At 35.5% G+C, this 72,089-nt stretch overlaps 4 protein-coding genes and 1 long non-coding RNA gene across 6 annotated transcripts; all 5 read right to left on the reverse strand.

Moving 5' to 3' along the window:
* Window positions 1-6,313: 6,313 nt before the first annotated feature.
* On the reverse strand, window positions 6,314-10,317 carry LOC147400096 (1-aminocyclopropane-1-carboxylate oxidase homolog 12-like). The gene is made up of 2 exons (XM_086445708.1): window positions 9,300-10,317; window positions 6,314-6,769 (listed from the first exon to the last, which is right to left on the reverse strand). The coding sequence occupies exons 1-2, from the start codon at window positions 10,158-10,160 to the stop codon at window positions 6,491-6,493; spliced, it is 1,140 nt and encodes a 379-aa protein (XP_086301834.1). The 5' UTR covers window positions 10,161-10,317; the 3' UTR covers window positions 6,314-6,490.
* An 11,182-nt stretch (window positions 10,318-21,499) lies between these two features.
* LOC147400097 (uncharacterized) lies at window positions 21,500-21,997 on the reverse strand. The gene has a single exon (XM_086446586.1). It carries the CDS (start codon window positions 21,995-21,997, stop codon window positions 21,500-21,502), a length of 498 nt encoding a protein of 165 aa, XP_086302712.1.
* Window positions 21,998-22,060: 63 nt separating this feature from the next.
* Window positions 22,061-22,801, reverse strand: LOC147400098 (uncharacterized). Its single transcript, XM_086446587.1, has one exon. It carries the CDS (start codon window positions 22,799-22,801, stop codon window positions 22,061-22,063), a length of 741 nt encoding a protein of 246 aa, XP_086302713.1.
* A 737-nt stretch (window positions 22,802-23,538) lies between these two features.
* LOC147400099 (1-aminocyclopropane-1-carboxylate oxidase homolog 12-like) lies at window positions 23,539-26,385 on the reverse strand. The gene is made up of 2 exons (XM_086446643.1): window positions 25,481-26,385; window positions 23,539-23,989 (listed from the first exon to the last, which is right to left on the reverse strand). Exons 1-2 carry the CDS (start codon window positions 26,312-26,314, stop codon window positions 23,711-23,713), a joined length of 1,113 nt encoding a protein of 370 aa, XP_086302769.1. The 5' UTR covers window positions 26,315-26,385; the 3' UTR covers window positions 23,539-23,710.
* A 1,464-nt stretch (window positions 26,386-27,849) lies between these two features.
* LOC147400100 (uncharacterized) lies at window positions 27,850-32,746 on the reverse strand. 2 transcript variants are annotated; one of them, XR_015179186.1, is made up of 4 exons: window positions 32,255-32,746; window positions 31,230-31,316; window positions 28,414-28,725; window positions 27,850-28,068 (listed from the first exon to the last, which is right to left on the reverse strand). It is a non-coding gene; the product is annotated as an uncharacterized LOC147400100 (long non-coding RNA). The 2 variants fall into 2 exon arrangements; XR_015179185.1 differs by having other exon boundaries at window positions 27,850-28,725; window positions 32,255-32,744.
* Window positions 32,747-72,089: the final 39,343 nt, after the last annotated feature.

The following is a 72,089-nucleotide window of genomic DNA, read 5'->3' on the forward strand; positions in this document are numbered from 1 at the left end:
GGAGGAAGTCCAAAAAGAAATTGACGATGGGAGAATACGTTGGTAGGTTACGTGCTGGGTAAGAGACCTTACTTTTTGGGTTTAAAGGCTACCATTACTAAACTCTGGAAAATCAAAGGATCGGTTGAGATCATCTCTTTGGATGAAGGTTTCTTTTTGTTCAAGTTCAGCCTGTCGGAAGATTGTGAAAATATTCTTAACTCGGCGATCTGGACTATTGGGGGCCGTCCTTTGATTCTTAGAAGATGGCAACCAGATTTATCTCTGTCTAGGGAGCTATTAAAATCGATTCCAATTTGGATTTGATTGCCAAAACTTCCACTCCATTTCTGGGGGGCTAAGTGTCTGGGTTCGATTGGTAGTACATTTGGTATGCCACTGCATATGGATGAACCTACAGCTAAGAGAACTTGATTATCCTATGCGAGGATCTGCGTTGAGATAAAGCCAGACTGCCTTTTTCCGGATTCAATTGGGCTGTATCGAGAATCAGGGTCAGATATTGTGCAAAAGTTTCTATATGAATGGAAATCGAAGTGTTGTGATGTCTGTATGACATTCGATCATTCAAAGGATCGATGCTTGAGCGTCAAACATCAAAATAATCGTAAAAATCAACCTAAAGAGGTGCTGGACTGGAGAGTTAAAACAACACAGAATGCTAGTAGCCAAAAGGAGAACATGGATCTTGCATTGGTTGCTGGAGGTAGTAGTAACGGTGGAGAAGATGCTGGTACAACTAATTTGGTAAGTTGCTGGGAAAAGGAAAGTAACCAAGAAGAAAATTGTGTTGCTGTTTGTAACTCCCCAAGAATGGAAACTATTCCAACAATGCAACAGCCCTTATTGGAACTTTCTAAATCAACTAAAGGGAAGGAAATCGTTGAAGCAAATCTATTAGATACTCCAAGAATGGCAGCAATGCCAATAGAGGAAAGTAGCGTTGGGACAGAGTTGAGGGAGATGTCAGTTAATGGTAGCAGATTTTCTGATGAAGACGAACTTGATTATCAGATTGATAGAAACCAGTTTTCTGCTCTAGCTTACAGCACTGATGATAACATCACCTTGGACATGGAGGATTTGGAAGACATTTACTCGGATTCTAATGATATTAGTTTGATGGAAACAATTGCTAACAATATTGGAAGAGGCAAGGGTAGAAAGAATAAGAAAGGATCGAGTGGCAAGTCGAAGAAATCCAAGAAGAAAACTAAGCCGAAGCAGATTTCAAAAATAATAACTTGTTTGAAGGGTGTGTCTACCATGGCAGACACAAAAACTGCTAACCGTCTATGATTGTGGGCTGTTGGAACATTAGACGTCTAAATCATTTAAGTAAGAGGAGAGTTGTTAAGGACCTAATATGTTCAGAAAAGTTTGATTTGTTCGCACTTAATGAAACTAAAGCTGAAAATTTTCGAGCAGTGGGATTTCATAGGAGCATTCAAAAGAGTTGGAATTTTTTAGATAATTATAATTCAGATGATTCTGGTAGAATTTGGGTGGGTTGGAATCCAATGAAGCTTAAAGTGAGCAAAATTGTAGAATCAAACCAATTATTCATTGCCAAGTGCATCGATTACACAATAATTCGTCATTCTTGCTCACTGGTATTTATGCAGCTAACTTTCGGTCAGAGAGAGTTGAGCTTTGGAATTCGTTGATGTCTATGGCTACAAGCATTGTAGAACCGTGGATTGTCATTGGGGATTTCAACATGGTGTGTTTTCGTAATGAGAAAATAGGGGGAAACCTTGCACCTCGCCGGAACTTAGAAGAGTTTAATGAGTGTATTAATGCTTGTGGTTTGCAAGACATGATCACGACTGATTATTCTCTCTCTTGGAGTAATAAGGTTACGATTGATAGACGCATATTGTGTAGGTTGGATAGAGGATTAGATAACATATATTGAGGTCCAAAGATGGGCAAATGTACGGCTGAATTATCTTTCACCAGGAATTTCTGATCACTCTCCAATGAGGTTTAATTTGGAACATATTGTTAGCCATCGCAAGAAGAACTTTAAATTCTTTACTTCGTGGATAAATCAAGATGGTTTTCGTGAGTTGGTAGTTGATGCATGGAATACTCGAGTAGCTGGAAATCCGTCCTTTGTTTTAGTGTCTAAACTTAGGAGGGTAAAGATGGCTATAAAGAGTTGGAATCAGCATGTTTATGGGAATGTTACTAGCAGGAAAAATGAGGCAGAATCCAAGCTCAAGATTATTCAACAAAAAATTCAGGTTGATCCCCTTAATACAGATCTTGCTTATCAAGAAAAGGTAGCGGTTTGTGAGGTGATGAAAGAAATTGGGGCAGAGGAAGCAATGATTAGGCAAAAATCTCGGGTTCAATGGTTGAAAGATGGGGATGCAAATACCAAATTCTTTTATGCTTCTGTGGCTTCTAATATTGCGAGAAATGAGATTCATGACCTTATTGATGAGTCAGGAGCTTCTATTACAGGCGAGGATCGTATCGGGAACCATGCTATTAAATATTTTGAGAAGGTATTTTCCTCTTCCTCTAATACTCCTTGTCCTTATATTCCTTTTAAAAATAGACTATCTTTAGACTAAACTAAGAGTTTATCTAATCCTTTGTCTAGGGAGGAAATTAAGTCAGTTGTGTTCCAATCCCCTCTTAATAAAGCTCCTGGTCCTGATGGGTTTTGTGCTGAATTTTTACCTCCTTTTGGGATATCGTTGAAGAGGATTTTGTTCGAGCTATCATGAATTTTTTTAATCCTGGTAAACTTCTTAGGGAGTTGAATTCCACTCTTATTGTCCTTATCCATAAAGATAAAGATGTTAATCGTTTGGATAGATACAAACTTATTTCGTTGTGTAATTTTGTTTACAAAGTGATCACTAAAATCATGGTTAATCGGCTTTCGATTTTCTTACCTTCCATCATTAGTCTTAACCAATCAACTTTTATTAGAGGGAGAAATATTTCTGACAATATTTTATTAGCCCATGAGATTTTTCATAACTCCCATATTGATTCGAGTATGCCTTTTTTCTCGGTCAAAGTTGACTTAAAAAAAGCTTATGATAAAGTTAGATGAGACTTTGTGTTGAATATTCTCAACCAACTGGGGTGTGATCAAATTTGGATTTCGTGGATTAAGGAATGTATTTCGACTCCTAGATTTTCAATTGTTATTAATGGAGCATCTTGTGGGTATTTCTCGAGTAACTGTAGTTTAAGACAAGGGGATGCTATTTCCCTTTATCTTTTTACTATAGTAGTGGTACAATGACCACTTATTTTTCAGCTGCAAGTATAGCAGGGGCTGTTGGAAACATGTTCTGAGTTGGGCTGCAATTGAAAGAGAAAACATGGGAATAATTGAAGAGGAAGCTGAATTCATCGTAATCAGTCGTTGGGAGCCATTCTTAGCTTCATGTTGTGCTCTACAATATATCACATATGGCGAGAGCGTAACCGTCGAATTTTTGATGAGAAAGAGATGAATGGGCAGCAGCTTAGCCGTTTAATAATGGCTGATGTGTGTGGCAGAAGTGAAGGGATGAAGACTGATAAAGCTGATTGTGTGAGCTTAATACAAAGATGGGGTTGTAATGGTACGCTGAAAACAAGAGAGATCTCTGTTTTTCGATGGGCTTGCCCTCCAATGGGAGTAATAAAGCTTAATACCGATGGGTCCTTGATAGAAATAGGGGTAGGATTTGGGTTTATTGCTAGAGATTCTATGGGCGAATTAATTACAGTTGGGATGGGTCATTCAAATTATACGGACATTATTGCAATCAAAATGGAAGCAATTCTTAAGGGCGTACAGCATCTTGGGGGGTTGGGATATATGGACATTATTATAAATTCAGATTCGTTGATGGCTATCAAGGGTATAAAGGAAGAATGGAGCACTCTATGGAAACATATTAGCATTGTTAGAGAAATTAAGTGGGCTATGAGAAGCTTTACTTCAGTTATGCTATAATTTGAGTGGCGAGAAGCAAATAAAACGATAGATTAGTTAGCGAGAAGAGGAGTGATGAATGTAGTTCCTTATTTTTTCAATTCTTCTTAATACCCTTGTAGATTTGTTATCTATCCTCTTGGAAGATATAAATTCTTGTTATTTTTGGCTCTAGTAGATTTAATAAAAGGGTGGGGCCCTTCATGGCCTCAACTTACTGATCAAAAAAAAAAAAAACTCGTATGGACTTGGAATTCCTTCCATAGAAATTGTATAATATTGTTTATATTTTTTAATAGTGATTTTTTTTGCATAAAATTGATATTTATCTCATCTTTTAATATCGCATATTTTTATTGCATGTTGGCAATGAATAAATATTTGAGCCTATTTTTTACACGTACAATATCTATGATTTATTTGAGCTACGTACATTTTTTATTTTACGTGATCATACACCTCAAATCTCATAATATTAATAATTAATAGTTCACAACTAATACTTTTTTATATTCTTTTTCGAATTTTATTTTCAATTTATGTCTGCTATGTAATTCAATTATTTTATACTTAATACATTATAATTTTGGTATTGGTTTCATACGCAATGTAACTATTCTTGATTAAAAATTTTATTTGCATTTTATCTTATTATTCTAAAACGAGGAATAGGAGAATGACTTACTGTCCAATGAAATAATGTACATGTTGGATCATCTTCTAATATAATTCAATTATAAATTTCAATATTTTCTCTTTTAATTAGTTCTAATTTTGTTTTACAATCAATTTCAATGTAAGTTTTAATCATATTTTCTAAAAAATTACAAAATAAATCTGATTTATAAATTCTTTTAAATTTGCTTACAATATTAAATACAAAAAAAAAATAAATAAATAAATGATGAAGGAACATATTTATCAACTAAAAATATAATTCCTTTTTGTTATCTGAAATAAATGAAACTTTATTAAAATCATAAAGTCTATGTGACATTTCAAAAAAAAATTAAAATTCATTCTGAAGTATCTTTATTTTTTTATTCAACTATTGAATACGCAAATGAAAAATATCATAATTTGGATCGTGAACAATCGTCACAAATATTATGTCTTAATATTTATCTTTTAAGAATGTAACATGTAATTCTATAATAAGTAAACATTCAACTTTAAAAACATTTATGCAAGCTTTAAAAAAATAATAAATATGTTGAAAATGACTATTTGTACTAATTTTAAAAATAAAAAGTAAAAACTTTTCAAATTTGTCAAAAATATTCAAATTTTTATATGCCACAATTTCATAACTATGTATTTCACGATTGATTTTTTCTCTTAATTTTTAATTTTTATACATGTGATATATACATTATATTCACCTCTAATGTCAACTACTATGAATTGGAAAGAATAAAATTAATTATTCCTTAAACAAGCTAAAATTGTATCATTTATCCAATTACCACTAGTTTGAGGATGAGGTCATAAAACCATTCTACCTGTACATGTGTGAGTTGTGTTAAACCTAATAAAAAAGATTATTTGTAATAGTCAAAGAAATTAATTTTTTCTTTTAATTCAACTATCTTACTGAAAATTTTATGAATATAAATGTTGAATATATTTTCATCATCATTGAACGATGAACTCAAATTATTATTAACAAATGTATCTACATCATTGTAGGAATCATTTTGTATTACAACATTGGGTTCAATTGAATTGTATGTAACGTTATGATCGATATCGATATTTAGATGTTGATTCGATGAGCTAAGCCACTTTGACTATAATTTGAATGATACGTTCCAATATTTTCAAGTGGTATCATAGAAATAATTATATCTTAGAAATTTGAATTACTATTTAATATATATATATATATATATATATATATATATATATATATATATATATATATATATATATATATTCCCAAGTTCCTTGATAAAAATTGTAGTTGGATATTGTCAATCGAAAGAATAAGAACTTGTAACTTCGAATACATAATTTATGATGAAGTCGATAAAAATCGCATATTTTCACTAATATACATGATACTTTCAATGTAATCTTCGTAACGACAAATAATTACTTTTAAAGACATCATCGATTTATATTGAATTATGAAATATCATAAGAGAATTGTAAGAGTGAAAATACTGAGAGTGAAAATAGTCAGAATATGGTGTGATATGTGTATATATATACTCTTATCTACTTTTTGGTTATCACTTCCTAAAACATAGTGTTTCCCTTGCTTTTAAAGCATATTGTTGCCCCCCAAATGATCAAACAAGTGTCAATAGATACTAACCGTGATCGTAGCCAAACTTCATTAATTAACAACTACCGAACGCAGAATTTAGGAAATCAAATATTGCCAAGAACAATCCAATTCATACTAAAGATATAAAAAACATACCCCAGACATTAATAATAGTGACTGCCGAGTCAATAAACAACTACATAGTGGACGACTAATTCTTAAGACTTATTCAAAAAAACATTTTAATTTCTAACAAATACTAAATGTCAGGCAGCCTCTTTTGCGGTATCTTCCAATTTAAATAAATTTGTCAAAACTTTTTTACCTGCTTCTTTGGTTTCTGTTTCTTTGTAAACCTCTGGGATGGTAAATTTTCGATACAGTGCTGGTTTGTCTGACGACAACAGCTCTGGTAAAGGTCCATAGTAATCTGTGTCTCCAATTTTGCTTGGACCGAAGAAAACAGATACTGAAATATTCGGATCCTGAGAACGAGTTGCCACCACCCGATGCTCTACACTCTTATACTCATCATTTGACAATATCTATTAAAAACAAATGAAGAATGAAAATATATGTAAGAAGTTCAATTTTATGAATCTTAAGAAAATTTAATTTAAGAATCTAAATGGTCTCAGCCAAATTGACTTGCCTTGGCTTTGACTGCTAATCACTATCTCTCTTGTCATTAAATTAACCCTACACATAAGCTATTCGTTAATGTTTATAAGATGCACCTTTATCGATGGAGTCATGATGAATGCACGTGCGGTTTTAGGTATGTGGCTGACTTGGCAAGGGCACAGAACCATAGATCTTTTTCTCTTCGGGATACACATAAAAACGATCTGTGGCTCTGTGCCCATGCCACCTCAACCGCGTACCAAAAACTGCTTGCATTCATTCATCATTATTCTTACACTAAAGTGAAAAGTTGCTGATGGCCACGCCTCCATAGTAAAATATTACTCATCTCTTGAAATTAAAACATTAACTAAACCAAGTACACATTTGTGTAACCATAATTAAAATATGTAACAGGTAGTCTCATAGATTATGATTGAATTTTTAAACAAAATGGGTTCAAGTATAATAAAATCGACTATTTTAGGGAATAGATGGTTCAACTGTTGAACAGAGTGACTCATCAGTCATTAATCAATCTAGGACTCTGTTTTATAATTCGAAAACCTAACACCACTCAGATGTTTGTCTACACGAGTAAACTAAATGACTAGTAAGTTGACTCCAACGAGTGAATAAAATTAATACAAGTTAATTTTTAATAAATTTACTTTCATGAGCCTCAACTAGGACTGGCAACGGGTCTGGTGTGGATAAGGTGAAGCATTTATCTGTCTCCGATTCTATATCCGAATAGGGTAAGTTATCATTTCGTGAGCTGAATTTGACAAATTTACAATTCCGGCTAACTATTCATTTTAACTACTAAAACGTGAATGTTGGAAATCACAGGCTTTTCAAGTTACGAGATCTCAGGTTTAAAGTGACCAACTCTTTTTTTCCCCCACAAAGTGACAATCTCGCTGGTTTCTATAGTGACAATCTCGCTAAAAGTAGTGAAAGCTACAAGATAGTCATTGGAAACCTCCGAGATTGTCACTTTAAACCTGCGAAACTGTCACCAACATAGTTACCAACCACCAACATTATTACCATTCACATTTTGGTAATTAAAATGAACGGTGCGCCGGAATCGTAAATTCGTCAAAAGTTGGTTATGTTTACATAAATACCTCACCCGAATACATGTATCCAATTGTTTATGAGTTTTAAACAATTTTCATATCCTACTCTACTCGAATTTGGAGCGGATATCAGAATCGGATATATATACCTATAGTTATGAGGAAGACAGAAGAACTCCTAAGTTGAGTTACCCTGGTAGGTTGAGTTACAAAGTCATTACACTATCTTTAAAAATAAATAGAATTGTGATAATATGACTCCATAACATAGCATACTCAATCGACTCCCCCTAACATGAAATGTGCTAGAATCGTAGATATGTACTCCTCAGGATACACAACTGCACTTTTTATGGGATGTGCAGTTGTGTATCCCAAGGAGTACAAATCTACGATTCTCACACATGTCTCGTCAGGAGAGTCAATTGAGTATGTCATGTGGAGGGGGGGGGTCATTTTATCATTACACAAATAAATAATTGAATCGTGATGATCTAACTTACCCATGTGGCACTCAATCGACACCCCTAACGTGACATGTTTGGGAATCGTAGATCTGCTCTCTCGAGATACTGAACTACACTTCCCCATAAAAAGTATAGTTCCGTATCCAAAGGAGAACAGATCTACCATTTCCAAATTTGTTATGTCAGGGGGTGTCAATTGAATATGCCATGTGTGTAAGTCAGATTATCACGATTCTAAATAATTACAACATACCCGAAGGATGTCTCCCACATTAACTGTGATGGCACCATGGATTGGTTGGTGCTTCGTGATGATCATTTTATCATTACTCAAATAAATAATTGAACTGTGATGATCTAACTTACCCACTTGGCATACTCAATCGACATGACATGTTTGGGAATCGTAGCTCCTCGGGATACTAAACTACACTCCCCCATAAAAAGTGTAGTTCCGTATCTAGAGGAGAGCAGATCTACCATTCCAAACGTGTCACGTCAGGGGTGTTGATTGAATATGCCATGTGTGTAAGTCAGATTATCACAACTCTAAATAATTACAACATACATGAAGGATGTCTCCCAAATTAACTGTGATGGCACCATGGATTGGTTGGTGCTCCGTGATGATCATTTTATCATTACTCAAATAAATAATTGAACCGTGATGATCTAACTTACCCACTTGGCATACTCAATCGACACCCCTGACATGACATGTTTGGGAATCGTAGATCTGCTCTGCTCGGGATACTGAACTACACTCCCCCATAAAAATTGTATTTCTTATCCGAAGGAGAGCAGATCTACCATTCCCAAACGTGTCACGTCAGGGGTGTCTATTGAATTTGCCATGTGGGTAAGTCAGATTATCACGACTCTAAATAATTACAACATACCTGAAGGATATCTCCCACATTAACTGTGATGGCACCATGGATTGGTTGGTGCTCCACCCAAATTCCACCATGCTTCACCTGCAGCCCACTCTCATTGCTGTTACTCCTCAACAACAGTGTCAATACGAGTTTGTCTGTGTGGCTATTGAGCCCTAGCGTCTTATCAGGCTGAGGACAATAGGGGTAGTAGTGGCACGACATTGCTCTTGGATCCAAACACGAAAGCTCCTTCAATCTCCCTGCACTCACACCCAATCCTTCACACAACACCTCCATTAGGTTCTCACCTAGTCTCTTCATTTGCTCTCCCCACACCTCCAACTCTTTCTTGCACACCATGGGAACGCTTTCCCATTCTAAATTAGTTAAAAACAATCTTAGAGTGTCATACCAGTTGGCTGCTTTAGAGTAAAACAGATTCGCATTGCTGTAGAATGAAACTTTCCCATCCCTCCCATAATGCTTTTTCTTCATCTCCGTTGGTTGCTCATGGAACAAACGGACGGCCTCGATCGTTTCCTCCATTACTTTCATGGGTATTCCATGGTTGATTACTTGAAAGAATCCCCACATGCGGCATGCTTCTTTTACTTCATAGATGATTTGTGACCGTCGATTTGATGAATTCAAACCAGATAGATCAATGATGGGGGCTCTTAAATTAGAAGATGCAGCTGATGGTTTGAGATCAAATGTGTTTTCGAGTGGGTGATGGAAGAATCGTGGAATGGAGGTGATGCCGGAATCAACTAGACCTTTAACTCCCATCTTTGACTCTTCAAATTCCTTGACTTCCTTCATCTGATCATAATCCATCTCTCCAACAACAGCCATTTTTCTTCTACTTTTTAGTGCCTCCATACGAAGTTTTAGTTCAATAGATCTCTGTAAGTGTAGATGGGGGTAGGTTTGAGACCTTTCTTTATGTCACATGGCAAACGAAGTAATTTTTTATGTTAAAATAATTTGAGTGTTCAAGAGGAAAATAATGGTTTCACTTTGAAATACGAGGTGCACAAACTTTATTTATTATTACTGTTTTTTATATACAAAGTCTTAGTTCAAGAGATCTCTATAACGTATAAATGGTGGTAGGTTGAAACCTTTCTTTCTTTATTTAAAATGGCAAAGGAAGTAATTTTTTATGTTAATTATTTGGTTTTACTTTAGAAACGAGATGCACATCTTTTTTTATTGTTTGCGTGATCCGCAAGCTTTTATTTTATTTTATTTTTTAACTCTTTTTTATTTATACATGGAACCTTAGTTCAATAGATCTCTATAAATGTAGATGTTGGTCGGTTTGAGACCTTTCTTTATTTATTTAACATGGACAACGAAGTAATTTTTTTGTTTTTTTTTTCCTTGGTGGGGTTAGTGGTTAACAGTTAGCATGTAAGTATAAGAATGGGTTCAAGGGGTTTGAAACTAGGAGCTTGGGAAAAACTTTCACAAGGTCTTACCACTTAGTTAAGTGATCCTTCGTAATGGAAAATAATGATTTTACTTCTAGATAAAAGATGCAAATATTTCTTTATTGTTAGCATGATCTGTAAGCTTTTATTTTATTTTAATTTTTTTTATCATTTTTTATTTATTAAATGTTGTGCATATAGCTAGGTGTGTCATTGGTAACCCATTTAACCGGAATCGAACTAGAATCAGAATCAAAAACCCTAGTTCTAGTTTCCTTTTTATTGGTACTGATTAGAGCTAGGTCTAAAATGGAAAGGAACTGATAAGAAACAGATCCATTAGGTTCTATCCAATGGGTACCCGCAACCGTAAATACCCAGAAACGATTTATTTTGTCATTTATTTTCATACTATAGCTGATTTAAGGAATTCTCTTATATCAAAATTAATGCATGTTATGTAAAAGTCTTCAATTTTTTATATAAATTATCAATTGGAGCTTCAAAATAGTTATATCATTTATAATTTATTAATTTTAACTAAGATAAATTTTTATTTTTGAAAAAAATATTTAATTTGTATCTTTAATATAATAAATTATAACTAAGTTAATAATTGTAGTTAGTATGTTAATTTTTTGAAAAGCAATTTTTTTAATAATAATTTGAAATATTTTTTTCCACATTCGATTCTTGAAAACCAAAACCGATGGATACTCATGTTTATTAGTGGTTCTGGTTCCATTTATTTTGAAACCAGATTGAAAATTGAAATAAATATGGTGGTTATGGTTCTATGTTTCTTAGGAACTCACCCATTAACACCCCTACACATGACTAATTAATTATTGATTTCAAAATAATTTTGATCCTTCAGTAGCACTGTTCACTAGGCACGCCTCGCATCGGCTTGACCCTCTTTGGTGGCAGTGTTTGTATCCATGCTTTTTAACCAAGCATGAAAGGTGTTAAACAAAATAATATAATTCCAAATCTTTCACAACAAATTAAAGAAATTAATTCGTGAACGAAACTTGTAATCAGATTGAACAATGTTTTTTAGCGAGATCTATAATTAGAGGTTTAGCAAAATGAAAAAGGTGCATAACTCTTAATTAATGACTCATACCAATTACATGGTAACAACGTTCGGGTTCATCAATTATTGGGTGGGGGTTCAAATCGGTTAATTAATTTGGATAAATTGAGAAAATTTTCACAATAAAAAAATCGTCAAAATTTTGGAGGTGGACTGTCTTGAACTCAACTCAGGCTCAACACAATCAAAGGCAGAGCTTGGGCCGAGGTATGCAGAAGATGAGTTGAGCCTATGTTAGAATATCCCAACTTGATCTCAATTCGAGTTGATGATTCAAGAAATCCAACCCAACCTGAACATGATGTTATATAATATATATATATATATATATATATATATATATATATATATATATATATATATATATATAGATAATTTTAGAGGGGTTTTTTAGTCTTTATTTTCTTTTTTGTTTTGCGCATATATATAAGCCCCATTTTTATTATTTCTGTAATTTTGCATCTAGCACGTGTGGAATAGAGAACTCGTATTCTCTCTTTCTTTTCATCTAGAGTTTATTATTTTAAGATGGTGTATCAGAGCGACGATGGTAGAGCTCTCTAGTTCGATCCTTTACATCCTTCTTGATAGATATCCAGAATATACATTTCTAATATCTAATAAATCGTGAAAAATACAAGATTTTCAATTAATAATCTGAGATGTACAGAGATTTTCATACAAACATTATTGCTAAGGAGTACAACTTTTCCATCTATCACAGATTCCTTCTTCATCTCTATTAGTTGCTCATGGAATGAACGGACGGCCTCGATCGTTTCCTCCATTACTTATAGGGGGATGTCGTGGTTGATTACTTGGAAGATTCCCCATGTGCGGCATGCTTCTTTTATTTTATCAACGATTTGTGATCATGGATTTGATGAATTCAAATCCAATAAATCAATGATGGGGATTCTTAAGTTAGATGATGCAGCTGATGGTTTGAGATCAACTAGACCTTCGTAATCCATCTCTCCTACAACTGTCATTTTTCTTTCGTCTTGAGAAATTCTTAATTCAATTGATCTCTATTACTGTAGATGGTGATTCTTTGATCTGTTTGAACTTAAATAATGGTTTGAGATCTTTATTTATTTATTTATTATTATTATTTTTTTTTGGTATACCATTTCGTCTAACTTTTCTTTATAATAAACCCTGGCATGACAACCACTCCCTCAGCAAATCATGTAACGTATCACGTGGGATGGGAAGTCATTAATTATAACAAGGGGAATTGAGATTAAAAAAACGAAAAAAAATCCAACAGTTAGGTCTCTTGTCTCTTGTTTCACATGTCTGACAATGTGATTTGATTTTCGAAATCAAAATAACGAAGGGAGATGGTCGCATGTTATTTTAGTTTTTGTCGTTTTAAAAAAGCAAAGGCCGTCCACATGTTTATGCTGCTGTAGCTGGCGCTAATTCACTCCACATATTCTACGTTTTTGTCCCATTTTACAGAGAATCGTGATGGAGTAAATATTGTGGGGCGATATTTCTGACATGAAAGACAGATACTGATGAAAGCATTTATGACACCCCGATCCGTGACAAATTAAATTTGAAAGTGAGATACTGGTGTCATTAAATAATGCAACCTACCCCGATCTGCGACAAATAACGTTCGCCGCGGTTTCAAGAGCATCTTATTACATAACATATATTAATTTGGGCAGAATTTTGTCATACGCACTTAAAATTCGACGATTTTAAAAATATTGAAAAGAAGATTCAAAATATTGGAATGAGAGTAATTTACGAAAATATTTCAACATTACCTCTCTAAAATAAGAGTTAAAGTTAGATTTTTTTTATTTACAAAACCTTTGATCAGGAATAATTCTAATTTGTTGATAATTCAGAAATTTTGATAAAAAAGAGTTTTGACATACTTAAAATTTTTAATCTAAATAAAATGTAAATAAGATTTTACTATTTATAATAAATATGCAATTAGAATGGAATTAGTTTTTGTTTGTTCTTTTTTCTTTTATAAATATCATTATAATTTTATTTTTGAAGAGAGATAATGAAAAAATAAATATTTTTTTTTCATTTATAGAGATTTGAATAAAATTAGTCTTAAGGATGATTTCTCACTTTTGCATATTAATACGCTTGTCGATAATATAGTTGGATATGACATGTTCTCGTTTATGAATAATTTTATTATCTGATTATAATCAAATCAAAATAGTGGAGAAAGATTAAGAAAATATCGTATTCAACACACCCTTGGGCACATTTCATTACACGACTATGCCATTCGGTCTAAAAAACGTCGGACAACTTATCTGTGAGACATGATCGTTCTCTTTTATGGCCTGATTCATAAAGAGATGGAGATCTAAATGGATGATATAATCACTAAGTCTCATTTGGAAGAAGATCACCTCGTCAATTTATGGATGTTCATGGACAAGTCATAGATCAGTTGAAAGTTGTTGTCGAAGTGATCTTCACTAAGTCTCATGTGAAATGGATGTTCATGGACAAGTCATAGATCAGTTGAAAGTTGTTGTCGCGACTTTGATATTGCTATCACTGTTGCCTCTTCAAATACCTAAATCAAGTCAACTAATTTATAGAGTTTCACAATGTCGACATTGTTGACGTGAGCTTGAGCCCAAGCCTAAACTTGTGTAGGAGGATTATGAACAACCAAATGATGAGATTGGAGAGCATGAGGATTATGAGACTAGTCATGTACAGGTTAGGCAGGGTGATTATATTCCAATGCATGTTGGCTATGATGAGCATATGGTATAAGCAAATCTCGGCGTAGGTTATTCTTCATCTTTGTTGGGTCCCCTTATTATATTTCACATATAGTTGGATCATCACATAGACATCACATGCAATACCCACAAAATCCTCATTATGATATGCACTCACAATTTTTCCGTATAGAGCTATATCAGCCTACATATGAATATCACATATAATACCCACAAATTCTATAAACTCCCCATTATGATATGCACTCATCATGTTGCCCTACTGAGTCATCTTAGCCTCAATCTACTGAGGATTTGGGTATTGTTTTACTTAGGCGTAATCTAGAAAGAAATGTGCCTAAAAAATGGGTCAAGAATTATTGAAGGGTGATTGTAGTCGAAGCAAGCACTGTCGTTGTTAGATATTTATTATGTTATATTTGTTATTATGATTTACTATTTGTATATCTACATGACATTTTTACCCCTCAATCTTAACTTTTTATCTTTTTCAATCTTTAAGTATCAAATAACATTTTGTTATAAAAAAAATTAATTTATTATTCATTTGTTGGATAACTTGATCGATTCAAAAGGATTAGCTCAATTTTTAGTATAGAATGTCATAAATTTCTATAATATATTGTAGACACGATTAAATAAGCTAAAAGGAATGTACCATAAAGATTAATAACTTAAAAATGACAGATTTTCTTTTAAGAAAATGAAGGATTTTTATTTGAGAAAAATCAATGATTTTCAATTAGAGGTTGATGATGAATGCATTTAAGTCACTTGGTTAATATTGATACTAAGAATAGAATATCTAGGTCACATGGTATATTTTTTTAAATCTTGAGCCCATAAATGGACCTAAATATCAAAAATGGGTCTAACTAAAAATCAAAATTTCAAACTTTAGGCATCTTGCCATTTTTTGTGAGGTAAATGCCATGTAATTAAGATTAAACTTGAAAAAAATATATCTCAAAAAAATTAGTACGTGGTAAAGATAATGATAAGGTGGAATGTAGCCCACCAACTTCTCACTTAATCATTCTACATAATTGGATTTGGCGCATAAAATGCAATGTGACATAAAATGAGGTGCCACCTGACCATGGTTAAGTATGGGACACAGTTATAGATCCCTACTCTTTTTAAATATTTGTCACTTTGGTGAAATTTTTTTACTAAAAGTCACTTATTTAATTAAATAAAATAATTAAAATAAAGATAGACAAGACTTGTTTACGAGGTTTATTGCACAATCTAACAACTACATCCTTAGGCTCTTGTGAATCAATCCACTATTTTCAAACTTAGATATTATATGATAACACTTTATAGATATACAAAATTAAACACATAAACATGAAAAAATTTAAAAAAAAAATTATAATTATTTTCAAATTGAATTTCTACATATTGATCAATTGTATTCAGTATTCTCACAACAGCTAGAATGTAATGATCACACATCTTGAACGTCGATTTTCCTTTTATTAACCATCAGACGACTAAATCGATATCAAGTCATTGGCGGTAAAAAAATTTCTTCTCGTTGTGGAGGATTTTCTAACTTGTATGGAATTGGAATACCTTCCATAGAAGTTGTATGACACTGTTTATATTTTTCAATAGTGAATTTGTTAGAATAAAATTGATATTTATCTCATCTTTTAATATCGTATACTTTTGTTGCATGTTAGCATTGAATAAATGTTTGAGCCTATTTTGTACACGTATAATATTTATGATTTATTTGAACTACGTGCATATTTTATTTTGCGTATCATACACTTCAAATCTCATAACATTAATAATTAAGAGTTCACAACTAATACCCTTTTATATTCTTTTTCGAATTTTATTTTCAATCTATGTCTGCTATGCAATTCAATTATTTTATACTTAATACATTATAATTTTGTTATTGATTTCAAACACAATGTTATTATCCTTGATTAACAATATTATTGTATTTTATCTTATTATTTTAAAACGAGGAATAGGAGAATGACTTACTGTCCAATGAAATAATGCATGTGTTGGATCTTCTTCTAATATAATTCAATTGTATATTCCAATATTTTCTCTTTTAATTAGTTATAATTTTGTTTTACAATCAATTTCAATGTAAGTTTTAACCATATTTTCTAAAAAATTACAAAATAAATCTAATTTATAAATTCTTTTAAATTTGTTTACAAATATTGAATATAAAAATATAAAATGATGAATGAATATATTTATCAACTAAAAATATTATTCCTTTTTGTTATCTGAAATAAATGAAACTTTATTAAAATCATAAGCTCTATGTGACATTTAAAAAAAATTAAAATTCATTCTGAAGTATCTTTATTTTTTTATTCAACTATTGAATATACAAATGAAAAATACCATAATTTGGATCGCGAACAATCGTCACAAATATTATGTTTTAATATTTATCTTTTAAGAATATAACATCTAATTCTATAATAGGTAAACATCCAACTTTAAAAATATTTATGCAAGCTTTAAAAAAATAATAAATATGTAGAAAATAACTATTTGTACTAATTTTAAAAAAATAAAAACTTTCCAAATTTGTCAAAAATATTCAAGATTTTTATATGTCTCAATTTCACTACCATGTATTTTACGATTGATTTTTTTTCTTAATTTTTAAGTTTTTATATATGTAATAGATACATTATATTCATATCTAATATCAACTACTATGAATTGGGGAGAATAACATTAATTATTTCTTAAACAAGTTAAAATTTTATCATTTATCCAATTACTACTAGTTTGAGGATGAAGTCATGAAACCATTCTACTTATATATGTGTGAGTTGTGTTAAATCTAATAAAAAAGATTATTTGTAATAGTCAAACAAATTAATTTTTTCTCTTAATTCAACTATCTTATTGAAAATTTTATAAATATATTTCCATCATCGTTGAGCGACGAACTCAAATTATTATCAACAAATGTATCTACATCATTGTAGGAATCATTTTGTATTACAACATTGGGTTCAATTGAACCGTATGCAACGTTATGATCGATATTGATATTTAGATATTGATTCGATGAACTAAGCCACCTTGACCATAATTTGAATGATACGTTCCAATATTTTCAGGTGGTATCACAAAAATAATTATATTATAGAAATTTAGATTACTATTTAATATATATATATATATATATATAGGGTCCCGTTCAACAACAAACATTTTGGCAAAACATTTTCCAAAACATGGTTAGAGGTCTTGGAATGGGCTGATTTTTGGTGAGGATGATCTTTATTATGAGGAAATCATCCTCACCAAAAATCGGCCCATTCCAACACTTCTAGCCTTAGTTTAGAAGTTGAAAAATCGTGGACCGTCCATTTTTTGTAAACCATTTTTGATGGGGTTAGAAGTTTTGGAATGTGCTGATTTTTGGTGATTATGATCTCTTCACCATAGAAATCATCCTCACCAAAAATCAGCTCATTCCAAAACCTCTAACCCATGTTCTGAAAAATGTTTTGCCAAAATGTTTAACACCCTAAGCTTTACCCTACACTTTAACAAACATGTTTTGTCCTACATGGGTTAGAAGTTTTGGAATTGGCTGATTTTTGGTGAGAATGATCTCTATGATTAGAAGATCATCATCACCAAAAATCAGCCCATTCCAAAAATTTTAGCCCCATGTTTACAAGTTGAAAAATCGTGGACTGTCCATTTTTTGTAAACCATTTTTGATGGGGTTAGAAGTTTTGGAATGAGCTGATTTTTGTTAGGGTGATCTCCTCACCATAGAGATCATCCTCACCAAATATTAGCCTATTCCAAAACTTCTAACCCATGTAGGACAAAACAAGTTTGTTAAAGTGTAGGGTAAAGCTTAGGGTGGGGAACGGGACCCTATACATATATATATATGGGAAATGTTTAGCAACAAGCATTTTGGCAAAACATTTTTCAAAACATGGGTTAGAGGTTTTGGAATGGGCTGATTTTTGGTGAGGATGATCTCTACGGTGAGGAGATCATCATCACCAAAAATAAGCCCATTCCAAAACCTCTAACCCATGTTTTGAAAAATGTTTTGCCAAAATGTTTGTCAAAATGTTTGTTGCTGAACGAGACCCTATATATATATAGCGTTATTACGACCCCTATTACGACTCACATTGCGACACACCGTTTGTCTTATATGAGCAAAAATGTTTGGAATGGGCTGATTTTTTGTGAGGATGATCTCTGTGATGAGGGGATCATCCTGGCAAAAAATCATCCAATTCCAAAACTTCTAACCCCATCAAAATTGATTTACAAAAATTGGACGGTCTAAAATTTTCCAACTTGTAAATATGGGGCTAGAAGTTTCATAATGAGCTGATTTTTGGCAAGGATGATCTCCTCACCATAGAGATCATCCTCACAAAAAATCAGCCCATTCCAAACATTTTTTCCCATATAAGACAAAACGGTGTGTCGCAATGTGAGTCGTAATGTGAGTCTACGGAACCCGACCCTATATATATATATTCCCAAATTCCTTGATAAAAAATATCAATTACAAAATTTTCATTATCTAAATTGATAACTGACCTTATTGAAAATTGTAGTTGAATATTGTCAATAGAAAGAATTAGTGCTTATAACTTCGAATATTAATTTATGATGAAGTCGATAAAAATCACATATTTCCACTAATATACGTGATACTTTCAATGTAATCTTAATATCGACAAATAATTACTTTTGAAGACATCATCAATTTAATTGAATTATGAAATATCATAAGAAAATTGTAAAAGTGAAAATAATGAGAATAAAAATAGTGAGAGAATATGGTGTGATATGTGTATATATATACTCATTTCTACTTTTTTGGTTATTGCTTCCTAGAATATAGTGTTTCCCTTGCTTTTAAAGCATATTGTGCTGAGGAAAAAATCTAGAGTACTTGACTTTATAAGCACAAATATTGGATATAAACAAATAAACGATTTACTTGTACTATACCCTCAATAAAAATGTCACTCACAAGTTGAAGAAGAAAATAACACTCTATTAAGAAGAACACACTTTTACAAACACTCACACTTTTTACAACATCTCAAGACCTCTTACTCACAACTTGTTTTCTTACTATTTGATTCAAAATGAGAGGACTCACCCCTATTTATACTAGTGGCACCTCCTTAATTAATGGTTACAATTTTGTCATCTAGAACTTTCTAAAAATATTTATTAGTCTAGAGTTTTCTACCAAGATATCTACTATTCTAGAATTTTCTATTTTTCTTTTATCTAAAAACATCTAGAGTTTTCTCTAGGAAGATTATAAAAATTGGGCTATAAATAACCATTGGGCTTGGACAATAAATGTGGGCTTTTCCCAATTTGGGTTAGTGTTGAATTTTAACACTCCCCCTCAACATCAGCTCTCACTCTATGCACCATGTAGAGCTAACGATGAAATTTTTTGAACTTTGCCAGTACTTGATCCTTTTGTGAGTTTTGCCACCGGACTATATGTTTTATCATATTATTGAGAAAACCCTCGAGCCACCAATCTAGCTTTGTACCTCTCGATCGATCCATCTGGACAATGCTTTATCTTGTAAACCTATTTGCAAGATATAGGTTTCACATCTTTTGGTTTTAGCACCAGATCCCAGGTCTGATTTTACTTTAGCGTTGTGACTTCTTCAAATATCTTAGGTTCTTCAGTGGTTACTTCTTTAACTATGGCTGCATTGGCATATTTGGGATTTGGTTTGCGAATTCTGTTTGACCTTCTTAGTTGTGATTGTGGAGTTGATACTTCCGTTTCTTCATGATGATCTTCTTGTTGATACATACCAGTTTCCCAAGGATTTTGGGCTATCTCTTGATCACCATCACTGTCATGCAGATCTCCAGCTTCATCTGAACTTAGTTGAATGTTGACACTGTGCTCCTCCATTTTTTGTTGTAGTTTGTCTTCGAATTCTTTTGAGTCTGACAACACCTCTTTTCCTAAGGACCACCAAGAAGATGCTTCGTCGAATACCACATCTTGCGATGTATAACACCTTCCAGTTGTAGGATCACAACATCTCCACCCCTTTATCTGATTATCGTATCCAACAAAGATACATCTGACAGCTTTCTTATCAAACTTGCTACTTAAATGATCAGAAACAAATACATAGCATACACATCCGAATACTCGAAAGTAGCTAACTGTAGGTTTTATGTCCCATAGTTTCTCAAAGGGTGAAATAAACTCTGACCTTGGTTGAGGAAGTTTGTTGATCACATGGGCTGTTGTTCTCATAGCTTCGGCCCAAAATTTTTCAGGTACATTCTTTGCATGTAGCATACTCCGACAAGTTTCTGCAAGATGTCGATTCTTTCTTTCTCCTACACCATTCTGTTGTGGTGTATTGGCACATGTATACTGACGACGTATTTTGCATTCCCGTAGGTATAGAGAGAGCTCGTCCGAGTTATATTCTCCTCTGTTGTCTGTGCACAAGCAACGGATCTTCTTTCCTACTTCTCCTTCAACTATCTCTTTGAACTCTTTAAACTTTAAAGAGTTTCAGATTTTTTTTTCATAAAAAAAATCCACACATACCTAGAGAAGTCATCAATGAAGGTCACCATGTACTGCATTCCGCCAACTGATGGTTGTTTGACTGGCCCGAACACATCAGAGTGAACTAACTCTAATGGTTCATTTGCTTTAAACTTCGATTTCTTGTATGGCAATTGATGTGCTTTACCATACTGGCATCCCACACAGACTGTGTCTATTCTCACGTCAAGCTGAGGAAGTCCCTTAAGCATCGACTTCTTTACCATTACACTTAGCTTGGAATAGCTAACATGACTCAACTACAAATCTGCTGTCTCGTTCCTTCTTGTCTTGTCTACATATGCAGACTCTGCTGACATTACGTAAACTGACTACAATCATCGTCCCTTCATCGTTGGCTTTTCTGAGATTTTGAGGTCATTATACACCTTCACATCTTGGGGACCGAACAAGACATAGTAGCTTGATGATGTTAATTGAGCCACAGATAGTAAATTTTTCTTCATTCCTGGAACATGGTAGATATCTTGAAATGACACTTGGTTAGAATTATAACGAGGTGTGACTATCGTCTTACCGATGTGAGCTATCAGTAACCTTGAGTTGTCGGATGTTACCACCACACGACTTCCCTTATACTCAGACAAGTTTTGCAACTTCTGTTTATCACTTATCATGTGATTTGAGCACCCCGAGTCTACGATCCAGTCATTCTTGTAGTCAATCCCTTTAGATGTAGCTGTAAGAGCTACCTCTTCTTCTTCCTTTACAAATGATGCTTCAGTATCCCATTCATCTTCGATTTTCTCTTTAGAACTAGAAGTAGCAGCATTACTCTCAACATGTTTTTTCTTAGACCAGGAGTCTTTCGCCATGTGCCTCTTCTTCCCCCAATTGTAGTAATCGCCTTCAAACTTTCTACTATTATTGTGATTTTTTTAAGCTCCCCCTGGACGAGAGCCTCCTTCTCTTTGATGACCTCTTATCTTGTCACTATTCGTTTTAGATCCACCTCTGACGTGCTTTTTAAAGTTGCCTTTATTTTTGCTTGTGTAGAGTGCTTCCTCCTCACTCTTCAACGAGATTCCTCCCATTTGCTTAGCCAAAGCTTCTTGACTAACAAGTAAATTTTCAAACTCAACAAGTGATGGTTGTGTCGGCCATCCTTGTACTGTAGCAACAAAGCCTCGGTATTCGGGTCGCAAACCATGGATAATTATTCTTTTTATCCTGGTTTCTCCAATACCAGTAATCGGATCTAACTCTGAAATTTCACGGCATATCGACTTCACCTTATGAAAGTATTGGGTGATCGTCATATCACGTTGCGTCATTGATAGCAGCTTGTTCTCGAGAAGTTGTAGCTTTATATCATTCTTCTTTGAAAAGAGTGTAACGAAAGTATCCCATGCTCTTTTCGGTGTTTTGACATCTCGAATGTGCTCTAACATTTCTTCTTCAATTGTGATTTTTAAAGTAAACATCGCCTTGCTTGGTTTAGTCTTCCATTTTTGCAAGATACCATTGGCATCTTCTGTTGTTGGTTGTGTAACTTCACTACCGCCGACAATCTTCCAAAGGTCTTGACCTTGTAGGAAAGACTCCATGCATGTTGCCCACGTGTTGTAGTTTTGGTTGTTGAGCTTCTTGATTCCTCCAACTACTTGAAGGTCACCCATCGTGCCGACAGAACTTCGACTAAACGGAACAAACTTGACTAACGATCTTGTAGAGTAGTAAACTCCTCACGACTCAAGATAGCTCCACCAAAATCGATCCTTAGCAACTTGGCTCTGATACCAATTGTTGAGGAAAAATTTAGAGTACTTGACTCTATAAACACAAATATTGGATATAAACAAGTAAACGATTTACTTGTACTATACCCTCAATAAAAATATCACTCACAAGTTGAAGAAGAAAATAACACTTTATTAAGAATAACACACTTTTACAAACACTCACTTTTTACAACCTCTCAAGACCTCTTACTCACAACTTGTTCTCTTACTTCTTGATTCAAAATGAGAGGACTCACCCCTATTTATACTAGTGACACCTCCTTAATTAATGACTAGGATTGTGCCAACACATTTTTAATCTAATGGTTACAATTTTGTCATCTAGAACTTTCTAAAAATATCTATTAGTCTAGAGTTTTCTACCAAGATATCTACTATTCTAGAATTTTCTATTTTTCTTTTATCTAAAAATATCTAGAGTTTTCTCTAGGAAGATTCTAGAAATTGGGCTATAAATAACCATTGGGCTTAGGCAATAAATGTGGGCTTTTCCCAATTTGGGCTGGTGTTGAATTTTAACATATTGTTGCCCCCCAAATGATAAATCAAGTGCGTCAATAGATATTAACCGTGATCGTAACCAAATTTCATTAATTAACAACTACCGAACGCAAAATTTAGGAAATCAAATATTGCCAAGAACAATCCAATTCATACTAAAGATATAAAAAACATACCCCAAACATTAATAATAGTGACTGCCCAGTCAATAACCAACTACATAGTGGACGACTAATTCTTAAGACTTATTCAAAAAACCTCTTAACTTCTAACAAATGCTAAATGTCAGGCTGCCTCTTTTGCAGTATCTTCCAATTTAAATAAATTTATCAAAACTTTATTACCTGATTCTTTGGTTTCTGTTTCTTTGAAAACTTCTGGGATGGTAAATTTTCGATACAGTGCTGGTTTGACTGACGACAACAGCTCTGGTAAAGGTCCATAGTAATCTGTGTCTCCAATTTTACTTGGACCGAAGAAAATAGACACTGAAATATTTGGATCCTGAGAACGACTTGCCACCACCCGATGCTCTACACTCTTATACTCATCATTTGACAATATCTATTAAAAACAAATGAAGAATGAAAATATATGTTAAGAACTTTAATTTTATGAATATTAAGAAAATTTAATTTAAGAATCTAAATGGTCTCAGCCAAATTGACTTGGCTTGGCTTTGACTACTAATCACTATCTCTCTAGTCATTAAATTAACCCTACACATAAGCTATTCGTTAATGTTTATAAGATGCACCTTTATCGATAGAGTTGTGATGAATGCACGTGCGGTTTTAGGTATGCGGCTGTCTTGGCAAGGGCACTGAACCATAAATATTTTTTCTTCGGGATACACATAAAAATGATCTGTGGTTCTGTGCCCATGCCACGTCAACTGTGTATCAAAAACTGCTTGCTTTCATTCATCATTATTGTTACACTAAAGTGAAAGGTTGCTGATGGCCACGTCTCCATGGTAAAATATTACTCATCTCTTGAAATTAAAACATTAACTAAACCAAGTACACATTTGTGTAACCATAATTAAAATATTTAACTGGTAGTCTCATAGATTATGACTGAATTTTTATACAAAATGGGTTCAAGTATAATAAAATCGACTATTTTAGGGATCAGATGGTTCAACTGTTGAACAGACTCATCAGTCATTAATCAATCTAGGACTGTATTACAATTTGAAAACCTAACACCACTCAGATGTTTGTCTACACGAGTAAACTACATGACTACTAACTTGACTCCAAGGAGTCAATAAAATTAATACAAGTTAATTTTTAATAAATTTATTTACAAGTTAATCATTTCATGAGGTTCAACAAGGACTGGCAACGGGTCTTGTGTGGATAAGGTGAAGCATTTATCTGTATCCGATTCTATATCTGAATAGAGTAAGTTATAACTTCGTGAGCTGAATTTGACAAATTTACAATTCCGGCTAACTATTCATTTTAACTACTAAAACGTGAATGTTCGAAATCACAAGCTTTTCAAGTTACGAGATCGCAGGTTTAAAGTGACCAACTCTTTTTTTTTTCCCCCACAAAGTGACAATCTCACTGGTTTCTATAGTGACAATCATGCTAAAAGTAGTGAAAGTTACAAGATTGTCACTTTAAACCTGCGAGATTGTCACTTTAAAACCTCCAACATAGTTACCAACCACCACCATCATTACCATTCACCTTTTGGTAATTAAAATGAATGGTGCGCCAGAATCATAAATTCGTCAAAAGTTGGTTATGTTTACGTAAATACCTCACTTGGCATACTCAAATAAATAATTGAACTGCGATTATCTAACTTACCCACTTGGCATACTCAATCAACACTCCTGACATGACATGTTTGGGAATCGTAGATCTATTCTCCTCGGGATACTGAACTACACTCCCTCATAAAAAGTGTAGTTCTGTATCTAGAGGATTACAAAGGAGAGCAGATCTACCATTCCCAAATGTGTAACGTCAGGGGTGTCGATTGACTATGCCATGTGGGTAAGTCAGATTATCACGATTCTAAATAATTACAACATACCTGAAGGATGTCTCCCACATTAACTGTGATGGCACCATGGATTGGTTGGTGCTCCACCCAAATTCCACCATGCTTCACCTGCAGCCCACTCTCATTGCTGTTACTCCTCAACAACAGTGTCAATACGAGTTTGTCTGTGTGGCTATTGAGCCCTAGCGTCTTATCAGGCTGAGGACAATAGGGGTAGTAGTGGCACGACATTGCTCTTGGATCCAAACACGAAAGCTCCTTCAATCTTCCTGCACTCACACCCAATCCTTCACACAACACCTCCATTAGGTTCTCACCTAGTCTCTTCATTTGCTCTCCCCACACCTCCAACTCTTTCTTGCACACCATGGGAACGCTCTCCCATTCCAAATTAGTTAAAAACAACCTTAAAGTGTCATACCAGTTGGCTGCTTTAGAGTAAAACAGATTCACATTGCTGTAGAATGGAACTTTCCCATCCCTCCGATAGTGCTTTTTCTTCATCTCCATTGGTTGCTCATGGAACAAACGGACGGCCTCGATAGTTTCCTCCATTACTTGCATGGGTATTCCATGGTTGATTACTTGGAAGAATCCCCACGTGCGGCATGCTTCTTTTACTTCATAAATGATTTGTGACCGTCGATTTGATGAATTCAAACCTGATATATCAATGATGGGGGCTCTTAAATTAGAAGATGCAGCTGATGGTTTGAGATCAAATGTGTTTTCGAGTGGGTGATGGAAGAATCGTGGAATGGAGGTGATGCCGGAATCAACTAGACCTTTAACTCCCATCTTTGACTCTTCAAATTCCTTGACTTCCTTCATCTGATCATAATCCATCTCTCCAACAACAGCCATTTTTCTTCTTCTTAGTGCCTCCACACGAAGTTTTAGTTCAATAGATCTCTACAAGTGTAGATGGGGGTAGGTTTTAGACCTTTTTTTTTTTTTGATTGATAACGAAGGGTATCCGGGCCAGCTTGCGCGCACCAGACTAGTCCCTACGCCTCACACTCAGGCTATACCCTACTACGTGGCCACCAAGATTTTTTATGCGTAGTAACTTGAGACCATAGAAAAAGCAAATTTCTTGGCCACAAGTTACTACTATTCAGCCACTCCCTTGGTGGTTGTTTGAGACCTTTCTTTATGTCACAGAGCAAACGAAGTAATTTTTATGCTAAAATAATTTGATTTGAGTATTCAAAGGTAAAATAATGGTTTCACTTTGAAATACGAGCCGCACAACTTTCTTTATTATTAGTGGTTTCACTTTGAAACCTTTCTTTCTTTATTTCAAATGGCAAAGAAAGTAAATTTTTATGTTAATTATTTGATTTTACTTTAGAAACGTGATGCACGTCTTTTTTTATTGTTAGCGTGATCCGCAAGCTTTTATTTCATTTTATTTATTTATTTATTGGTGGGGTTAGTGGTTAACAGTAAACATGTAGTATAAGAACGGATCCAAAGAGTTTGAAACTAAGACCTTGGGAAAAACCTCCACAAGGTCTTATCACTTAGCTAAGTGGTTGTTTGTAATGGAAAATAATGGTTTTACTTCTAGATAAACAATGCACATCTTTCTTTATTGTTAGCATGATCCGCAAGCTTTTATTTTATTTTAAATTTTAATTATTTTTTATTTATTAATTGTTGTGCATATAGCTAGATGTGTCCTTGGAAACTAGAATCGGAATCAAAAGCCTTGGTTCTAGTTTCCTTTTTATTAGAATTGATTAGAGCCGGATCTAAAATGGAAAGGAACCGATAGGAAGTAGAATCATTAGGTTCTATCCAATTACTACGTGAAAATAAGATAAATTCGATGGCCCAAAACCGTTGAATTTTGAAAAATTCGACAGTCTTACCCGTCGAATTGGGCCATGTCGAAAAAAAAATCGACGGCCTTAAGCCATACAAATTATTTTCGATGGCCTTAAAAATCTTCGAAATACTATATTCGATGACTCAAAACCGTCGAATCTATTATTATAATCATAGAATTCGACGGCTTTGAGCTGTCGAATTATTGGCTATTTCTTTCTTCGACCTATACCTACTAAAAAATCACATATCGACATCCCATCCACTCCAATCCACATCCACATCCACATTCACATCCCATCCACACCAATTAGTATTCAATCAATAGTATCAAAGAATAGTAAGACCTTAAAAAAGAAAAAAAAAAAAAAAACTATAACAACAAGAAAGCCTCCATTCATAATTTCATATATGCTCTACTAACTGAGTCCACAAAATATATCTCACCACATGAAGATGGTAATGCTATGTCAGATACTTCAGACACCGATTAAATATTCCAACCCCTTAAATCACACCAAAGATCAAATATGCAAAAGTAGGGCTGGCCTTTAAAAAAAAACATTAAGTAGTTCAATTCTAAGAGAGGAGAAACTATAACTTGATCTAGGACCACAAAGAGAGCCAAAGTCATCTACCTTTGTGAGGTAATAAGAACTGTAGAATGTAATCCTTGTCCTTGCTTCAATTGCTTTGAACTTGAAACTAACAGTCTAGAACCACCCTTTCCATTGGATTTAAGGGGGACTTTCATGGGATCTTTGGCAGCAAAAGCTTCAACCATCCTCGATCCACAAAAAATACCATGTCACTTATTAATTAGAGTCAGCCATAATCCTTAAGAGGTAATTACATTGGGCATTAATTGAGTTCGGACAAGATACAACTAAATCTTTCTTAATCAGGACAAGAGGTAATCCTTAAGGTTTAAAGTTTAAATTGTTTTTGTTTATTTGTGACATCAAGTGAAATAATGGGGCTGACCATATAATCGAGATAAGAGTTATGATGATCATGATATGTGGTCAACCCAACTAGATTGATGAGATGTCAGTTAAGAACATGGTTTAAATCAGAATAAAGAAAAATGAGAAGGTGAGCTATGACATCAAGCTATGAGATGAACATACATCAAGTATTCCTTTTACTCCCGCTTCCTCCAAGGCTTCACGACATGCGGCTTGGCCAACAGTCTCATCATTTTCCCATCCACCGTGACAATCGAATCATGAAAATAATATCACATTCAATACTCACCAACAAAGTAACAAGAAGATCTGAATATTACTGAATAAAATTATTAGAAAGGAAGAGGAATGAAACTTGCCTTTGGGAAGACAAGATCTTTACGATCCGGGGAAGAAATCATGAGGACTTCTAACCTATTCTTCAATTCAATAGTCTGATCATCAACACCTTTTATGATCCTGTAAGGAATACACCTGTGTATTGAATGAATAAATGGGTAAGGTACAGTTCACTTGTATGCAAGCAAAAAGTTCTAAGGAACATGATTGAATTGAGTGCTTACTCATAGAAGCAACTCCATAAATCCTCAAACAAGTTAGTGACTTGATCAAAACAACCAAAAAAAATTTTGCAGGGGAAAGTTACAGTAAACATAACTATAAAAAACAAGTTGGCATGATAAATGCAAACCAAATTGCATTAGAAAGCATCAACTATATCTTCCCAATATAAACAAACGACAAATAAATATTGTCAATTACAAGCTACTACTATGAAAACATACTGTGACTTATCGAATTAGCATTCCTAAGGAAAAATTTAATTGGGCACCCTTCATTAGGGGATTGACCTACAACCTTTGACCAACATTCTTCTCTACATTTAGAGATACATAATTGAGATTTATGGAAATTACCTCATATTGTCAATTACGTTCGCATGCACATGGTTTAAGAGGGTCCACAATGTGGACCAAAACCATCCCTTGTAGACAACACATGGTAAATTTACCTATACAAATCCATCTTATAGACCAAGAATATGTTGAACTCGTGTACACATGTTTTAAGAGAGGTCATGTGGCTCATTTATAAAGTTGTCATTTATCAAATCCATTAACATTCCTAGATGGATTTAGAATGCAACTTGGAGTGAGTGAGTTGGAATGTTGTATTGATTCAGTCCAAACCAACCTAGGGCAAAAAAAGCCCACTTATCCCTTACAGATACATAAGTATTGATTGATTCAACAACAAGCTCAACTAAAATAAGGATAATGGGTTCCTAATCTATTAGAGTATGGCTTAATTTGTACCCATTGTTATATAACTCTTCACTTGACTGATTAAGGCAAAAACAGAAAAGAAAAGCAAGAAAAGAGGTAAAAAAAAGAAAAGGGAAACAAAGATTGTGAAAAATCTGAATGTTGCTCAAATGCAAGTGAATAGTTGCTCACTATATAGTGAACAATTGTTCTCTGTAAGGTGAACAGAATAACTAAGTGGTATAGCAAATGTGAATTCTCTATATAGTAAACAAACGTTCTCTATAACACTTAAGAAAAATTCAGAAACTTCCCTCCGTTCGCCATGTTCAAAGCACATAGCAAATAGAGCCTAACAGAATTCTGTTAGTTTCAATTTTAGTCCTCCTTAGTCTTTAATTCACCCAATCCATCTTATCATATTAGTGTGGTGACCCCACACTAATTGGTTTAATTAGAACATAGTAGGGTTCAGAACAATGGTTTTATGGGGTGTTTGGCAATGGATGAAAGCTCAACCCTGATTAGAATAAAATCGAAATAGCTTAGAACTTGACTCCATAAATCAGCTGCAGGTGCCAACTTGCTAAGTTGGTTAAATTCTGTGTGTGGCTTCCATGACAAAGGTTCAAAACCCACCTTTCACCGACTACTTACTAACTTGTATCTCACTTGCCAAGCAAAGGAAAGAAAATCATGCAAGGATCCAAACATACTCACATGGTGGCCTTGCGAGATCCAATCTAATGTCACATGTCACCATGACATAATCCTATAGCTCCCTGTCTTAGAACGCCATTTTCCTTTGCCCCAATGTGCCATGTGTTACCCTAGGCTAAATTCTTTCTGGAGGCATCGTATGCCCCTACCAGGGGACCCCATGGTTGTGCCATTAGCATTATGGTGTCATGTGACTGCAGGTAAAAGGTCACATGCCTTGGAGATCAAAGGAATAGATTATTTTTACCACATGAACGAATATTTCAGAATGAGTTTGGAGTCTGCTAGGCAAGTTTTTGCTCTCAAAGACGACCAATACACCTCAAGAGGAAGGTGCCCTCCCATAGATTGCCTTAAAAGCAAGTATTGACAAGATGTCAAAGTCATATGGAGGCTGTAATGCTAATGAAATAACCAATAATCTTTGACAAATGTTTGTTCTAGTCTTCTAGAATGTCAATGAGGTGAGCTAACTAAAATGCTTATATGGGTTAAATTGTTCTGACTTTTGGATGATGTTGTTAAGCTCTACATCTCAATTTTTGTTTCCATAATTGAGTGTTGTATGTGAAGTATCTATAAGAATTTCTAAATGTAGTTTTATCTCTTTTTGTATTTATAATTAGAGCATTGATGCCTACACAAGGAATAACAAGGAGAAACCTTCCACTAGATCTATGAGAAATTTTTTTTTTTTTTTTTTCTTAAAATGAAAAATTATACTTGTAATTTGCAAGTCATTAAAGTAGTAAAAATTTATATTTGGAATTTATAAGGCATTAAAGCAATTTCACAACTTATGATACAAATTAACATACAACACTCAATTATGGAAAGAATTTAACAATTTCTTTTACAATAATCTGCTGGTAGAGTACCTTTGAAGCTAGCCAACGATACATTAAAATATAAATACAAAGAGAATATACTCCACAAGAAAGAAAAGCCTTAGAACGAAGGGGCATGCATAAGGTAATTAATAGCCACACAAACCTCATAAGTTACTGTTCCACCAGACGTTGCTGCTTGACGGAGTGTTACATTGGATATAGCGCCATTTGCCGAAAGGAAGCAAACAGCCTGTAGATCATGATGAGAAAATGACATTATTTTTTAGGTACATCATGAAATGTAAACACCCAAAAATAAAAAACAAGTTAGTGACTTAATCAAAATCAACCCAATTTTTTTTTTTTGCAGGGGAAAGCTACAACATACATAACTATAAGAAACAAGTTGACATCATAAATGCAAACCAAATTGCATTAGAAAACATCAACAAAATGACAAATACAAGGAGCTATGGAAGACAGCATCACAAAACCGATTTTATTATAGTTTTTGGCTCCAATTGGATTGTTCACATAATTATCAAAAATTAAGAAATTAAAAAAAAATGCAGCATTTTGATCATCATGAGATCACTACAATCTTAATGAAAGCGAGAGAGAGGATAAACCTTGGAATAGGAACCAAGGTCACACATCTTGCCCAATTAGAAGTCACAGATGTTTTGTACAAGGTAAATATGAGATTGCAATAAAACAAGTTAAAAAATACCAAGTCATGCACATTCAACATCAAATGCAAGGAAACCATAGAGCGCAAAAAGAATGTCAAAGCTAATAAAAAGTGAGAAACAAATCATATCATAAAGCAGTAGAGGGTTAATTCTCAAAAAATACATATTTAGTCAATAGCTTAGTGGTATAGCATTTGACTACAGAACAAGGGATCACCTGTTTGAATCCAACTAAACCAAAATATATTGCAATTGACCTATAAGAACAATATTGAGTGGTTTTTAACTGAATGTTACATAACTCTGTTTCCAAATAGTAAAAAAGTGAATGTCTAAAAGAGGAAAGCCACATTATCCTTTAAGTAAATCTGTAAACGAATAGATTTGCCACATTATAGGATAGACAAATGTAGAAAAAAAAAATTAAACAAAATTAATTGAACTATTAAAAAAAACCCTAAAAACAAAGGAAGATTAGTTGAACAAGAAACAATACTTATTGGAACTGAACCAATCAAATGGCTATCTCAAATTGAGCTTTAAAAATAGTTGGCTGAGAAGATAAGTTTTTTGATTTGAGCTCCAGTTCTTGGAAGGCACAGATGACGACGAGATCGAGAGGATTTAAGTTTTAGTTGAAGAAGACAATCGACAATTTTATTAATTGGTCGATCAAATATGTAAATGAGATATCAAATATAGAGAGAGGAGAGATCAAAAGGATTTGGACTTAAGATCTTCGATTTGAGCTTAAGTAGAAGAAGACGATCAACAATTTCGATCGAATAGGTGTGAGAGAGAGAGATCAAACACAGAGAGAGGAGAAATCGAGAGAGACTTACGACAGAGTGATCAAGAGATCGAGAGATCTTACAGATTGATCGAAAGAGAGAGTTAAAGAGATCGAGCGATCGAGAGAGAGTTAGAGAGATCGAGATAGATTTACAGATAGAGGAGAGAGGAAAAACTTATAGAGAGAGTGGGTGAAAAATAGAACGAGAGAGGGAGAGTCCGTTAACACAATGGGTCCAGTAAAACGATGGACAAAATTCGGTGGGCTAAGGCTATCAAATTGCTTTATGGGCTTAAATGTGGGCTTTGGACTGGCAAAATATAAATGATGAGTTCGGGCTACCAAATTTAAGGCTACAGTGATGCCGGATTGTTACTATTTTGACGCAATGATGCTTCTTTTATTTCATCAATGATTTGTGATCGTTGATTAATTGATGAATTCAAACCCGATAAGTCGTGTTAAGAAAAATCTAGAATACTCAATTCTATGTGCTTAAATATTTGATATAAACAAGTAAACAAATTACTTATACTATACCCTCAATAAAAATATCACTCACAAGTTGAAGAAGAAAATAACACTCTATTAAGAAAAAAACACAACTTTTACAAACACTCACATTTTCTACAACCTCTCAACTTGTTTCTCACAACTTGATTTCTCACTTGTTTTCTTACTACTTGATTTCTCACTACTTGATTAGAAAATGAGATAACTCATCCCTATTTATACTTGTGGCACCTCCTTAACTAATGGCTAGGATTGTGCCAACACATTTTTAATCTAATGGTTATAATTTGCCATCTAGAACTTTCCACCAAAATATATATTAATCTAGATTTTTCCACCAAAATATCTACTATTCTAGAATTTTTTACTTTTCTTATATCCAAAAACTTCTAGAGTTTTCTCTAAGAAGATTCTAGAAATTGAGCTCTAGATTGCCATTGGGCTTGGGCAATAAATGTGGGTTTTTCCTAATTGGGCTGGTGTTGAATTTTAACACTCCCCTTCAACACCAGCTCTCACTCTTTGCATCATGCCGAGCTGACGACGAAGGTTTTCAAACTTGTCAGTACTCAATCATTTTGTAATTAGATCATCTATTTTGATTTTTCTCTTTTCAATCTCTTCTTGAATAATCTTCTCTTTTTCATAGTTTTGATCCACTCAGATCTTTGTGATGCTTCTTCAAATATCTCGAGTTTTTTAACAGTTGTTTCTTTAGTTATGGCTGCATTGGCATATTTGGGATTTGATTTGCGAATTCTAGTTGACCTTCTTAGTTGTGATTGTGGAGTTGATACTTTTGCTTCATCAGGATGATCTGATTGTTGATACACACCAATTTTCCAAAGATTTTGAGCGAACTCTTGATTGTTATCACTGTCATGTAGATCTCTAATTTCATTTGAACTTGGTTGAATTTTGACAGTGTGCTCTTCCATATTTTGTTGTAGCTTATCTTCAAATTCTCTTGAGTCTAGCAACACCTTTTTTCCTAAGGACCACCAAGAAGATGCTTCGTCGAATACCACATCTTGTGATGTATAACAACTTCCAATTGTAAGATCACAACATCTCCACCCCTTTCTCTAACTATCGTATCCAACAAAGATACATCTAACTATTTTCTTGTCAAACTTGCTGCTTAAATGATTAGGAATAAATACATAGCAAATACATCCAAATACTCGAAATTAGCTAATTGTAGGCTTTATGTCCCACGGTTTTTCAAAAGGTGAAACAAACTCTAACCTTGGTTGTGGAAGTTTGTTGATCACATGAGCTGTTGTTCTCATAGCTTCGGCTCAAAACCTTCCAGGTACATTATTTGCATGTAACATACTTCGATAAATTTCTGCAAGATGTCGATTCTTTCTTTCTACTACACCATTCTACTGTGGTGTATTGGCACAAGTATACTGATGGCGTATTTTGCATTCTCGTAGGTATAAAGAGAACTCGCCCGAGCTATATTTTCTCTCCCGTTATCTGTGCGTAAGCAACATATATTCTTTTCCATTTCTCCTTTAATTATTTCTTTGAACTCTTTAAACTTTGAGAATGTTTTAGATTTTTCTTTTATAAAGAAAACCCACACATACCTTGAGAAATCATCAATGAAGGTCACCATGTATCGCATTCCTCTAACTGATGGTTGCTTGACTGGCCCAAACACATCAGAGTGAACTAACTCTAATAGTTCCTTTGCTTTAAACTTCGATTTCTCGTATGCTCGAATATTTGATATAAACAAGTAAACAAATTACTTGTACTATACCCTCAATAAAAATATCACTCATAAGTTGAAGAAGAAAATAACACTCTATTAAGAAAAAACACAACTTTTACAAATACTTACACTTTTTACAACCTCTCAACTTGTTTCTCACAAGTTGATTTCTCACAACTTGTTTTCTTACTACTTGATTTCTTACTACTTGATTACAAAATGAGAGAACTCACCCCTATTTATACTTGTGGCACCTCCTTAACTAATGGCTAGGATTGTGTTAACACATTTTTAATCTAATGGTTATAATTTGTCATCTAGAACTTTTCACAAAAATATCAATTAGTCTAGAGTTTTTCACCAAAATATCTACTATTCTAGAATTTTTTACTTTTTTTTTATCTAAAAACATCTAGAGTTTTCTCCAAGACGATTCTACAAATTGGGCTCTAGATTGCCATTGGGCTTGGGCAATAAATGTGGGCTTTTCCTAATTGGGCTGGTGTTGAATTTTAACAAATCGATGATGGGGATTCTTAAGTTAGATGATGCAACTGATGGTTTGAGATCAACTAGACCTTCTACTCCCATCTTTGATTCCTCAAATTTCTTGACTTCCGTCATCTGATTGTAATCCGTCTCTCCTACAACTGCCATTTTTCTTTCGTCCCGAGAAATTCTTAATTCAATAGATCTCTATAATTGTTAATGGTGATTCTTTGATCTGTTTGAACTTAAATAATGGTTTGAGATCTTTCTTTATTTATTTTTTTTGTTGGTAGGTGACTGGGACCATTCTTTATTTAACAAAATCTGGAGATTCTTTCGCAAGAAAAAAAATCTCTTATTTGTAAAAACAAGTTGGAGAATAAATGGAATACTAAAGTCCAAATAAATGTAAAAGGGAAAATTACTGTTAAGGCCATGTTTGTGAGTATACGGACAAATTGAAGGACTTTTCCAAACATCCATCATAATAATTGATATAAAATAATTAAAATACCCCTTACAGTTAACACATAAATTATTAATTAATTCCTAAATATTAATAAATTAACAGTCTTTACATCTCGAATGTTGTAAATCTATGAAAAACATTTGAAAAATGCTGGTATTTACTGTGATTCTCACAAATCTAACATGGGATGTGCACATAACCATATATGTGTTTCCTCGCGATACGAGTAGAAACCATCTACTGTTATCTATCAATGTCCACGTCAAAGTTTTGAGAATCACAGTAAATCATGTGTCAACCCAGCACGACTCAAAACATTTACCACACTAAATATGATTTCGAATCTTACTAAGGGTCACTTGAGTTCAAATGGAGGACTTCATTTGAAATCCAACACCAAAGCCATCTAGATTTCACGAGAAAACCCAAATCCAAATAAAAACAAATTCCTTTGGATTTGATCCAAGGTTTTGAAATGGATGGCTATTGAATGTCCATGGAATTCCAAATTTAAAATTAAAATTTAACTGTGAAAATATATTTTGTAAAATATGTTTTTTCAAAGTTCTTAGAATTATGTCCTCTACATCCTTGTAGCATGGAATCATGTTTTATTTATGTCAAAAGGTGAGCTCAACGACATTGAGTAAAATTTGAAGTCTTATTAAGCTAATAAGATTAGCATATCTCTTATTAGAACATGATTGGAACCTTCTAGTTCGTAGGACTCCATACAAATCCAATATAACCTTTAAAAATTACAAATAAATTTTTTTAATAAAAAAATTAATAATCGGTCGGAATCCGATGAACGGCTCTAATGAATTCGACCACATTGATCAAAAGTCGTTCTTAATACGTCCTTCCTCGCGGTGGTGTGGTGACTGCCAAAATCAGTCCAACGCTCAAGTTATAGAAACAGAGGAATCATCTAAGAAACTGGTTAGATTCTGATCCTTCCAAAATATCCCCTTCAATAGTGTTTACTGTGCTATTTATCCCTCATTCACCATCCATCAGGGTTTTCCTCTCTATAGGCTATAATCATGGGATATCTGTCGACTCTATGGAATTGTTTATCTAATAGAAATCTCTTTAATTGATCATACTAAACTACAAAGATTTCCTCTCGGATCTCTAGGATTGACGTGTGCATATCAGGCTTACGGTTATTCTACGACCAACCTTTCCCTACTTGGCTGACTTCGTTTCGTTTAATGTTGTGCTGCCCTTCTTACTAGGCTAGGGAGGTCTCTGCTTTAACTTGCCATGCTCGAAGGGTAGCGCCCGTATGCTGATCTGTGCCTGGTACCACTTAATTGATTTGGATACGTGTATGGCTTAGATTAGTAAACAATTATTTCCCTCTACAATAATAATAATAATTAAAACCTAAAATAAAAATAATATTCTGAGGTAAACCCCAAAACCGATTCTTTATTATCAAAAAATCTTAATCTAACTAAACCAATTTAAAAGAATTTTGAAGGACTAAAAAAAGAACTTTTTGACCAAATTATCCCTTTACCCTTTCTCTAATTCAATTTCAATCTCTTAATCAACTAAAATTTGGGGGGAAAAGATTTAAAATTCCGCAAAAATCATTTTGGAACCACTAAAGGGACTTACTCTAAGATCAATGGTTAGGATTTAAATTAAATTTATCCTAATACCCTAGTCAACTTGAAATCTACAAAGTTGTTTCTATCTTGAAGGCTCACAAAACAAAAACATCTATATGATTATATTCCTTGAATTTAAAAAAAATTAAAAATTAAAAAGCTGTAAGAAAAGGGACGATTGACACAAAAAATTTAACAAAAGTATGTCTGAAAATTCCTATAGAATCTCCCTTAAGTTATCAAATAAAAAAAAAAGTCTCTATAAAGAAATCTCTCCACCAATTTGAAAAACAAAAGGAATCTTAAAATTTGTAAACCAAAAAAATCTAGATAAAAAACCATAAGCAAACAATCGGTTAATAAAATTTCCTAAAAATCTATAGAAATAAAAATGGCTAAAGATGAGGATGCAACAAAAATGTTTCAAGAAGAATTAAAAGACAACACCATTTCTTCCAACTTTTCTTTATAATTAACCCTTGCACGTAGGAATTGTTTGATTCCCAACTTCAAGATTTAACGAAAAAAGGATGTTTCCAAAAAAATTAAAAATTTATGCCAGTACTTCCAATTTTTCTTTCTTTAAGATAAACCCTTACACGTTTGAATTGTTGGATTCCAATATTCAAAATTATATATATATATATGGGCCATATGTAAAAATAATAGTTTTTCAAAATATGGGTTAGAGATTTTGGATTGACCTGACTTTTTACGAGGTTGGTCACTATGATGAGAAGATCAACCTCACAAAAAATCATCTCAATCTGAAACGACTAAATCCATCAAAAGTGATTTACAAATTATTGGCAAAAGTTGATAAAAATCAATGGTCCACATTCTAAATCACTTTTAATGGGGTTAGAAATTTATGATTGGACTAATTCTTTTTTTCAGATGATCTTCCCATCATAAAGATTATCCTCACAAAAAATCAGCTCAATCCCAAATTTCTAACCCATATTTTGAAAATTTATTAATGTTATATTATTTTTACATATATTTTTTCATATGTCCCTTGATCTGTTCCCTATGTATATGTGGACACGTGATTTATTCAATTTTGAATATTTCAACCAATTTGTAGGGGGTTTTGAAGTCGCCACCATTCATATTTGAAATGAGTGTGAATGGTCACTTGGATTGCATTCTTTTTTTGAAAATCATGTTTTTTTGCATTTTGATAACTCTCGTACGGATACGACTCATTTAGTCCAACTTTTAATTTTAGGTAAAGGGATCCATTTTATGGAGTAGGAAAGGTGTTAGCACCATACTTCATCCACCGTTGGTGATAACCTCGAATTCGGTCCATTTTAAAAAATAAAGAAAAAAAAATAGTTGAAAAAATCTAACTTGTACCCTCGAAGATGAGAGATTTGGATATTGGTTCAAATCGTTGAAGGCATCCTTATTACAAAAAAGACCCCTTTTATGATTCAAACCATTTGTGGTGTGTATGTGTATGTATAAAAAAAGGGATAAGTAGAAGAGGGAAGTGGAGAGGAGAGAAGGGGGGTGATCATTGTCCAAAGCCCACCTTATTTTTCTTGACCTTCTTTGACTTTTCTTGACTTGCTTAAGAGAGTTGAGAGTTGAAAGAAAATTGAGAGTTGAGTATTGAGGGTTGAGAATTGAGGTGAGTTGAGATTTGAGAGTAATGAAGTGAGTTGAGAGTAGAGAATTTTTTAGATAGAACTTTTTTCAAATTTTCATTAAGTAGTGAGAGTTGAGAATGGTGGGGGTTTTATAGAGTTTGGGAGTTATTTTTAAGGGTAAGATGGGGTGAAATATTGGGAGAGTAGAGAATAGCATGAGTTTTGAAGGTAGGGAGTATAAAATTTAGAGTTAAGATGATGGTGGTTGTGTAATGAAGGTAAATAGGTGATTTTTGACTCAAATGGTTTGGATCCTACCCAACCCATTTGAGTGGAGTGTTTAGTAAGGTGAGATGATGGGTGTTTAAGGAAGTAGTCGTGATTGAGTAGTATCTGATTTAAGAGAATGGAAGGTGTAAAAGGGTGGTTTGGAGGGTGAGGGAGATGGTGACATGTGGTAAGATGTGGGAAGATTAGGGGTTTAGATTAATTGATGGGAGAGAATGAGTATTTGAGGCGGAGTGTAAGTTTAGGTTGTAGAGATTGTAAATTAGGAGAATGTGGTGGTTGGTTAGTAGGGAGTGATGATAGTAGGTAGGGGGAGGTGTTTGATTTGAGATGATGGGTGTAGGTTTATGTAATAAAAATGATAGATTAGGGGAAGGTGATGGTTGATTAACAGGGAGTGATGATAGTAGATTAAGGGAATGTGTGGGTTGATGTGATTTTTTTAGACAAAAAGTAATGGGGTAGTTAATTTTTTAGAGAAAAGTGATGGGAGTTGGTGGTTTGATAAGGAAGTTGAGATGGGGTGATGACATATGTCATTTTAGATGAAAAAGTGATGATTGATTTGATGTGGGTAGTGATTTATGAGTTAAGGTTGTGGGTTGGATATAAATTGGATATGGATTTGGGCTTAAGGGTATTGGACTTAGGTTTTAGGAAGGTTGTAAGTATTTTAAGATAGGGTAGGGTTTGTTTTTGGGTAGGCTTGGGTATGTTGGAGATATTTTGGGGTTTAGGTTATGTGGAGTTAAGTTTAGGTTAAGGGGTAAGGTGAGGGATTGGTTTTAGGGAGTTGAAGGTTGGTGGGCCGTATGGGTTTGGAGTGTAGCGGTGAAGGTAAAGGAAATGATAGGTGTCCGAAGTCTCATTTTTTTTATTCATTTTTTTGGGGTTTTTTAAAATATCAGATTAGTCAAAATGTCACGTATTAGCAAGTTGGGTTTTTTAGGCCCGTTGGCTAGTTTTATTGAAAATGGGGTATTTTTGGGTTTGGGAGTGGAGCGGTGAAGGTAGGGGTGCGCCAATTCTTTTTGGTAGGCCTACTAGACCACTAAGAAGCCTCAAGAGCCTCGGTTCGATCAAAATGCCATATTTGAGTGATTCTAGCTTTTGAGGTCCGTTGGCCAATTTTATTGAAAGATTGCTATTTTTGAACCTTTTCGAGTGGGGGCTCATTCAAATTGGGGTGTCTACAGCTGCCCTTCTTTGCAGGAATTGCGTGTAAAGAACTGCAAAACATAAACTAAACCCTTATTTATACGGGCCGAAAAAACTTTGTAAAAATATGACTTCGGATTATCGATTGAATTGATGAATTTTGTGGAAAATGGCGACTCAAACACGGGGTCTAACAAAACTTTACCTTATTAATTCCTTAATCTCGATGGCGCGGAGCTCGTGTGAGATATTGGATTTGATGAAAATTTGATTAGTTTTGAAATCCGGCTATTTTCTTCGGTCGTGTTTTGACAAATCGGAATTGAGGGCAATTCGAAAGGTTTTTGAAATTCTTTTGATTTTTTTAACATATTTGGAAGTCAATACCCGAACCAATACCTTTGCAAGGTACTGAAATACTCCCTAAGTCATATTTTCTCAAAAAAAACCACAAGGCGATGATGATGTATGGTGCGTTCTTGACTTCTTTACTTTCTTTCTTTTCCCACCTAAAATTTACTCTTCATTTCCTTCTTTTGTTGATCTTACTATATTTCTACCATAAGTTAACCCTCTCAATTTATGCAATGTTTCTTGTAATGACGCATTTGATCCTTTCAATGGTGCAAGCAATAAGGTTGTTAACAGTTACCACAAATCGAAGAGAGAGTTTTGCTATTGGAGTTGAATCAACCAAGATCTGAAGGCAGGAGAAATACATAGTCTGAGTCGCCCCCATTTAGAACCACATTCATTACAACAATATCAATATGAGCATAAATTATGAAAGAGCGTGTTGTATTGGTGCTACTCTCTTGTAATATTAACATGTTGTTCTGGTTGAAATTTGAAGTATTTACTCGCAGTAGAGATACGCAGTTATCAGGATCTTGGTCGTTAACAATATGTGTCATTTCTTGAACAACACCACTGAAAGCGCCCTCGATCCGTGGGGTGCGCGGATCCGCTTTTGACTCTTGAGGTTTGGGAGTCGCCACCTAGTTATTGTGGTCTAGAAACCAAACTGACTCTAACATAGATAAAAAGAACTAATCTACCACAAAAAATCTGAATTCGGGGATCATGTTACGGGGTTGGAAGGTGTTAGGCACCAACCCTGCCTGGCCAAAGCCGGTCTCTACTAACTTCCCAAATATATCACATTGCTAAAAACCTAGATAAAATTAAAAAAATTACATACCTTTCCGATAGCAAGGATTTTGTTCCCTCAGATCTGACAAAAAGAGCTCCTTGTACTGTACTCCCTTACTTCGTTCTGTCTCCGGATTTGACTTCGGATCTCCTAGATCAAGGTATCTCCTTATTTTGGATCTGAACTCTTCAAGTTTGTTGTGGATTTGGGGGTGTTTTGGAGGGATTTTAGGTGTTTTCTAGACTAAAATTGAAGGAGGGATGTTAGGTAAGGAGTTGGGGCTCCAAAACTAGGGTTTATGGGGGGCTAGGGGAGCTTCTAGACCTACTTCTCTTAGGGTTTATGATTTGATACGAAAATAGAGTGTGAGCACCTCTATTTATAGAATTTTTTAAGGTTGATTTGGATAGAGTTAGTGTTTAATTAGAGATCTTTTAATTAGAGTTGTGTTTTAGTTAAAATTGTTTTAGGTAGAATTGTGTTTTAATTAGAATTGTTTTAGGTAGAATTGTTTTTAAGTTAGAACTCTATTAGATAGAGTTATTAATCAATTATAATTCTATTATGACTTTTGGTCTTATTTGATTGACTTTTAATGTTTTGACTTTAGTCTTAATTGATTGACTTTTAATATCTTGACTTTAGTCTTGCTTAATTGACTTTAATTTTGACTTCAGTCTCACTTGATTGACTTTAATACCTTGACTTCAGTCTTGCTTGATTTACTTTTAATTTTTGGAGAACCCCCCTCTAAAATATTTTTAATTCTTTGGACCCCCAAATGGAGGGGTCCTTAAAGAAATACCCCACGAACCCTCAACAATTTTACCCGAAAGTCCGATTGATCGATTTTTTAGGTTCAAAATTTTAAATTAATTTCATTAATGTTTCACTTTAATTATTTAATGTTTTATTTATTAATTTCGAATTTTTTAATTATGAAAATTCTGAAATTACAGTTTTGCCCCCGGAGAGGACTTTTCACGTTTCAAGTCGGTTTTTAATGTTCTAGGATATTTTAGAATCGGTTTTTCGTAAGGAATTCAATGAGAATGTTGGTTTGTGTCATTTATGAAAATTTTTATGTGAAATGATTGTGAACTTTATGAGGGGCATTTTCGTAATTTTGTCAAATTCTATTAAAATTGGTGAAATGATTTATTTGGTTACGATTTGTTATTTTATGTGTTCGAGAGAGTTTTCCTAAGCGTAACGTAGGCTCTAGGGTTGTTTTTAGTTTAGGGGTATTTTGGTAATTTGATAATTTTTTAGTGATTTTTATTATGAAGTTTCTTTTTGGTCTGCAAGATGATGATTTCTATGTTTCTGGGGTTGTATTTTCCTAGCGTAGCGTGGTTTCTAAGGTTTTGTCAATTCGAGATACCTCATCCGGATTTCTGAAACACATCTGGTAACAAAATAAAGCAATGGAATACACATCCATAATTGGGAATCATTGCAATCGGATTGACAAGTTGATTAATCAGGCGAGTGCAAAAATGGGGTGTCTACAGATGCCCCTCTTTGGCAGAGGGTTGAAGCAAACTAGATAGCAAATCTATTTTGGTAGATAGTGCGATATCTGAATGCCAAAGCTAGTGACAGTTCATTTTGCAGCCTGATTTAGCAATTCGTCGGGGTGTTCGGATCCTTGAGGGTAAAGCTCTCCCCGAATTTAAAGATTGTCAGGTCCTTGAGCAAGAGCTCTCACTGACAGTGTCAGATCCTTGAATTTTAGAGAATTCTCCCTGACTAAGAAGTGCAAGTGTGTGCACTGTGTGAAATTGAGTAAAATCTGAGTAAAACAAAACTCGAGAAAATTTGAATGATATTTGAGACAAATCTGAGCAAAAGTTGGGAGAAAGTTAAATGTCCTACTCTACCTACTCTAGGTGAAAGAGTAATGAATTTATATTTTTTTGAGAGTCTTATTCTACCTACTCAGAGTGAAAGAGTAATGCACTAAATTTTTTTTGGGAAGTTCTACTCTAATTACCTGGAGTGAAAGAGTAATGAACTATTTTTTTTTTTTGGAAGTTCTACTCTTCATACTCGGAGTGAAAGAGTAATGAACTAAGCTTTTTAGAAGTCCTACTCTACCTGCCTAGGGTGAAAGAGTAATGAACTAATTTTTTAGGAGTCCTACTCTACCTGCCCAGGGTGAAAGAGTAATGAACTAATTTTTTTCTTTTTTGGAAAGTTCTACTCTACTCTACCTACTCGAAGTGAAAGAGTAATGAACTAAATTTTTTTTGGGAAGTTCTACTCTTCCTACCTGGAGTGAAAGAGTAATGAACTAAGCTTTTTAGAAGTCCTACTCTACTTGCCCAGGGTGAAAGAGTAATGAACTAATTTTTTTGGGACATTCTACTCTACCTACTCGGAGTGAAAGAGTAATGAACTAATTTTTTAGGAGTCCTACTCTACCTGCCCAGGGTGAAAGAGTAATGAACTAATTTTTTTTTGGAAAGTTCTACTCTACCTACTTGGAGTGAAAGAGTAATGAACTAAATTTTTTTTGAGAAGTTCTACTCTTCCTACCCGGTGTGAAAGAGTAATGAACTAAGCTTTTTAGAAGTCCTACTTTACTTGCCCAGGGTGAAAGAGTAATGAACTAATTTTTTTGGGAAGTTCTACTCTACCTACTCGGAGTGAAAGAGTAATGAACTAATTTTTTAGGAGTCCTACTCTACCTGCCCAGGGTGAAAGAGTAATGAACTAATTTTTTTTTTGGAAAGTTCTACTCTACCTACTCGAAGTGAAAGAGTAATGAACTAAATTTTTTTTGGGAAGTTCTACTCTTCCTACCCGGTGTGAAAGAGTAATGAACTAAGCTTTTTAGAAGTCCTACTCTACTTGCCCAGGGTGAAAGAGTAATGAACTAATTTTTTTGGGAAGTTCTACTCTACCTACTCGGAGTGAAAGAGTAATGAACTAATTTTTTAGGAGTCCTACTCTACCTGCCCAGGGTGAAAGAGTAATGAACTAATTTTTTTTTGGAAAGTTCTACTCTACCTACTCGGAGTGAAAGAGTAATGAACCAAGCTTTTTGAGAGTCCTACTCTACCTGCCCAGGGTGAAAGAGTAATGAACTAATTATTTTGGGAAGTTCTACTCTACCTACTCGGAGTGAAAGAGTAGTGAACTAATTGTTTTGGGAATCCTACTCTACCTGCCCAGGGTTGAAAGAGTAATGAATTAATTATTTTGGGAAGTTCTACTCTACCTACTCGAAGTGAAAGAGTAATGAACTAATTATTTTGGGAGTCCTACTCTACCTGCCCAGGGTGAAAGAGTAATGAACTAATTTTTTTTTTTTTTTGGAAGTTCTACTCTACCTACTCGGAGTGAAAGAGTAATGAACTAAGCTTTGAGGGAACAAACGGGGGATTTTATAAAGGTCTGGTAAATATTTTAACTCTCTTTGAATCTGAGGAGTTTTCAAAATTGCTATCAAGAAGGTAACCTTTAATGCAAAGTTAACCTTATCCTTTGGGGTTGAAATTGACCAGGCATCAGAACAAACATGCCCCTAGTTTGACAAGGAACATTGCACTAGGGATAATTGAATATAATTTGAAAATAAATGCCCCTAGTGTAAGGGGGAAACTGTACTCTTTAGAAAAAGGAAGTGCCCTTGTTATTAAAGTTTGAAATCCTTGATTACCGCAAGCGCAATAAAGGTTTAACTTTTAATTTTGACTTTTTATATTAAAGATTTTGGGTCAGGTTCAAAGAAATTGGAACAAAATATTTCTTTCTGAAATTCATCATATAATTTTTTCTTTATCCCCGTCGGTTCACTTAGGGATATGAAACTCTTCAGATCAATCATAGACGAGATACTTGTATCCAATGAGTCTATATTTGGTTCAAACTGGGTATTGAAACTTGATCATTCGAACTTCTGATGTTTTGGCTCAGACTGTCTTTTAAGCTTCTCAACTCCACGGATTTTCTTTTATTTTTTCATTGCTCTAAATTTTGCCTAGATTGCCTTTTCAGGTTTTCAATCTAGCGAGCATGCCCTAGCTTTTGCCTTGATCGCCTTTTTAGGTTTTCGATCTAACGAGCTTACAATTTTTTCTCTTTTCTTTGCTCTGATTGTTGCCAAGGTCGTCCTTTCAGATTTTCAACCTTGCGAGCTTGCCTTAATTTTTGCATAAGTCGCCCTTTTTGAGTTTTCAACTTAGCAGACTTTTTTTTTCTTCTTCCCTTCTGAACTTCTGGAGTTGATGTCTGATCATGCTTTGCTATCTTCCTTGACTTCTCGCACGGTACTTAAGAGGACTTTCATGGGTAAGCTTAGGACTGGGTATAAAAAGAAAGGGATTTTGAGGCTCAAAAACCCGAATGCCCCTTGTGTGGCATTTCTTTTATTTTGCTTTGAATTTTCTTCCCCATTTTGCAGATATTTTTTTTTTCTTTTGAATTTTTTCTTTTAGATTCTTTCTTTGTCGAGGAATCTATTTTTTTATTTTGATGTGGTCGGGCTGAAGTAACTTCTCAGGTTACCTACGTACCCCAATTTTTGGGATCAGACCAAAAGTAGTTCGAAAAATTCCCTCCCCTAGGTTAGGTGATCGGGCTAAGAAATAAAGGCACAATTTTTCTCTTTTTGAACAGGCTGCAAAAGGGGTTGAGAAAGGAGAATAAAGAACTAGGTAATAGGAAAATTGATTCGACCAAAAATGGCCTCCTTAAATGTAGTACCGTTTGATTTGGTCAAGGTTAGTTGGTTCTGGTAACTCGATTCCATCATGATCTTGAAGTTTGACAATTTTTCCTGACAGTATTTCCTTAATGAATGAATTTCTCCAATTGGGTTCAGACTTTCTCCTATAGTCGAGGAGGAGTGTTCAATTTTCTTTGAAGTCTGATAGTTAAATCCTTGACTTGTAAATGATGAGCTTTGACCTTTTTGTCAAATGCACGGGTGACTCTTCTTAGATAAGCTTGCACATGATACAAGGCTTTAACTCGTTTTCTTTGATCAAGTTTAATTCTTCATACTACTGTCGAACCCAATCTGTTTCTAACAAACGATTTTCTAACAAGACCCTGAGAGACGAAATTTCCATTTTAACTGGCAAGACTACTTCCATGCCATACACTAAGGAGTAGAGAGTAGCTCCAGTAAAGGATCGAATTGAAGTTCGATATGTCCATAGCGTGAATGAAAATTATTCTTACCAATCTCGATGTGATTGACATATTTTCCTGATGATAGTCTTGAGACTCTTAATAACTGCTTCAACGGTTCCATTGATCTGAGGATGGTAGGGGGATGATTTGTGCTTCCGGATCTTCAACTTTAAACATAGAGTAATGATTTATGCTTTGAAGTACGACCCATTATCAGAGATCAGTTCAAAAGGTACCCCTATATCGACTGATAATATGTGATTTGAAACTCAAGATGTAGTAAGGATAGTGCTGATACATTTTATAACATCTTCTTTGATTCCATCGATATAGACGAGTATCTATTCCGTGTTGAACAATACCCAAGCTTGTACCTAACAAACCCTCATATGATCACACGAATAAGTCTTTTGAAATTTCTGAGTAAATTCATTATCCCCTGGTGTTCCTTTAGGGATAAGATGGTTTCTATTTGAATCTCTTTAAGAATTATTTTTTGTTTCAAGGTCAAAGACCTTTCCTTTCTCGATTAAAGGTTGAGCCCGACTCTTATCTTCTTGTTCAGAAACGAAATCTATCAAATTATTAGTTAATTCGTTAATGCGCGAGGTATTCAAAATTTTCTTTATCCGATCAATTTCAGATGGGACAACAGACACCTCTATAGACTCGATGAACTAACTTGACTCAATAGAAAATAGTAGACTCAATCTAAGGAAGACATAACCTTGCTGGAAAAAGGGACTCGAGCTAACCCAAATGACTCATGAAAACTCAAGATAAGTACTCACACGAGTTTGATTAGGACTGAGGACTGAGATATTGCTTATAACCGGTAGGATTGAAGCACTATGATCTTTAAAGAACAACTGGACGATGTTGAGAAATTTTGAGGTCATTTCTGACTGTTGACTTGATATTGACGTTTACTCTAACTGACCGGATTTACAGCCCTAACTAGACGATGGACGATTGAGCTTACATACAATGATAATCCTATATGACCCCATCAAAGGTAGATTTAGTCAATTTCGGTATTAATCCCTTGATAACATTTTTAAGAATCCTGAGATTTTATTGAATATATCATTTGTAAATCATTTTTCCTTCATTCTCTTTTCTTCTAGAAAACATTTTTTTTTGAAAAATCTTGTTCTTATGGAAAAACACTTTTTCTGGAAAATATATATATTTTTTAGAGAACATTTCTTTCTAGAAAATACTTTCCTTTTGTAAACCATTTCTCTTCTTTAAAAATGGGTTGAAACCCGAATTTAGAAAAGAATTTGATTTCCATTTTGATCTAAATGGCCCGACCCATCATGATTATTGGATTGAGATGGACTGGGTCATTATAAATTATTGCAAAAAATTGATTCTTTATTGGGTCGGTGCACCCATTTTAATTTTCAAAAATAAAATTTTTTATCCTTGAGGACAACCATACATTCTTGATCTCATCATTCACATCACTCAAATACATTCATCAATCACATGCATTCATTCAATAAACAATCCGGGAACACCCACGATAAGTTCGAGTCGTGACCTATTGGGAAGGTTTCTAGACTCTAAGCTTACTACGTGCAATGAATTTTTATCTGGCCACCCTTGTCCCAAGCACACCTATATACCTTTCGATACGTGGTGACTTGGTTTGATATACCGTATAGGTGATAATCTAAAACCTCAATTCACTTCTCTAAAGCCAAAAACAGCCAGTTTGATCTCCAGTTGAGAGGTGGCGCACAATGCTGAGTAAGGGCCCACTTAAATACCTCTCGTCTAGAATAGACGTAGTCTATCCCCCTCGTACAGTAGGGTACAGCGGGGCAAGATCTTGCTTAGGCACCAGTTTTGACAAAGAAGTGCAATTGATATACTTAGACTATCTTTTATACCTACGGGTACGAGTCAAGAGTTGTAGCTTTCATAAATGGTTTGGCATCCCACGAGGGGACCGACCACGTACTAGTACTACGTTGGCAATCGGGACATGTGACTGTGTGGCTTACAATAGGTCAAAGGCTCAGGTCGCTCTAGCCTGTGTGCATCAACATACTTCTCAGAATCACCTGATCAGATGGTATTGATGCCCCCAGTTTTGATATACCCTAAGGTACGTGACTGGAGTTGTGGGTTTCATGAATGACGTCGCATCTCCGAAGAGACCGGGCCATGCACTAGTGCCACGTTGGCTAAATGGGACATGTAAGTGAGTAAAACAATAAACGTGCATGTGGTGTGTGCAAAACAGGGTGGGGTGTGCCCGGGACCTTTCTCAAACAAATAGGCCCATGGATCCAATCAAACCAATCATACATTTAATCAAAACCAAAATCATTCAAATCATATGAATATTCAATTAAGATCACATTATTCCCATCACATAAGCACATTAATATTACGATCAACATCAATCATGTATTTCAAGCAAAATCATGGTAAATTAATCAATAAATATGGCATATGATAATGATCAAACAAACATTGCAATAGGCATAATTTTTATAATTTTTAAGGTCCAATCAATGATCACATTTGGGTGATCCAAAATAAATCGAGATTCCAATAGGTGTTACATTGATGATAGAATGACAATGGTTGAGATGAGCTCACTTTCAAAAACATTAATTGTGCCAACATTAGATAAATTCAGATTTTCTGTGAATTAGAAAAATACAATCTGAACTTGCATCGATGATATCTAAGGCTCCTGATAACGAAATCGAGTGAACTCAAGTTCTAAATTAATCTACTCGATGAGATCTACATTTTATTAATAGGTGTTCAGACTTAGTTCTCACCAGAATGTTCTGTATAAACGTTTTAACGTTGCTGTCCCAACTTTCATTCAGAAATAATTCCAGATTTACAGATTGAACTTGCATCGATGATATCTAAGGCTTCCGATAACGAAATTGAGTGAACTGAGATTCTAAATTAATCTACTCGACGAGATCTATGTTTTATTAATAGGCTCCCAGACTTAATTCTCACTAAAATATTCTCTAAAAAAGTTTTAACATTGCTGTCCCAACTTTCATTCAGAAATAATTCCAGATTTACAGATTGAACTTGCATCGATGATATCTAAGGCTTCCGATAACGAAATTGAGTGAACTCAGATTCTAAGCTAATCTACTCGACGAGATCTATGTTTTATTAATAGGCTCCCAGACTTAATTCTCACTAGAATATTCTCTAAAAACATTTTAATATTTCTGTCCAACCTTCATCATTCCATCATTTTCATAGGTCAATTTGAATCTTTCATTATTTAGGAGTCATCAAAAAGTGATCCTTAATTGGAAAAAAAAATGCAATACCCAAAATCATTTACAATCAAGATAAAAAGTAAATAAACAGAAAAAATAAATAAAATAAATCCAACTAAATAATAAAAAAAATCTAGGTCATCTTGGCAATGCTCCCATACTGGGGTTTTTCAAGTTTGATCCTCAATAGTCCCCAGCGGAGTCGCCACTGAAAGCGCTCTCGATCCGTGGGGTGCGCGGATCCACTTTTGACTCTTGAGGTTTGAGAGTCGCCACCTAGTTATTGTGGTCTAGGAACAAAACTGACTTTAACATGGATAAAAAGAACTAATCTACCACAAAAAATCTGAATTCGGGGATCATGTTACGGGGTTGGAAGGTGTTAGGCACCAACCCTGCCCTGCCAAAGCCGGTCTCTACTAACTTCCCAAATATATCACATTGCTAAAAACCTAGATAAAAATAAAAAAATTACATACCTTTCCGATAGCAAGGATTTTGTTCCCTCAGATCTGACAAAAAGAGCTCCTTGTACTGTACTCCCTTACTTCGTTCTGTCTCCGGATTTGACTTCGGATCTCTTAGATCAAGGTATATCCTTATTTTTAGATCTGAACTCTTCAAGTTTGTTGTGGATTTGGGGGTGTTTTTGGAGGGATTTTAGGTGTTTTCTAGACTAAAATTGAAGGAGGGATGTTAGGTAAGGAGTTGGGGCTCCAAAACTAGGGTTTATGGGGGGCTAGGGGAGCTTCTAGACCTACTTCTCTTAGGGTTTATGATTTGATATGAAAATAGAGTGTGAGCACCTCTATTTATAGAATTTTTTTAAGGTTGATTTGGATAGAGTTAGTGTTTAATTAGAGATCTTTTAATTAGAGTTGTGTTTTAGTTAAAATTATTTTAGGTAGAATTGTGTTTTAATTAGAATTGTTTTAGGTAGAATTGTTTTTAAGTTAGAACTCTATTAGATAGAGTTATTAATCAATTATAATTCTATTATGACTTTTGGTCTTATTTGATTGACTTTTAATGTTTTGACTTTAGTCTTAATTGATTAACTTTTAATATCTTGACTTTAGTCTTGCTTAATTGACTTTAATTTTGACTTCAGTCTCACTTGATTGACTTTAATACCTTGACTTCAGTCTTGCTTGATTACTTTTAATTTTTGGAGAACCCCCCTCTAAAATATCTTTAATTCTTTGGACCCCCAAATGGAGGGGTCCTTAAAGAAATACCCCACGAACCCTCAACAATTTTACCCGAAAGTCCGATTGATCGATTTTTTAGGTTCAAAATTTTAAATTAATTTCATTAATGTTTCACTTTAATTATTTAATATTTTATTTATTAATTTCGAATTTTTTTAATTATGAAAATTGTGAAATTACAGTTTTGCCCCCGGAGAGGACTTTTCACGTTTCAAGTCGATTTTTAATGTTCTAGGATGTTTTAGAATCGGTTTTTCGTAAGGAATTCAATGAGAATGTTGGTTTGTGTCATTTATGAAAAATTTTATGTGAAATGATTGTGAACTTTATGAGGGGCATTTTCGTAATTTTTTCAAATTCTGTTAAAATTGGTGAAATGATTTATTTGGTTCCGATTTGTTATTTTATGTGTTCGAGAGAGTTTTCCTAAGCGTAACGTAGGCTCTAGGGTTGTTTTGAGTTTAGGGGTATTTTGGTAATTTGATAATTTTTTAGTGATTTTTATCGTGAAGTTTCTTTTTGGTCTGCAAGATGATGATTTCTATGTTTCTGGGGTCGTATTTTCCTAGCGTAGCGTGGTTTCTAAGGTTTTGTCAATTCGAGATACCTCATCCGGATTTCTGAAACACATCTGGTAACAAAATAAAGCAATGGAATACACATCCATCATTGGGAATCATTGTAATCGGATTGACGAGTTGATTAATCAGGCGAGTGCAAAAAATGGGGTGTCTACAGACACCATTAGAAAGGATATCCCACTCATCACAAGAATTCTCATTCCGGAGGAAATCAAAGACTCTCTTTGGTGGAACAGGAAGCCAGAAAGAAGTGGCTGCACTTAGCACAATACCAGAAGGTCGGCCTAGGTCGTCAATGCTATTTTTGTTCGTGACCCTAACATCTTCAGCTCAACTTCTTGATAATGTGGTCCATGTGTAAGCAGTAGAAGCACTCATACCAGAACAAAAACTCATCACTATTCTCTCAACTAGCTCCACATGTATGGTCTCTATCAATCGTTTAGCCTCTGCTTCTGCAACACAACGGAAAAGACCCTCGTGATGCGATGTTTTGAATAGAGTCCCGTTACTTAGGAAAAATTGACTTGCCAATCTTTGGATGGTCCTTCGTTAATTTACAGTTATATCTAACGGGACGGTTCGATCTTCTAAATAAGCCTTGATATTTGAATACCATGATTTTTTCTCAGGCACTGCTATATCCACTGGTAAACAGTAAGCTGGTTCGTCTTGGATGCCAATTTCAATAGGATCGATAATTAAGTCCTCTGAAATATTGATCATGGACACAAGCGTGGCTAGTGCATCTGCAAACTGATTATAGCTCGTGACATGTAAGTGAATGAGATCTTGGTGAAGTTTGAGCTTAGTTCTTCCAAATACTCATGGTAAGGGATTAATTTTTGTTTTCAAGTCTTCCATTCTTCGATTGTCTGATAGACTACTAAACTCGAATCTTCGAATACATCGATTTCGTCCACTTCCAAGTCAATTTCTACTTTTAACCCTGAAATACATGCTTCATACTCTGCCTCGATGTTGGAACATTGGAATTTTAATCTAATGGCGATCGGAACATGAGACCCATTTGGTTTGATCAATACTGTTCATAGTTCGTTTCCTTTTTAATTCGCAGCTCCGTCGAAATATATCTTCCAACCTTGTTCTTTGTCACTATCTTCAACTTCTGTCAAAATGATGGGTTTATCTGGAAAATTTATCTTTAATGGCTCGAAGTCAAGTAAGGGAAGCTCAGCTAAGTGGTCGGCAATAGCTTGCCCCTTGATGGCCTTTTGAGTGACATAGGTGATGTCGAACTCAAATAATAGTAATTGTCATTTTGTAGTGCGACCTGTCAACGTTGGCTTCTCAAATAGATACTTGAGAAGGTCCATTCGAGCGATAAGCATAGTTGAGTAGCTGATGAGGTAATGGCGCAATCATTGAGATGCCCAGACCAGTGCACAACAAGTATTCTCAAGCGCCGAGTACTTTACCTCATAATCGGTAAACTTCTTGCTGAGATAGTAAATGGCTTACTCTTTTTTACCTGACTCGTCGTGTTGCCCCAGTACAAAGTCCATAGACGTTTCTTGTACTGAGATATACATTAGTAAGTGTCGCCCTAGCATAGGAGGAACTAAGACTGGCGGATTGAATAAATATTTCTTTATTTTGTCGAAGGCTTCTTGGCAGTCTTCAGTCCATGATTTTGGTACATCTTTTCTGAGTTGCTTAAATACTGATTCGTAGATAGGCGTGAGTTGCATAATAAATCTGTTGATAAACTCTATTCTATCCAAAAATGCTTTGAAGTCCCTTTCTGACACTAGTATTTTCATCTTAAGAATGTACTTGGTCTTTGCTGGATTTATCTCGATGCCTCTTCTACTGACGATAAAGCCTAACAATTTTCCTGATGTTGCCTCGAAGAAACATTTTGCTGGATTGAGCCTTAGACTGTACTTCCTTAGTCGATCGAACAATTTTCTCAAGTTTATCAGATGGTCTTCCTCTAAGCTAGACTTAGTGATCATGTCATCCACATAAACCTCAATTTCTTTGTGTATCATATCGTGGAATAAGTCGTCATTGCACGTTAATAAGTTGCCCTAGAGTTCTTAAGTCCGAATGGCATGACTTTATAATGAAAAGTACCCCAAGGTGTGATGAATGTTATCGTCTCCTAGTCTTATTTTACCATTTTTATCTAATTCTAGTATGAGAAACCATCCATGAATGAGAATATAACATGTCTTGTTGTGCTATCAACTAGAGTGTCGATGTGGGATAATGAAAAATCATCTTTAGGACTAGCTTTGTTCAAATCTCGATATTCGACACACATTCGCACATTTCCATCTTTCTTCGGTATCGAAACGACATTGGCTAACCATTCGGGGTACGTAAAGACTGTGAGAAATCCTGCTTGGAACTGTTTCATCACTTCATCTTTGACTTTGAGTATCCATTCTGGCTTGAGTCTTTTCAACTTTTGCTTGATCGGCTTGTTCCTAGGAGCGATCAGTACCTTATGAACAACGATATCTGTGTCCAAGTCAGGCATATCTCTGTAAGACCAGGCGAAGATGTCTTGATAATTACGCAGTAGTTCAACCAATTCTTCTTTTCGATAAGGGGTTAACAAGGCTCCAATTTTTACAACATATGGGTCATCTTCAGTGCCGAAATTAACCGAGTCTGTATCCTCAATATTTGGTTTAACATCTTTTTCATGTCGTTCTAGAAGGTCTTTGATTTTTTTAGGAGGGTATTCGACTTCGTCCTCTAATTTTTCTTCGATTCCCATGAGGTTAAAGTCAAGTTTGAGATTAAAGTCATACTCGTCCCTTTCATATTCTGTTCTGTGCAAAGGTCCATTCGAGTAAGACAAATCCCTTAAATTCTGAGAAAACTATTTTTTTTTATTTTTGGAAGATATCTATTTTTTTGAGATTTTGAAAGCTTTTTTATTTTTTTTACTTTTTGAAGAATTTTTTATTTTTGAAGATTATTTGATTTTTTTGATTTTTGGGTACTATTTTCTAGACACTTAAAACAAGAAGGACAATCGTGCAAATTCATTAGTAAAGATAGGAAGCCCTCAAAACAGTCTTTCCCCGATGATAGGGGCTCGTTATGATTCTCGGGCAACTTGAATTTGCCTAACGACATTTTTTCTGGAGGCTATGGTAACCTCAAGGGTGATAAGGAATTCCTCCCAATTGTTCAAAGTTTCCCCTTTTCTAAGGGGGAGAATGAGATGAGAAAGTGATTTGTTAGGTGGTTTGGTCGGTGGTTCGGAGATGACCATGATCTCCAATTGATTATTGTCAGAGTTCGGCATAATTCCCCCCAAACTCGATGGAATGATGACTGATGCCCAATCGATGCCAGTGGGGAAGGGTGACTCTTTCTCTTGGCTCGTGGTGATTTCTACTCTGGTGGATTCTGAAGCGATCTCTGATAGACTTTCATTGGAATCCTCATTGAATAGGATATCAATACCTTTTACGAATGATGGTTGGGACTCGATAACTAAGTCTTCTTGAATGTGCACAGTTTGAAATTTACCATTTTTGACTTTCTTACTGGTTTTGTCAACAATGATTCTAATAAACTGTCGGGTCTAACTTGTGATTTCGGGAAGTTGATGCTAATATGCGGAATTCTGCCCAAATTTCAGATATTAGGATCACGATTTTGCTTTCTGACTAACCGAAGTTTCCTCTTTTTGTCGTTCATTTCTACAATATCCATTTTCGTGGCTTGAATCCCAAATAAAAATAAGGAGTATGTTTATTTACTTCAACCGGCGTAGCTTTCCTTTTTCCTCCTGGTCCTAACCCTTACCTGCGTCGGTAACCTACCTTTTTCAAGACCCGGCCAATCATCAGATTTGCCCTTGATAGTTTTGCCTTCACCTTCTCTTTCCTTTTTTCAACGTGGTTAATAGTAGCAAACTGATAAGAATGGTATAATGTTTTGTCCTTTGTCATTTCTATATCGATGAAAGGGACATCCGGAAATCATCTTCTGCCCCATGATAAATTTGACTCTTTGGTACAAAGAGGAAAGCACTGCCCCAACAATATGAATCTATGGCCTGCCCAGCAGTAAGTTAAAGGTTGTAGGTATCTCCATGAACTCGAATGTTACCTCGAAGGTATAGGATTCTATAGTGATTGGTAAATTTATCTCTCCCAGAGAGTTCCTTCTCGAACTGTCGAAACCTCGGACAACCTTATTGTTGGGTCTAACATGCGACCAGTCAGTGTTAAGTTTTCAAAATATTTCGAGAGGACAGACATTGAGGACTGAACCATTATCGATTAACATCCTTGCAACCATCATGCCCTTGCACATAACCATGATATTTAACAATTCAACATGCCCCCGCCCTTCTAGCACGAATTCACTTTCTGTGAAGATGATGGGGTTGGAAGTCATAATCTGACCCATTGTTTGTTCCAAGCGTGCAGGTGAAGTGGTCAAAAGTACATGTGATTTTCCAAGAACTCTCAATAGTACTTCTTGATGTTCCTCTGATTTTGTTAACAGACCCAGAATGCTTATCTGAGCCGGTTGTTTGTTCAGTTGGTCTACTACATTATGCTCACTCTTACGAATAAGCTTAATGAAGTCTGCTGCTTCTCTATCTGACACTTTTCTTATTTTCTCTTCCTTGTCCTCTTCATTTATCTCATCCTTCCCCTTTTCCTTTTTTTTCCTCATCCACTGTTTCTTTTGCTGCCTCTTTTGTTTCTTTCTTGATGTTTATCCGTTTTACTGGCGCTCTTTGGTACCTCCCAACTTTTTTCATGTGGCCAATGTCGGCCACCATCATTTTTTTTATCGTCTCAACCCCTGTTGACATGGTGATAGCGATCTCATAGCTCTAAGGGACTATTTGGTTAGAGTTGTATGGAAATGATTTTGGTGAGTATATGGTGATTGGGGATGGATCGGATTTTACATTGAAAATAAGAGGTGGCAATTGTGATTTGGATGTCGTGGTGATTAGAGGAGCTACTTGAAAGGATGATGGAGTGTAAGCAATAACGAGAGGTGGTCGAGAGGATGAATGGTAAGGTATGTGAAGGGGTGGTCGAATCGAGTTTTGAGGATTTGGCGATGTATAGGGTATGACGAGTGGTGGTCAGGTGGTAGCATTGGGAATTTGGTGAGTAAGATAGATGGTGAGATCAATCATTTTCAGTGGCAGTCGTGTATTTCGATGCTGGTTTGTCACATATTGGTTGATGGTGCTGACTGTTGATGTCCCTAGCTCTCTTGTTAGGTGGATTTTAATCTTCAACCCGATAGGAGCTATCAAAATTGATGGATCAAAATCGAGTTCCCTAAGAATGACATTTACTATGTGTCCACTTCCCCCTCCATTGTGAGTAGGTTTTGGTTGAAATATGTTGTTGAGGTGGGTTTACGGGCCCGTCCAATATGAGAATCTTCTTATCTATTAGGTTATGTACTTGATGTTTGAGTTGCCAGCACTGATCTATAGAGTGCCCTAGAACACCCATATGAAATTCACAAAACAAGTTGGGGCTGTATCCTGGTCCTTTCTCAGTTTCTGGATTTGGTGGCCTTTTAGTGAGATATTCTCCCCTGAGTAAGATCGGGAGTAATTTTGATAATGTCATTGGCAATCTGGTAAATACTCTATTAACTCTATTAGGCCGTGCTTGCTGATTCTATCCATATTGTGGTACGAGTTGTGTTGGTATGGCCGTGGATGAACCATCCAGAAAGGGTTTTGTGGCGCTGGAACCTAGGCAACTCGAGGTACTGGCGTCCAAAGGACTTGTGGTGCTGGTGGCCTCTGAACGGGTGCCTGAATAAAGAGAGGCTGACTAGGTTGTACATTATTGAGTTGCGTTTCCTTTTTCTTTTTGACAAGAGGTACAGACTTTTTTTATGCCGATATCCCTACTACTGCAATTAGGGCTGTGATGTCAAATATTAAACCAGTTCAGATCCTGTCCTCGACCCGATCTGCTACTTGAACAGATTTGAGAAAGTGCTAGTGGTATGCCCTACTAGATGGCTGTAGAACGAATGTTCCAATATAGAGATAAACGTAGTATTCATCTCTTGTTCGGTCATAGCGGGCCATACCTAGGAAGCTGACTCTCGGCACCCCTAGGCGTACTCTTTTACTATTTCCATCTGCTTCCTCGTCATTTTATCCATATCATTCAAGTCCAACCCCACATCTGTGTTGAACTTGTAGTTGTGCTAGAACATCTCAGCCAAGTCCTATCAGTTCTTGATAAATGAGTGGTCCAACCCTGAGAACCATTCGAGAGCCGACCCTGTTAGACTTCTCTGAAACAACTGTACCAACAATCTATCATCCTCGTTATATTAGGACATCGATCCACAGTATAGTTTGAGGTGTGACAGAGGACATCCAACGCCATTATATTTCTCGAATTCCTGGCATTTGAACTTAATCGGTAGCTGAGCATTGGGATAGAAGCAAAGGTCCCTGAATCTTGTCCCTCCTAAAGTATTTGTACCCTTCATTTGGGTCATTTCCTCTTAGAGAAACTCAATCTATTGGACCATTTTTTCATCAATGGCATTTTTGGCCTTGGGAACCTTGAAGTCACACTCATCGTCTAGGATTACCATCGGAGGTGGTTGATTCTACGGGATGTAAAGTGGCGGGCCCTGATACATTGGCACAGTAAAAGGTCGGGTGATCTATTGATCTGGTCGTGTCTGTTTAGGGGTTTCAGATTTGATCCAGATGCTTGGTGTTGAGCGGTTTGCGCTTGTAGAAAGTTAGTACTACTTAAAATGCCCATCAACATTTGTTTTTGTCTTTTCGTTGTTTTTACTAACTTCACCATCATTGCATTAGCTTCGGCAAGTTCACTTGTCATAGGTTGTGGATCCTCTGAATTGTTCATAGTTAATGTAGATCAAAGGAAATACGGAGACTTCTCAGGGTGTTTGTAGTTTTTTCGTTTGGCCACCTTGTGCGTACAGAAGACCAAACGTTACTGTCTTATTTACAAAAAGAAACATGCATGATGTTTTATTAAATTTTGTAATTATTCGGTATAACACCCGAAAGGAACATTTTAGTTAGGTAAAAAAAACGTAATTTGTCAACGCGGTGTTGGATAGTTTGAGAAAAAAGAATTACATCAGCATGAAGCTGGCACCAACACGAAGTTAAAAGAACATTTTGAAAAAGAATTATATCAGCCAAAGCTGACATCGACATGGAGTCGATATAATTAAAAAGTGATTACATCAGCACAAAGCTGGCATCAGCACAGAGTTGGCATCAAATCGGAGTTGGTAATTTTGAAAAGGAATTACATCAGTCGAAGCTAGTATCGACATGGCGTCGGTAAAATAAAAAAAGAATTACATCAGCACAGGGTTGGCATCGACATGGAGTCAATAAAATATTTAAAAAAGAATTACATCAATCAGAACTGGTATTGACACAAAGCCGGTATAATTAAAAGATGGTTACATAAGCACGAAACTGGCATCAACATGGAGTTGGTAAAATATTTTGAAAAGGAAATTTCATCAGCACAGAGCTGGCATCGACACGGAGTCAGTAAAATATTTTGAAAAAGAATTACATCAGCCGAAGTCGACATCGACGCAGAATCGGTATAATTAAAAATCGATTACATCAGCACAAAGCTGGCATCAACACGGAGTTGGTAAAATATTTTGAAAAGGAAATTTCATCAGTACAGGACTGACATCGACATGGAGTTGGAAGAACATTTTTGAAAAAGAATTACATCAACCGGAGCTGACATCAACACAGAGTCGATAAAATATTTTTTTGTAAAAAGGGAATTACATCAGCACGGGACTAGCATCGACACGGAGTTGGTAAAATATTTTAAAAAAAGAAATTGCATCAGTCAAAGCTGGAATCGACATGGAATCGGTATGAAATTTTGTAAATGTAGATTTAACTGAAACAAGTTGAGTTGTTTGATTGGTTGTTATCCTTGTTAGATCACTAATGGGTCATGGGCTTGATTCGAAATCGGATATGGGTCGTAGACCCAATCTGAGATGGATAAGGGTCGTGGACCCATTTGAGGTGGATATGGGTGGTAGACCCATTTCGAAGTGGATATGGGTCGGAGACTCATTTGAGGTGGATTATCAATTCCTGTGTTATCCTTTCGATAACATTTTGGTGAATCCTGAGATTGAATTTTGTACACCAACCCATTAAATAATTCATTTATGCAATGATTATTCACATAAAAATTAAAGGAAAATAATTTTATTGAACTATTGAAAATTATTGACAAATAAGATTTTCATTTAATAATAACTTTTAATAACTTTAACTTAGATTATTCTTTACATAGACGCATGGCTTTGTTTTGATCGTCATCAGGATTGCTAGGACAATTAGACTTGCTTCTCTTGGTTCTAACAATTAGCTCTTTGAACTCTGTTGGTCTGTTTGGATCTCCTAAGGTGCATTTGTTTCAGGCCTTCTCGATAAGATGCACTAACTTTTCAGTCAATGGTTTAGAAAGAAAGAATTCTTTGTGTTGAGGCAGGGAAAACTCTATAGGTACTCCGTATTGTTATGAAATCAAAGCAGGTTGGTAAAAAGATGTCTCCTCCAGTTCAATCAAACGGACATAATAGGATCCTTTGGTAACTAAAATAAGGTAGTCAACCATCCACTAAGGGCATCTCAACCAATATGACAGGCAAGACGAGAATCCAATCATTTACTTCTAGCCTTGATTGAGTTGTGATGCACTAACATGATTCTTTTGAAAAAGTAGTCTGGCCTATACTCGAAGGTTGAAGGAATGTCCACAATTTTAAGACAGTCGTAAAGTCACATATAAAGTAGGTGAGGACTTTTTTTGAAACCCTTTCCCTCACCATTTTTTATGACATCTAGACCTGAGAAGGTTTCAGCTAGAATAAGAGGTACAGGGTTGGCTTTTCTAGAAAGTTGGGAAGTTATGTCTATGAAGGACTCAGGGACAGTTTGATCCTCACTTTTGGAAGTCATTATGTATCGGGCTAAGATTCATAAACACAACCGATAGTCTCTAGTGGCTCGTTAGGCTTCTGATTTTACACTGATGGGATGACTGCGGGAGTGATATGGACTCAATAAGGGTACTAAATTCAATCTCCCATTACGAACTAAGGCCTTGGCTTTTTCTTTTGAAATGTTTAGGTCTGTGACGGGGTCACCAAAATATCCTGTCTTCATTGAAGGCCTGACTAGAGGACCTGAATTAGATATCCCCATGATGCCACAATAATTTTCATGAATAGGACATAAGTGTATATGCCCAATGCGAAAGATATGAAAATAAGGGTTCTAACGCTTAGCCATGGCACGCAAAATATTCCAATCTACTCAACTCGTGAAAGTATAAGACACATATCAACATGAATTTTCCAAAGTTGAATTTTTCTACAATGTTCATCCCCGTAATAGTTGTTTTGACCAATTGGTCGATTGGGTTATTGCCTACAGCTAGCATCCTGAGTTGACACAAAAGAGTATTTCAGTACATTTCCAAAATTCATGCAAAACATATCTTTGTAAGTCATCATTTTTTTACAAAAAATAAATTTTTTGTAAATCATTTTTCCTTTTCTTTTGTTTTAAAAAATATTTTTCTCTTGAAATGGGTTGGAACCCGAATTAGTGAAAAAAAAGAACTTGAATACCATTTTGACTTAAATGGTTCAGTCCATTGTGATCGTTAAATCAAGATAAACTAGGTCATTATGCATCACTGTCATATTTAAAATGGATTCTTTATTTGGTTGGTGCACCCATTGCTATAATAGTTTTGAATTAGGTTAATCAAATGGTTTGATTATCTTGAAGACAAAATTGTAACTTCATAATCTCAATAATTTGTAATGTCCATTTTCAAGAAGCAACCCGGGAACACCCGTGATAAGTTCGAGTCGTGACCTATATGAAGGTTCTTAAACTCTAGGTTTACTATGTGCAATACAATTTATCTAGCTACCATTGCCCAAGTGCACTTATATACCTCTTGAGCGTATTCAATCAGACGGTACGTGGTGACTTGGTTTGATATACTGTATAGGTAATAATCTAAGACTCCAACGTAAATCTCTAAAGTAAAAAACAATCAATTTAATTACCAATTGAGTGGTGGCGTACGATGCTAAGCAAGGGCACTCTTAAGTCACATCTTGTCTAGAATAGACGTTGTCTATCCCCCTAGTACCGTAATACAATGGGGCAGGATCTCGTTTAGGCACTGATTTTTATCAAGAAGTGCAATTGAAGAATTTAGATTACTTCGGTATATCGTATAGGTGCGAGTCTAGGATTGTAGCTTTCAAAAATTATTTTAGCATCCTGTGGGGGGACCGATCACGTATTAGTACTACGTTGGCAATCAAGACATGTGACTGTGCGGCTTACAATAGGACAAAGGCTCAGGTCGCTCCAGCATGATTGCATCGATATACCTTTCAAAATCACCTGAGCAAACGGTACTGATACCCCAGTTTTATATACCTTATGGTACATGATTGGAATTGGGATTTTCATGAATGACGTCGCATCTCCGAGGAGACCGGCCCACGCACTAGTGCTACGTTGGCTATTAGGGACATGCAAACGTGCAATGCAATAAAATAAACGTGTTAGTGGTGTGTACAAATAGGATAGGGTGTACTCGCGGCATTTTCAAGATGAGTGAGCCCGTGGGCTAAATCAAACCATTCATAGATGGATGCCACATAGCTTAAAGAATACAAAATCCATTACATCCACATTAAAATGATGTAAGCACATTGAAAATATATCTATAGAAACCATGGCTTTTCAGATAATTAGTCAACAAGGATAACACATTCAAAGTTAAGCATCGACCAATCAAAATTTTTTTTAATTTTTAAAAAAAAAAAAATGAATGAACTAACATAAAAGGACTTTCTTTTTTTATGGTCTAACCGAGGATCGCTTTGAATTTCCATTTTGATCAATCAAAAAGTGGTGATCCATTTGATCTTCTGAAACTTTAAAACTCAAAACAAAAATAAAGTCTAAGAGGAAAGTTGCCAAGACTGACGTAAGGAACAAACTGAGCAATTTTTTTAATTTTTTTTCCTCGTTTTAAGGCACATTGCCTCTGGTTTTTGGCTTGGGCCAAATTTTTTTCTTATGTTTGTTTTTTTTTTACTCATTTTGTATCCTTACAAGAAGTCAAAAAGAAATGTTAGTGGAAACGATAGTAAACGGACTCAAAAATCGATTTTGACTTGTCAAAATCTCGCTGACTTTGTGACATTTGAAAGAAAATTTTGTTCTACCCCAAATCGATATGCTATAATGATTAATTGGAAATCGGACCAGAAAGTTACAATCAATTTAAATTCGATTGTCCACTTGGCAAAAAAACAAAAGCATTTTTTTAACTCATTTTGAGGCACATTGCCTCTAGTTTTTTGCTTGGGCCAATTTTTTTTCTTATGTTTTTTTTTCCTCATTTTGTATCCCTACAAGAAGTCAAACAAAAATGTTAATGGAAACGATAGTAAATGGATTCAAAAATTGATTTCGACTTGTCAAAATCTCATTAACTTTGTCACATTTGAAAGAAAATTTCGTTCTACCCCAAATCGATATGCTATAATAGCTAATCGGAGATCGGACCAGAAAGTTACAATCAATTTAAGTTCGGCTATCCACTTGACAGAAAAAAATAAAAACTTTTTTTTACTCATTTTGAGGCACATTGCCTTTGGTTTTTGACTTGGTCCGAAAAAAACATTTTTTTCCATTTTTTTTATGATATGCATGAATAACAAAAAAATAATAATTGGATAAGTAAAGAGAAAATCGAATTTCTCTCTTTTACCCGAGAGAGTAAATAAAGAAAAAGAAACATACCTAAACAACAAACACAATAAAGTTAGCTTGCAAATAAGAATATTATGTATGTTTTTTTTTTAAAGAAAGAAAAATAAATGGTCGAGTTGACACGAAGGTAGAGCCCACAAGTCCCTAGTGGAGTTGCCAAGCTGTGGATACGTTATTTATTCAATTTTGAATATATCAACCACTTTGGGGGGATTTTGGAGTCTCTACCATTCATATTTGAAATGGGTGTGAATGGTCACCCGGATTGCATTTTTTTTTTTGAAAATCATGTTTTTGGCTTTTAGATGACTCTCGTACGGATACAGCTCATTTAGTCCAACTTTTAATTTTAGGTAAGGGGGCCCATTTTATAGAGTAGGGAAGGTGTTAGGCTCCCTATTCCATCCACCGTTGGTGGTAGCCTCGAATTAGGTCCATTTTAAAAAATAAAGAAAAAAAGAGTTGGAAAAATTTGACATGTACACTCAAAGATATTGGTTCAAATCGTTGAGGGCACCCTTATTGAAAAAAGGGCCCCTTTTATGATTCAAACCATTTGTGGTGTGTATGTGTAAGTGTAGAGAGAGGGAGGAGTAGAATAAGGAAGTAGGGAAGAGAGAAGGGGGGTGATTATTGTCCAAAGCCCACTTTGTTCTTCTTGACCTTCTTTTATTTTCCTTGACTTGCTTAAAAAAGTTGACAGTTGAGAGAAAATTAAGAGTTGAGTATTGAGGGTTGAGAGTTGAGGTGAGTTGAGAATTGAGAGTAATAAAGTGAGTTGAGAGTAGATAATTTTTTAGATGAAACTTTTTTCAAATTTTCATTAGGTAGTGAGAGTTAAGAATGAGGGGGGTTTTATAGAGTTTGGAAATTATTTTAGGGGTAAGATGGGATGAAATGTTGGGAGAGTAAAGAATGACATGAGTTTTGAAGGTGGGGGATATGAAATTTAGAGTTAGGATGAGGGTAGTTGTGTAATGAAGGTAAATGAGTGATTTTTTATCCAAATGATTTGAATCCTACTCAACCCATTTGGGTGGAGTATTTAGTGAGGTGAAATGATGGGTGTTTAAGGAGGTAGTTGTGATTGAGTGGTGTTTGGTTTAAAAGACCGGTGGCTGGGAGGGTGAGGGAGATGGTGACATGTGGTAAGATGTGTGAAGAATAGGGTTTCGATTAATTGATGAGAGAGAATGAGTGTTTGAGGAGAAGTGTAAGTTTAGGTTGTAGAGATAGTAGATTAGGTGAAGGTGGTGGTTAGTTAGTAGGTAGTGATAATAGTAAGTTAGGGGGAGGTGTTTGATTTGAGAGGAGGGGTGTAGATTTAAGTTGTAGAGATGGTAGATTAGGGGAAGATGATGGTTGGTTAATAGAAATGATGATAGTTGGTTAGGGGAATGTGTGGGTTGATGTGAGTTTTTTGGATAAAAAATAATAAGATAGTTAATTTTTTTGGAGAAAAGTAATGAGAGTTGATGATTTGATGAGGGAGGTGAGATGGGGTGATGACATGTGTCATTTTTAATGAAAAAGTGATGATTGGTTTGATATGTGTAGTGATTTATGAGTTAGGATTGTGGGTTGGATATAAATTGGATATGGATTTGGGCTTAAGGGTGTTGGGCTTGGGTTTTAGGAAAATTGTAAGTATTTTGAGATAGGGTAGGATTTGTTTTAGGTAGGTTGGGTATGTTTGAGATATTTTGGGATTTAGGTTATGTGGAGTTAAGTTTAGGTTAAGGATAAGGTGAGGAATTGATTTTAGAGAGTTGAAGGTTAGTGGGCCATAGATGAGCTTAAGGTATTTTTGGTTTCGGAGATAGAGCGGTGAGGGTAGAGGAAATGATAGGTGTCCCAAGTCTCATTTTTTTTTTTTTATTCATTTTTTTGAGGTTTTTAAAAATATTAGATTAATCTACATGCCACGTGTTGGCAAGTCGGGCTTTTTAGGTCCATTGGCGAGTTTTATTGAAAATCGGATATTTTTGGGTTTGAAAGTGAAGTGGTGAAGGTGGGGTACGCCAATTCTTTTTGGTAGGCCCACTAGACCACTAGGAGGTCTCAGGGGCCTAGGTTCGATCAAAATGTCATATTTGAGTGATTCTGGCTTTTGAGGCCTGTTGACTAATTTTATTGAAAATTTGTTATTTTTGGGCCCTTTCAAGTGGGAGCCCGTTCAAATTGAGGTGTATACAATATATATTAAAAATTAAAAAAATTTCTTTGAATGTCCATTTTAAGTTATAAAATAAAAAATAACTCAATTCCCACCCAGGTTAGTGATTTTGGATTTCAAAAAATTTAAAAATTAATTTTTTTAATTATCTAAATAGATAATTAGTATTATTTATATTATATATTAGATATCAAAAAAGCCTCATTTTAGGATTTCCCTTTAGCCCTCAAATTGTATTAAGCTGCCTGTTCAATTGATTATGTTTTTTAATTAGTTTACCCCGAAGAAATAGGAAAATAGTAAAGTGATTACCAAAGACTTTAAGCAGACAAAGAGGTGTTCAAAGTACCATAAATATATTTCCTCGAGATACAAGTGAAAAGCATCTAGGATTCAATACATATCAAGACGTCAACTCAGTGTTGAACACAGCGTCGCAAGCAATCACTCCCACATTACTCTATAAAATAATATTAATTTTAAAATAATTTTGATCCTCCAATCACATTGTCACCATGTACGGATTTTATTCATGACAACCACTCCTCGCCAATCATGTAACATATCGCGTGGGATGGGAAGTCATTAATTATAACAAGGGGAATTGAGATTTTCTTTTTTTGGAAAAAGGCTAGCCTCAACCCATGTTCTCCCTCCACATGACCATTGGGATGTTAAGGATTCCAAAGAGAAATGTATGCCTAGGAAAATGAGTATATGTGAAAAATGATCTCTAGGAAAATTACTTTACTTTCCTCAAATCTCAATGGTCATTGTGGAGGATATTTCTCACTAGGAACTGAGGGGTGACACGTGGCACCTATGGATTCGAGTTTGATATGGATATAGAAGGGTAAAATCGGTAGTGGGATCCAATTAAGTCCTAAGGTCTCATCTCTATATATATAGATGGACAAATGAGCTAGAAGGTATGATTTTCTCCCCTCTCCAAACTGGACTCATTTTTGTACTAAATCTCTGACTTGAGCGTCGGAGTGGTGTCGATGTAGGTACACCTAGGAGAACGAAGAGAGGGGATCGCAAGATGGCATCTGAGATCGAAAAGTAGAGCGAAAATGCGCATCTACAATTGGCGCCGTCTGTGGGATTCTCGAATATGAACCACGATTTCACCAAATGGGGTTAATGGACGGGGGAAGATTTCGAAAAGTGGTGGCTGTGTTCGGGAGAAACATAAAAAGAGTCATTTTTGATAATTTGCAGGGGGATCCACCTTTTAAATCGAAGAAAAACGTAAAAACAGAGAGAGAAGAGGTATTCAACAAGAACACCATTGTTGGAATCTGAAGGAGAAGAGAGAAAGAGTGGAGGGTGGAAGAAGAAGGTTTTGGATTTAGAGGAGGCCAAGCATCAAGTCTTCTTCTCTACACCTAGGATCATCACTAATCTTTCTTATTACTCTATCACCTTAGTATCTGTCATGTTTGATGGTCACCTTGGTCAGCTTGAACTTGCTTCCTCTACTCTTGCTAACTCTTGGGCTACTGTCACTGGTTTTGCTCTTATGGAATCAAGGAAGAGGTGATAGAAAATTGGTTGGAATTTTTGCTGTCTTTGTTCTACCTCTCTAGGTTTTGAGGAAGTTTTATCTGTTAGAGGATTTAATACCGAATTACAAATCAATGGGTAATGATGGAGGATGATTTATCCCAACCCCATCGTTGGTAGCACTGCGAACGATGAATTAAATACGTTGGCAGACTGACCTTCGGACTTCTTGTGGAGCTTCAACTTGAGAGGTCGAAGACGTAGGCATCGGCATTTTCTTTCTTCTATCTATAAGATCTGCCTGCTAGAGAAGAGGTAGCCATTAATGGCGGTTTCCAACCTTGGTGACTTCATCTACAAGGAAAGCTGAAGCAATGATGTCGCCAGGAACTTATGATACATGGGCAAGTTACAGGAAACGTGTTAAGGGGAGGTACAGTGAGTCAGTGACATGCAGGTATTTTTACTTACCTCTTATTTAAATTATTTTGAATGAAAAGAAAAAAATAAAAAAACAAGAAAGTGGGTTTGATGCGTACAGCTCATTAAAAGTTGATGAGTGATGCTGTGAGACATCCACATCAATTTTTGATGTTCTTTAAAATCAGCAACCATTTAGTAAAATCAAGCAGAACCATAAAAAAGGGCTTAAAGTGGGAATTGAGTTTGGATTTGGTGCATTGATTATACATCATTTTGGTAAATCTCTCCTTAATATTGGGAGAGGAAAATATGCAAAGTGGTTAAAAAATATTGAGGTGTGGTGCGTGCACATTAAAGAAATAAAAGGTAAAAAGGATTTGATTCTAATATAGGACTCCTAATTCCCGCCAAGTCGCATTGAGTTACTTAATTGTTAACTCAATCAAGTCAATCAACGTATTGTGCCGCCCTTAGTAAGGTGCCACGTGACCCAAATTATCTCTCGAGTTAATTCAACATAAAAGTGACTCGGGGGGTTAAGTGCAAGTTCGACTCAAGAATCAAATTTTAGGACTTTGATCGAGTAGAGTGATGTAATTTGAAGGCTTAACTCGGATCCGACTTACCAAATCGTATGGTATAAGTAAGGTCATGGTATAAAAGGTAACGGGTTTGCATCAAATGTGGTGTCGATGTTCTTTGAGACCCAATTAAATTAGTAAAATGGTATAAATTGGGGGCTTAACCAAGCCCAACTTGCCGAGTCACAAGACTCCATCGAATTGAATTTATTAATTAGAAACTCGATAAGTTGAGGGACTCCACTAAGTCAAGCTACTAAGTTTGTAATTCAAATTTTGATCGAGTCAAAGGTGACTCCGTCGAATAGCGTGACGATTAATTGGGAATTCGTCCGATTCAAATAGCTCAATAGATTATGGGAAAATCTGTGTGGGGGTTCAATTTAATCCCGACTCACCGAGTCAAAGGGGAAACCAACCCCAACTCACTAGCATCGACTCAACGAGCCGAGCGGGTTTGACTTAAGAGATTGATTTATACATTGGATTCGATCAAACTGTGATGTTTTAAGCAATGACGTAGATCGACAACATTGGATTGAGAACTAATTGCCTTATTAGTTTATGCAATTATTATTGTTGCGTGTCTGCTGTTACTTTAAAGATGCAGGAAGCAGAAGAACTTGACATACACCCGACTCATATGGGAGTCCGATCCACATCCTAAGTTGGTCATACAGGACCACTTAGTGCAAAATCCGACTGTTGGGGGTCGGCCTACAAAGAAAGCCTTGGCCCTTCACTGGTGTCGAGCCCAACCGAGGGGTTGGTGTAGCAGAAAGCCTTGGCCCTTCACTGGTGCCGAGCCCAACCGAGGGGTTGGTGTAGCGGAAAGTCTTGGCCCTTCACTGGTGCCGAGCCCAACCGAGGGGTTGGTGTAGCAGAAAGCCTTGGCCCTTCACTAGGCCGAGCCCAACCGAGGGGTGGTGTAACAAAAGCCTTGGCCCTTCATTGCCGAGCCCAACCGAGGGGTTGGTGTAGCAGAAAGCCTTGGCCCTTCACTGGTGTCGAGCCCAACCGAGGGGTTTGGTGTAGCAGAAAGCCTTGGCCTATCAGGGAGCCGAGCCCGATCTAGGACTCTGATCGGTTATTCTACCATTTATCAAAGCTTTGGCCTATCAGGGGAGTCGAGCCCGATCTGGGACTTCGATCGGTTATTCTATTATTTATCAAAGCCTTGGCCATCAGGGGAGCCGAGCCTGATCTGGGATTTCGATCGGTTATTTTATCAAAGCCTTGGCCCATTAGGGGAGCCGAGCCCGATTTGGGATTTCGATCGGTTATTCTACCATTTATCAAAGCCTTGGCCGATCAGGGGAGCCGAGCCCGATCTAGGACTTCGATCGGTTATTCTACCATTTATCAAAGCCTTGGCCCATCAGGGAAGCCGAGCCCGATCTGGGACTTCGATCGGTTATTCTACCATTTATCAAAGTCTTGGCCTATCAGGGAGTCGAGCCCGATCTGGGATTTCGATCGGTTATTTTATTATTTATCAAAGCCTTGGCCCATCAGGGGAGCCGAGCCCGATCTGGGACTTCGATCGGTTATTCTACCATTTATCAAAGCCTTGGCCGATCAGGGGAGCCGAGCCCGATCTAGGACTTCGATCGGTTATTCTACCATTTATCAAAGCTTTGGCCTATCAGGGGAGCCAAGCCCAATCTGGGACTTCAATCGGTTATTCTATTATTTATCAAAGTCATAACCCATCAGGGGAGCCGAGCTCGATCCGGGACTTCGATCAGTTATTCTATTATTTATCAAAATCTTGGATCATTTTGGGATCCAAATCCGATCTGGGATTTCGATCGGGTATTCTACTATTTAACGAAAATCCTGGCTCGTGATAGGAGCAAATCTCGACCGTAAGGGGGTCGGCACGCAATGAAAATCTTGACAAGTGAAGGGAACCAAGCCCGATCAATCAGGGTCGGGTTAACTCGTCTTTGTCTTTTTTATATAACGACTGATTCATAAGGGAGGCAAGTCCATCCATTGGGGGTGGGTTTAATTGATTTATGTTCCAAACCCGACCGTAGGGGGTTATATCTATTGGCTTTGGAGATCGGGTTTATGATGGCACCAAGTGCAATCAATAATCAGAAAATGATAAGTTATGGGATGCGTGACCATGTGTCACATAGTAGCATTCATTTATTCTCGGGCGCTCGGACTAAAAGTCCAAACCCCCGAGAGGGGGTATTGTGAAGGATATTTCTCACTAGGAACTGAGGGGTGACACGTGGCACCTATGGATTCAAGTTTGATATGGATATAAAGGTAAAATCGGTAGTGGGATCCAATTAAGTCCTAAGGTCTCATCTCTATATATATAGATGGACAAATGAGCTAGAAGGTATGATTTTCTCCCCTCTCCAAACTGGACTCATTTTTGTACTAAATCTCTGACTTGGGCGTCGGAGTGGTGTCGATGTAAGTACACCTAGGAGAACGAAGAGAGGGGATCGCAAGGTGGCATCTGAGATCGAAAAGTAGAGCGAAAATGCGCATCTACAGTCATGTTAACGGAGAACTCCAGCCATGCGTTAAGGGTAAAAAAGTCATTTTCTTTGGAATACACCAGCCTCAATAGCTTCAACTGACAATTGAGGCTCTTCATCAAAGTAATGGTTGGGATGGTCAGGTTTCCCGAGAAAAATATATCCCTAGGACATGGTTTACTAATCCTAGAAGATTTCTATTGATCCCTAGGAAATCTGCATTTTTTTTAACATTAGAGGGGAATTTAGTTAAAACGCTAGAGTCACCAATGGGTTTAGACTCTCCATCAACATGATCGTTGAGATAGTAAGGATTCCCAAGAGAAATGTATCCTTAGGCAAAAGTGTTTTAATTCCTAAAAGAGTGGAACTAATATGTGGAAAATCTGTGTTATTTATTTATTTTTTTCTCAAATCCAAATTGTCACGTGGATTGATAGTTTTAAGTGGGTTGAGGGTGGAAAAGCCCAAATGAGATTTGTTAGCCAGCAATGAGATTTGTTAGCCAGCATTTCTTCACAATTTCTTGTCCCCCCCCCCCCCCCCCCCCCCCCCCCCCCAAAAAAAACTTCTATAAACCATGGGATGAGGTCAACATGACCGTTAGGATTTAAGGAAAAACACAATTTGCTAGAGATCAGTTAAATCTTCTAGTTATTAAGTAAATAAAAAATGGATTATCACATTATCAATCTTAAAATGGGTCATTGTGCCCACATGGATTATCACATTGTCAATTGAGATATCTCAAGATTTTAGTTGATCTTTTCATGCACTTTAGTCGAAAAAATTGAACAATCGAAAATAGGTGGGTTTTACCATTGTCGGCAATACATAAAAAGTGGTGAACTTGATAATAAAAAATGGTGAGTTCGACAATAAAGAAAATTAATGAACTCAACGATAAAAATGGTTCGACAATAAATAAAAAGCAATGAGTTCTATAATAAATAAAAAGTGGTGAACTCGACAATAAATAAAAAAGTAATGAATTCGCCAACAGTGAGGGATCATTAAAAAATAAAAAATTTACTAAATGTCCTATCAAGCAACCACTCAAAACTTAGAGACTATTTAGAAATAAATCCCTCTACCAAGGTCTTTTAAGTAATTTTTCCTTAATTTTAGTGTGCCTAGTAGTAATTGACTCCATGCACTGTCAAGTAATGCAACAAATCCCTACAACTCATACACAAACCAATCATGCGACAAATCACGTGGGATGCAAAGTCATTGTAAAAAGTGGAATTGAGATTTGCTGTAAAA

The sequence above is a fragment of the Akebia trifoliata genome, chromosome 6 (genome assembly GCF_017979445.1).
Source record: "Akebia trifoliata isolate Shusen 1 chromosome 6, ASM1797944v1, whole genome shotgun sequence".
NCBI lineage: Eukaryota > Viridiplantae > Streptophyta > Magnoliopsida > Ranunculales > Lardizabalaceae > Akebia > Akebia trifoliata.

Excerpts from the sequence above, each read along its gene's own strand:
- LOC147400098 (XM_086446587.1), bottom strand. The coding sequence starts at position 22,801 with ATGGGTGACCTTCAAGTAGTTGGAGGAATCAAGAAGCTCAACAACCAA.
- LOC147400099 (XM_086446643.1), bottom strand. The coding sequence starts at position 26,314 with ATGGCTGTTGTTGGAGAGATGGATTATGATCAGATGAAGGAAGTCAAG. Across the intron at positions 23,990-25,480 it reads ATGTGGGAGACATCCTTCAG|ATATTGTCAAATGATGAGTA; the intron begins GTATGTTGTAAT and ends TGTTTTTAATAG.
- LOC147400096 (XM_086445708.1), bottom strand. The coding sequence starts at position 10,160 with ATGGAGGCACTAAAAAGTAGAAGAAAAATGGCTGTTGTTGGAGAGATG. Across the intron at positions 6,770-9,299 it reads ATGTGGGAGATATCCTTCAG|ATATTGTCAAATGATGAGTA; the intron begins GTATGTTGTAAT and ends TGTTTTTAATAG.
- LOC147400097 (XM_086446586.1), bottom strand. The coding sequence starts at position 21,997 with ATGGCGAAAGACTCCTGGTCTAAGAAAAAACATGTTGAGAGTAATGCT.